This window comes from Schistocerca cancellata, chromosome 1 (genome assembly GCF_023864275.1).
Source record: "Schistocerca cancellata isolate TAMUIC-IGC-003103 chromosome 1, iqSchCanc2.1, whole genome shotgun sequence".
Lineage (NCBI taxonomy): Eukaryota > Metazoa > Arthropoda > Insecta > Orthoptera > Acrididae > Schistocerca > Schistocerca cancellata.
Window position 1 is genome coordinate 100,883,119 of NC_064626.1, and position 72,089 is coordinate 100,955,207.

Sequence of the window (72,089 nt, forward strand, 5' to 3'; positions counted from 1 at the left end):
CTTCGTTTCACTTTTCTGGCCATGTTAATTGCCAGACAGCTGGCCACAAGTCAACCGTAAACTCACATTGTTTATAAAATTTCTCACCACGATGAAATAATTGGAGATTAGTGGCAGTTTCTGAAAGCTGAAACTTCGACATGATGTTCACTGAAAGGTCGGAACAGACGTTTATTTTCTGATTTCCAATAACCTCCAATTTCTTTTAACGGAACATCAAAGGGAGTATCGTTTCTTCCAGAAAGATGGAACTAAGTGTCACAGATCTTCTCAATCGCTGTATCGTATTCCTGAAATCTTCACAGAAAAATACACCATAATCATGAGGTGTGTTGCCGCCTAGTTCAAAGAACTTGTCTGCTAGCGATTATTATCCATGGGGGTATTTAACAGGAAAATTGTAGGAAATAATTCTGAAAACGGTATAACATCTGGAAGAAACGTACGGTGGGATATTAAATTAACCGAAGTTCTGCGTAAAGTGTGTTGGAATGATTTTCTGTGAATGAATGTGTGCATAATGGATGTGGAGCTGCGTTTATACTGCAGTACAGAACAGTCTCACTCTAGCTAGTGTATTACTCTATAAACTTGAATGATGGCCCAAGTTACATTTGCAAGAACTGGACAACAAGACATATTTTATTTATTTTATTTACACATCTAGTTTCGGAGCAGCAAACTGAGGAGCCAACCACCATACTTACAGGACGAATCAGTTTCTCAAACTACATCGTAAAATTTAATAATAAATAAAATGCAATGTTCACAAAACCTACGTAGACAAAAAGCTGCTGAGTACACACGAGTATTAGCATAAACAACGGTGAAACACAGGAATTTGCTTAAATTTTATTGAGAAACGTCCCAACAGAATAGAAGGAGTGAGTCATGAAGAAATTCTTCAGTTTAGACTTGAAAGTCCGAGGATTACTTCTACGATGTTTTAATTCTTAAGGTAGTTAATTGAAAATGGTTGTCTTGTAATTCTATAAGTCCATCTGTACAAGAGTGGAAGAGATGCTGTCAAAATGCAGACTGTATTCCTACCTACGACTATACTGAATGAAAGCTGCCAGTTCTTTGGAATAAACTGATATTGTTAACTACAAACGACATTAAAGAATGTATATATTGAGAGGCAATGTCAGAATTCCCAGACTACAGAACAGGGATCGACGAGATGTTCGTAAACTTACACCACATATCGTTCTAACTGCCCTTTCTGACAAAGGGAGGGCACGACGTTGCGATGACGGATTTACTTCAAACATTGTATACCCTTGAAACTTCCTGGCAGATTAAAACTGTGTGCCGGACCGAGAGTCGAACTCGGGACCTTTGGCTTTCGCGGGCAAGTGCTCTACCAACTGAGCTACCCAAGCACGACTCAAAACCCGTCCTCATAGCTTCAATTCTGCCAGTACGTCGTCTCCTACCTTCCAAACTTCATTGAAGTTCTTCTGCGAACCTTGCAGAACTTGCACTCCTAGAAAAAAACGATGTTGCGCAGACATGACTTAGCCACAGCCTGAGGGATGTTTCCGGAATAAGATTTTCACTCTGCGGTGGAGTGTGCGCTGATATGAAACTCTCTGGCAGATTAAAACTTTGTGGCCAGAATGAGATTTTCACTCTGCAGCGCAGTGTGCGCTGATACGAAACTTCCTGGCAGATTAAAACTATGTGCCTGACCGAGACTCGCACTCGGGACCTTTGCCTTTCGCAGGCAAGTGCCAAAGGCAAAGGTCCAGAGTTCGAGTCTCGGCCCGACACACAGTTTTAATTTGCCAGCAAGTTTCGTATCAGCACACACTCCGCTGCAGAGTGAAATTCTCATTTTGTATTGTATACCCTTAGTAGGCCTTAAGAACAACGTAATGTGCACTACTCTGTCAAGTCCGAGAAAATCGCAACAGAAGTTTTACACTGTTATGTCCCTGATTTATGTGTGCGTAGGTGCCGATCGAATGGTTAGCGATCGAGCTTGTTAAGACGAAAGTATATAAGGCGACGGTTCGACTCCCACTGAGATATTAATTTTCGTAGTACAACTGTAAATTCTGTAATATTTAAATTATTTGCGCCTTCTTGCTATATTAGTGTCGTCTACCCGCTACGCAGGTTAACTGCCAACTGGAGCCTGCCTCTGTGTCTACAGCTGGAAGTGTCGTGGTTCAAAGTAGTTCCGAGTGCCTCACCAGATTGCATGTGTAAAGAATTTGGCAGATCACGACATGCATATATTTTCAGGACACTTCTATGCGTTTCTTCAGTTACTTGAAAATACGTTTGTTCTAATAATTAAATTCAATTAGAAATAGTAAGGAGTCAAATAACATGATATTCATTAAAACTTCATGCAAATGCACGTGGTTTTTTGAAATTGTATTGAAAGGGTACAGTACCGCCCGACATTGAAAATAGGTAAAAGATTCTTCGTTATTCTTGTCAGTACAACATATTTCTTCTAATAATAACTGAGTTTCAATTAATACAGCGAAGCCGGATACCAGTGTGGGAAAGAATGACAACTTATTTATTTATTGATCACATGTGCACTCCCACAAAATGAATCCCTGCATCCAGTTTGGTGAGATCTGTGAAATGAACGAATGTATGGTCGTCTGCTAAACGCAGATAGTGAATGTGAGTATATGATCATGTTTCAGACGATCCCTTGGTCACCTTTGGTGGAACCAAAGAGATGAAATTTACCGGAGCTTTGAGCGCCTGAAATGTGGCTGACCAATGGGTAGCATGGTCTTCCCCCACCTCGGCAGAGGTGCGAGATGACCTGAAGAACGGCCGTGTTTCAGCACTCTGCCGCTGGATCTAGTGTTGATAAGACCTGTCTTAGGTGTGCTCCGTAAAGACAAAAGAGTGGAGACATGGTATGCATGTGAAATACTTAAGAGTAGTTTGGAATAATAATTTCTCTATTTCAGGAACTTTTGTGGGGAGAATTAAATGTCAGGCAGGTAATATTAAGGGGATCGTAGTAATCTTCGGAAGTGACCAACGGTCACAATGAAACCACGTGTAGAAATAAGTTGAAATTCTTCCGAGTGCTTAACTTAAGCTGAATTACTAGCGTGTGTACTATAAGTTGGAAATATTTAAGAAATGGCGTGTGCAGGACTTGAAATTAAGAGACGAATACTTCCACGTGGTCAGTACTGTTTGTGTCTCAATCTGTGTATGAGACAAGGGATAAGGAGCAGTACTCGTCCATGGTATCAATTAAGGACTCCCGTCATGAATATGTTCTTAATATTACTTGCGTGTTATGTTTCCGTGTGCCGCTTGATTCAAACTATAATACTCTGAGAGAGAAGCAGGGTGAGTCAGCCGTCTATCCAGCGACGCCACTTGGCTTGCATTGCACAGGAAGACGTGCATATATCCTCCAGAGTTCATAGTAGTAAAGAAAAGTTACGAAGTGGGGTAGTGTCGTGTGAAACTGGGATAAATACTAATTGAAGTGGGAAAGCTGAAAGTGATGTGATTATAACGTTGTGACTATTCTTTGTACTGTATGTTGCCAGTGTGATGTATTTCACGAAATTTAAGTATGTGTGGTTGGCATGGGAGAGTAACAAGATAGTTTCAGAGGCAGTGGGTGACGCATGTTCCTTTTTGTACCGCTCGGTCTGGAGCAAATTTTCGGGATGATGGGTGTGAGAGTCGAAGTGTGAGATATAGCAAAAGATCCACCATCCTATCCAGAAACTGCACTGTAGCGTTAAATAATTACGAGACCATAAGATAATCACCAATGTAAAGCCATGCCCACTGGGCGGAATTTCTCATGTGTTATTGTTGTAGGTGACAGAATTTGTGTGTTTGGGTTATAGAAGTTATCGGAATAAATAAGATAGTGAAAAGAAAAAGATTGGTGGCCTTTTCCTTCGAATAGTATGTTGTCGTGATACCCAGAATGTATAATGTGTGCGCCATTCATATTCAGTGCGATGGCCACGTGTTGATCAAAGCCGTTAAATGAGAAAGAAAATGTGGTATTGCCAGTGCGTAGTGAACAGTCAGAGTTGTGTAAATTACTAACAGTCAGATGTGCGTTATCCGTTGCGTAATATTCAAATAGGAGAATAATTTGTAACTTAATTGTGAGTACTAGAGCTCATGTTACTTGATAAATAAGAATGAATCCACTCGCTTGGCAGACCAGTCATCTTGCAGGCCTAACTGCGTGATGCCACAGTATGAGATATGCATGTGGGTGCCTCTCAGTATTACCTCTCAGATGTCATATAAATAAGATGACCAGAGATGAAAAAGATGTCGATTACAAATTAAATGTGAACAGGAGACGAACCGTCGTCTCATTCAAATTCGTTTTAAGATACTCGATCGCTAACCACTTTCTTTGCCACTTTTTTGCGCTCTGCCACTTTTTTAACCACTTTTTTTTACCAATTGCGCCACTTTTTGTTTTTTTATTTATCCTAGACACTTTTTTCTTTGTTTTATTTTAATTTTTTGTATTTTTTTTTACACATAAAGACCAGTAGATGCGGCAACAGGCAGAGAGAGGCAAAGTGGGCAGGGGTCACGCCATCTGAGGTCTGGTCACAGTGTCTCCCTACCTCTTCTTCGTAATGAAGAACTTCTGCGGCTAGACTCCGCCGCCAGTAACATAAAAACAGAAATGATTCCCTAGACGTACTGTTGCATCCATTTGCAGTGTAAATGAAATCAGGCCATTATCATATGTATGTATGAGAGCCGTTAAAACCTTGCACTTTTAGGCACATGATTGCTGCTCGCTCCACAAAATCGGAGTAAGTAAGTAATGAAACAAAATAAAATAAACGACTTCTATCGATGTTTCTCTCCATCGTATCTTCTGTTGCCATCAAGAAACTAGGAACCGCAGTCCTGTGCCAATGAGACTTTAAATGCGCTACAACAAACGTTCTTATAATTTCTGAACTCGATGAGTTACTTACGTGACGCACTCGGAGATTAGTCTTCCCCGCACTATCTTCTTAGGCCTTCACTTGCTGCGTCCGAAAGAAGGGTGGAATCCACCATGTCGGAAAGAAATGGCTTTAATCACTCCATTGTGACTCGTCAGTCCAGGTGGATCAAGTAACCACTCATTTTTCGTGACGATTCCGTCCTATATTGGCTGTGAAACGATCGTGTGACTTAAAAAGTTTGCAAAATGATCTTTATACCACTTGACCACAACGAACTCTTAACGTCCGGCACCTGCGCACAGATACATCAGTTACATAATAGATGCGTAAAACAACTCTTCTGATTTTTCTCGCAATTGCCAGACTGTAGTGCACCTTTCTACTTGCACATTGTGTTGTTTTAATGGCCTGCTAAGAGTGTATAAAGTTTGAAGCAAAACAGTGATCCCAAAGTCGTGGCCTTCCCTGGTGAGTTAAAAATAGCTTTTCTGTGTGGGACGAGCTGTCCTAGAACACAGCTTTTATCTTCATTAAACTCCACATCTTAGAACACAGCTTTGTTCTTCATTAAGGGGCTCCGGAAAGGCTCAAAATCATGAAAAGTTCAATTTTTACTTTTTTGCGTTTTCTGAATCTGCAGACAATTACCTTTTAATAGATATATAATTTATTCAATTTCGAAGACTACAACTATTTTTAAATTTTTTTTGAAATGTGTTCTACATGGGCGTGACCCACTGTGGCGCTGTTAAACTGCTGTCAAATGGTGTTATTATTAACGTCCGTGTTCATCAGGTACATTTTAGTGATGTGAGATAAAGTATGTGTTGTGGCTAAACCTATTTTCAGAGACTTAGCAGCACCTGAACTGTTGAAAAAGTGTATTCACGGAAAAACTCAAAACCCCAATGAAAGTGTAAATAGTGTTATATGGTCGAGAATCCCCAAGACTGTATCTGTTGGAATAGAAACACTTCACTTTGGTGTGTATGATGCTGATGCGACTTTCAATGATGGCAACATTGTAAGGTGCAAGGTATTTAGAAATATGGGAATGAAGATAGGTTCTAACATGGTACGAGCGATGCTTGCTTTAGACAAGGAACGCATTCGGGCTGCAGACAGGGCTGTAAAGAGTCTAGAAATACAAGCAAGAGTAAACAGGAGGAGGAACAAGAGGAAGCTGGAGGAGGAGTCTGCAGAGGATGAAGATAATCCATCCTATGGACCTGGAATGCACTAAAAAGTTAATCCAATCTTTGTCGCCCGATTCCCAAAACTTTTATTTTCTCATACTAATTACATGTTTTCTAAGGATCTTCCAAACATATTTGTTTCAAACTTTCAGTAAATGTTACACAGTACCTTCTGCATAATTTAACACAGCCTTTTTCCAAAAAACTGTATATTTATGAATATATAAATAAAAAATTGCAAAATAATGTTGTGAATTTTCATTACAATTGAAAAAAATCATCTTTAATAACTGAACTAAAATTTTGTGAAATCCCTGTGTTAAGTTGTAGCCCATATTCCAATAAATAATCTGTAAAAAGTTCAACTTCCTACCTAAAATACTTTGTGAGGAAAGATGTAATTTATAAGCGTTATTTTAACATTGCAAGTATAGGGCGTTCCGGAGCCCCTTAAACTCCATACTGCTTACACGATTTTAAAGTTCTTGCTTCTAAGAGGAGACACATTGTGCGACACCATTTTTGATTTTCGTGCGTTAATTTTATGTTTCCGAATTACACCTGCATTAAATTTTGCTAAGCACTCTGCTACGCTTTATTTAACTGAACGATTACATCCCGAAATTAAATCATTAATATTTTACGGTATTTAATTTTCAGGAAGGTTTATGGGGAGAAACGTTGTTTCAATTTATGCTGCGCAGACAATAGGGGCTGTGTTTGCGCCGTGCCCTGGATGGCCAGGTCAGCTACAAGTGTACAAAGCAAAGCAGCGTGCCGCGGTGCTCGCCTGCAAATTGTAATTAGACTCTGCTGCGTCCGTTGCTGGCTCTTCGCTCCCACGTAGGTACTTTGTGATGGCTCCCGTATCTTGTTCCATTAATTCTACTTGCAACACACTGTGCCGCTTCAAAAAGCAAAATGTCGAATGAAACTGCGCTGGTGAAATACGTAAAATGAATGCCTTCAATGTAGTTAGCAACATGTACGTAGGACACTCGTAAAAGTTTAAATATCACTACAGAAAATTACGGTTGCGTAATTATTCTCTTTGTTTATTTGCAGGTAGATGTCTGCGGTGGGGATACATCGCAAATGAAAGGGCTCAGTCCGTTAATAAAATGGGGTATCATGTGTTAATTCTGTAATGTTGAAGATCACTTGCAAGTGATATATCGAGAGCGCGACTGTCATGGGGGCATATGACGATTAGTTGTTGTTTTTGTTTTCACCATTAATAATAGAACATATTGAAATAGTGAATCTTGATTAAAAAAAACGACCGCCGTTCATTACCCAGTTTAATTATATTGCGCAAAAGAACTACGATCAGGGAGAGCACGTGGTTCAATAGATATACATTGGCGATAAAGCAGAGTATTATTTCAGTCTCTTGCTGGATTAAAGAATATACGTTAGAAGTCATGGCTTCAGGAACTGGATTACCTACAAAGACTGTTTGCGATTAGTACGATTACTAAGGTTTTATCGTGAGATGTGTTATGCGACTGCGATGAACTTTACATATTTCAGTACCTGCATTTTCAAAGTCTGCAGTTCAGTGGTAACAAGATTCCGTGCGAGACTGTCGCAGTTTCTCGAAGAGATATAGCTATAGTGTATCACGGCTAGGACAAAAAAGAGAAAAACATTGTCAATGTCAAAAAAATTCATCAACAGCAGTGGAACTTATGATATTATTTTATTTTATTGTGAAGGCTACCAGTTCCAGTCTTTCTTTATACCATCTTCAGGCTCCATACGTATCTGTCCAAATAAATGAACATGTCGTATAGAGCCATAAACTCTAGATATCGTGAATTCAATCGTTACACTATTGCTTCATTCGAAGACGTGATGTCTGTTTATTTGGATAAATGCGTATAAGGGCCTGAAGATGATATAATGAAATGCTGAAACTGGTAACCTTCAGATTAAAATAAAATAATACCTTAAGTTACACGGTTGTTGGTGAATTTTATTGACATTGACAATTAATTAACCAGCCGATTTCCCCTGCCTATGATGGACCAACAGAGATTAAAAAAGGATTGCTCGCGGCTGCATACACAACACGGCGAATTGTTGTAGATGAAGATCTGGGCGACACGTAAGCTAAGTTAAATAACTGTCACCTTTTGCTGTTTTTGTTGTCAACGGTGTAAATAAAATCGATATCTGCCACCAAGGCAGTAGTGAGTTCGATTTATATATATATCTTGCAACTGATCAATGAAATTACAGGTAATGCGATTTCTTCCTTTAAAGGGGAACAACGATGCAATAATCTGGTATGGTGAAGCATATTTACCATGATGGCAACTGCATCGAACAAGGGAGAGATAGATACTGCGCTCCAGTAGTGTTTTAATACTTTAATTACTTTTATTTTCCAGAGATATGAACAAAATAAATGTGGCACAATAATTTAGAACACATATTTCAGTTAATTTAATACAGCCCAAACACTCTGAACTAACTACCTATGAAATTAATTTAAGAAGTTATACTAATGATATCGACCATTAAGGTTAGAGCTTGAACTAGGCAATTACGGTTATAAAAGCAGTTTTAAAATCCATAAGAGAATAAAGTAACGAATTTCAATTACATCTTTAAATACTCGGTTAATAGCAAGACTGATTCAGTTCATCTGTAGCAAGGATACCCATTCAACAAACAAACAGGTCTGGGTTTCGTACAAGTGGTGTGTGTATCTTTCAAGTTATGGATAGCACTAGCGGCAATTATCCAGTTGACTACAACATACACAACGTTACACACATGCAATACACCTGAATATAAAAGAAATATAAACACTCAATGGACATTAAAATAAGAAATGCGTGTTAATAATAATTACTGGTTAAGCTGTGCTTGGCAGTACACTGTATTTCGTAACCAGAAGTCAATAATATCTTCAGTTTATGTAACATCAATGGCAAGTTCCACCGTTGTTTACATTAATTGACTTCTGGGAAGTAAACAGAGTACAAACTGGTTTCACAACAAGAAAACCATTTAAAACGATTCTCTACAGAAATGCTTCGAATACCGCGAAAGTGTGGTCAGAGACAGTACATTCAAAGCACGACTCCCACACAACAAAAGTAAATGGACATTAACAAACGAACTGTTGCCAGATAAACCCTTAACGTTCCAGGTGCGGCCTTACAGACCGCTGGCTTGTTATTCTGTTTCTAATGCATGGGGCTGGGATGGGAGATTACGTCGTTGTCTAGTTGTCCTTTCCCGAAGCTGCGGTGAGGTGGTTTCGTCAGTAGTCATATGAGTGTGACGTGGATCGATTATATTACTGCTTCTTTCGTGCTAGCGGTCTCCAGACCGCACCTGTGACTTTACGTAATGGATTCAGCATCCAGCTGTACATCTACTTTCCAGTTACATACCCTGACTTTAAAGATACTGTTTTTAAATGGTTTGAGGACATGTAAGAAGTAGTATTTGGCCAGATGGTGACAACGAAATTGAAAGCGGACATAATTCAGAATCTTAACGGTGTGAAAATGAAGACGATTTTTTTTTTTTTTTTTTTTTTGCCACTAGTGAAATATTTGGTCGAAACAAATATCATCGGTCGTCAAAGCCTCTTCTGGTGTTCGGTAGCATAATATCATTCGTGTACCAACAGTGCGACCACCTGCCCAAGTCGGTAATAATCCAGGTCGTCATACTGTTTGCAATCTGGTTATGGATGACGATATTTTATCATACTGAAACGGATTAATGTGAAAGTTAAAAAAAAGGAAAGTCTGAGAATGATCCAAATGTTTGGTATGAAGTTGTATGTGACCTAAAAGCATTTCTCGCGGAGTCATTTGCTGTGTATTGAGCGTAGCAGAACCAGTAAGAGAATTCGTTGTAGAAAGATCGGAGAAACGCAACACATACTCTACCTGTTTCCCAGAAAAGAAGAGGAAGACGCCTTATCTTTGGCACTGTTGCAAGAAGCCAATATTCCTTGAATACTCTACAAAACTTGACAGCGAGTGCAAAGAAAACGTTTGAGAATTGAAATAAAAACCACATAAATAACAGAGTAATTTTCATTTTTTAAAATATTTTAGGAAAGTTTCTTACGATTTTAGTATTACATGTGTAATAAACAAAAATGTAGCAGAAAGTGAAATTTAGAGTACAGGATTATCATGTAATGTTGTGATAATTTTGTGCAGGTTTCTGTTTAAATTCATATTTTTGGTAAAAATAATCTGTAAACTATATTTGAATATATGTTTGTGTAGTATTAATGTTATCTTTTACATAAAAAACTGAATTGTTCTACTGAAATTGATGCATGCAAGTTTTATGGTTATTTAAATACAGCGGCCTGTCAGAGCGCGCCTAGGACAGTGTGAGAGAAGGAGTGATCTGGGAAGCTAAGGATGAAACACAATCGTCCTGTTCAGATCAGATGGCCATAAATCACCATCGAGTATGCCTCAGCAACCAGCTGCCAAGTTTAAACCCTGCCAGGCAGAGATGATAATACAGCCAACGCCACACGCTGTTGGACGGCACTGCTACTGATAGAAGTGGCACAGTGGTTAGCACACTGGACTCGTATTCGGGAGGTCGACGGTTCAAAACCCGCGTCCAGCCATCATGATTTAGGTTTCCAATGATCTCCCTAAATCGCTTCAGGTAAATGCCGGGATGGTTCTTTTGAAAGGTCACGGCCGACTTCCTATGGGACCGATGACCTCGCTGTTTGGTCCCGTACCCCGAATCAATCAACCAACGGCGCTGCTCGATACACCGAATTCATAGGCATCTTATTCCGATAAACAGCGGGTCCAACTCCTCCACTGCGATGCGTGGCGCCACTGTACTCTTCCACACCACGCGACGTACCAGACAAGAGACCTAGCACAAGATACGGAGAGCAAGTCTGTCTTCGCAGTTGAGTCCTCGTTTCTCCCTTTCGCGAACTTCCTACTGCGCCATGGTGAAGGTCGTGCAGCAACACTGTCTGACCACTCTCAAAAGAAACCATCAAACGACGCAATATATGCTGAGTTCGTGGGAGTGTACTGTAACAACGTATCATCCACTCCAGCTCAGAATAAACATAACAATCTGAACGACTAGAGAAAGGACGTTCATATTCACAGGATATGTACGAGGGCAGTTCAATAAGTAATGCAACACATTTTTTTCTCGGCCAATTTTGGTTGAAAAAACCGGAAATTTCTTGTGGAATATTTTCAAACATTCCCGCTTCGTCTCGTATAGTTTCATTGACTTCCGACAGGTGGCAGCGCTGTACGGAGCTGTTAAAATGGCGTCTGTAACGGATGTGCGTTGCAAACAACGGGCAGTGATCGAGTTTCTTTTGGCGGAAAACCAGGGCATCTCAGATATTCATAGGCGCTTGCAGAATGTCTACGGTGATCTGGCAGTGGACAAAAGCACGGTGAGCCGTTGGGCAAATCGTGTGTCATCATCGCCGCAAGGTCAAGCAAGACTGTCTGATCTCCCGCGTGCGGGCCGGCCGTGCACAGCTGTGACTCCTGCAATGGCGCAGCGTGCGAACACACTCGTTCGAGATGATCGACGGATCACCATCAAACAACTCAGTGCTCAACTTGACATCTCTGTTGGTAGTGCTGTCACAATTGTTCACCAGTTGGGATATTCAAAGGTTTGTTCCCGAACTTCTCCTTCTTCATGACAACGCAAGACCTCACACAAGTCTTCGCACCCGAGAGGAGCTCACAAAACTTCAGGAGTGGCAGTCCGTCGCCGTTTATTACGGCATGGGTTACGTACGCATCGTCCCCTTCTCAGCCTACCTTTGATGAAGGTACGGAAACACGCTAGAAGGCAATGGCGTATAGACATTACCGGGAACAGGAACGGTATCAGGTAGTGTTTCCGGACGAGTCTAGGTTCTGTTTTTGTGAAAACGATGGCAGCATTTTGGATCGCCGCAGACGGGGGGAGTGACATCACAAAATGGCTCAAATGGCTCTGAGCACTACGGGACTTAACATCTGAGGTCATAAGTCCCCTAGAACTTAAACTACTTAAACCTAACTAACCTAAGGACATCACACACATCCATGCCCGAGGCAGGATTCGAGCCTGCGACCGTAGCGGTCGCGTGGATCCAGACTGTAGCGTCTAGAACCGCTCGGCCACTCCGGCCGCCAGCGACATCGCAGTGACTGCATTTGCACAAGACATGCAGCGCATTCTCGAGGCCTTATAGTACCAGCACAAATCACAGTTGGTGCGTGTCGAGGGCACTTTGATCAACGTAATGACATCCTGACGCCTGTAACCATATACTTTCTGCACGACTCTCCAGATGCAGATGCCGTTTTTCAGTAAGACAATGCACGACCACATGCTGCTGCTTGAACATGTGCCTTTTTGCGTCATAGGATGCCACCCATTGGCCAGCCATAGCTTGTCACTAGCCGAAAATGTGTGGTATTGATGGAATGATGGATGCAGCACTGTTACCCAATATCAACCACCGCAGGTACTTTGGAACCAGGTGAATGCAGTATGAATGTCTATACCACAGGACGCCATCCACACTTTATACACATCAATAGCCCCATGAATGGAAGAAGCTATCAGTACCAATGATTCGATCCTGTGGCTACTAGACAATAGGTGCTCATGCTGATCTGAGGTGACTGAAGTGCTAATCACTGCTGCAGCAGGTGCTAATGTACATGTCCTGTGAATATTAACGTCCTATCTCTAGTCGTTCTAGGTGTTCCGTTTTTTTCTGACCATGAGTGTGTAAAGGAGTCATGGTGCATACACTTCCAGTATGGTCAAATAAGTCTCCATGATGAGGGAAGTGAGGTGGAAGATCGCGAATCGAGCGAGAAGTAGAGGCTGTGATGAGCGAAAATCAACCGATCGTAATCGAGTTGATGGTATAAAAACTAAAATCATCCTTGAAAAAGGTTTCAGCATCTTTAATATTTTGAAGATGAGAAATGCCGGCCTCAGCGATCCCATGTGAAAGGCCTACCGAAATGAGGAAGCAGCGAAGGTGTAGTAGTTAGCTCATTCCAAATGAATTCTTCGGCCACCCTGTCAGCGCGGAATAATGATGGGTGCATCACTATCTTTCCAGGACAAATGAGCAAAGCAAGCAGTGCGAAGAACAAATCACCACTGACAGAAAAGGCGATGATCATTCAGCCATAATCTGAAATGTCGGTCACGGTTTTTTTTGGTACTGACATGATATGGCACTGCAAGTTATGCTCATGAGAGGCAACGATCACAGGTGCGTACTACCGAAGTCTCCTGATGAGTTCATTTTGGAGGCTATCAAGATGAAGCGAAGCAGGAGGATGTTGAAGAGGGTGATTTCTTCCTCGATAGCACCCAAACCCGGTGTGGACAGTGACACAAGCTGGTCCGTTCGACTATCATATCTTCCCTCACAACAGTATTCTCCAGTGGCTTGTTCCTCTCATTGTTTCGTAATCATTTCCAAACTGCCGACAAGGTGATTTTCGAGGTAGGTGGAATATTTCCTGAACAACCGAAATTCGGAATATAAAATCTAGTCAACAACCACTGGCAAAAGTGTGACACAATAAAGGCTCAGAATGTATAGGTGGTCTGATACCGTTATCAAGCTTCGCGGCATAGGTTGACTTTTCGGAGGTGATATTTAAAAGTGTATAGCTACTCCGTCGTAGAAGTAACAGAGTTCTTTACTATCCCAGATCCTCCATTGTAGTTAAAGTTTTGGTGGTGTGGAATTAGAAAAATACAGGTACTACTTGCTCTGCTGCCAGATATTCTGAACACTGACAATGTCTTACATTAAAATATTAACTGCCCAATATAAGAAGGCGTGATGAGAAGTAGTGTTTCCGAAATTTTTATTCTGTTCTCAACATCATTTGAGGTATTACATGTCACGCATCTTAATCGATTTTCCCGCTTCACTGACGAAGGTTACAGCCTCTGTTACCAGAGGGCTCCGATGTGCAGCATGTAACATGGCGCTGTCTAACGTAACTGTACTGTTGAACGCAGGATGAGGTCTCACACCAAATTTGGTACTTCAAAATAGCACCACAAGTCAAGAGAATCACTGCCAGATTCATCAATGAATCGGAGACGTCGGCGTGCGCATTCCCCCATGTAATCGTCCCACCGCCGCAGCCGTAAAGTTATTTACACTCCTTGAAACTGAAATAAGAACACCGTGAATTCATTGTCCCAGGAAGGGGAAACTTTATTGACACATTCCTGGGGTCAGATACATCACATGATCACACTGACAGAACCATAGGCACATAGACACAGGCAACAGAGCATGCACAATGTCGGCACTAGTACAGTGTATATCCACCTTTCGCAGCAATGCAGGCTGCTATTCTCCCATGGAGACGATCGTAGAGATGCTGAATGTAGTCCTGTGGAACGGCTTGCCATGCCATTTCCACCTGGCGCCTCAGTTGGACCAGCGTTCGTGCTGGACGTGGAGACCGCGTGAGACGACGCTTCATCCAGTCCCAAACATGCTCAATGGGGGACAGATCCGGAGATCTTGCTGGCCAGGATAGTTGACTTACACCATCTAGAGCACGTTGGGTGGCACGGGATACATGCGGACGTGCATTGTCCTGTTGGAACAGCAAGTTCCCTTGCCGGTCTAGGAATGGTAGAACGATGGGTTCGATGACGGTTTGGATGTACCGTGCACTATTCAGTGTCCCCTCGACGATCACCAGTGGTGTACGGCCAGTGTAGGAGATCGCTCCCCACACCATGATGCCGGGTGTTGGCCCTGTGTGCCTCGGTCGTATGCAGTCCTGATTGTGGCGCTCACCTGCACGGCGCCAAACACGCATACGACCATCATTGGCACCAAGGCAGAAGCGACTCTCATCGCTGAAGACGACACGTCTCCATTCGTCCCTCCATTCACGCCTGTCGCGACACCACTGGAGGCGGGCTGCACGATGTTGGAGCGTGAGCGGAAGACGGCCTAACGGTGTGCGGGACCGTAGCCCAGCTTCATAGAGACGGTTGCGAATGGTCCTCGCCGATACCCCAGGAGCAACAGTGTCCCTAATTTGCTGGGAAGTGGCGGTGCGGTCCCCTACGGCACTGCGTAGGATCCTACGGTCTTGGCGTGCATCCGTGCGTCGCTGCGGTCCGGTCCCAGGTCGACGGGCACGTGCACCTTCCGCCGACCACTGGCGACAACATCGATGTACTGTGGAGACCTCACGCCCCACGTGTTGAGCAATTCGGCGGTACGTCCACCCGGCCTCCCGCATGCCCACTATACGCCCTCGCTCAAAGTCCGTCAACTGCACATACGGTTCACGTCCACGCTGTCGCGGCATGCTACCAGTGTTAAAGACTGCGATGGAGCTCCGTATGCCACGGCAAACTGGCTGACACTGACGGCGGCGGTGCACAAATGCTGCGCAGCTAGCGCCAGTCGACGGCCAACACCGCGGTTCCTGGTGTGTCCGCTGTGCCGTGCGTGTGATCATTGCTTGTACAGCCCTCTCGCAGTGTCCGGAGCAAGTATGGTGGGTCTGACACACCGGTGTCAATGTGTTCTTTTTTCCATTTCCAGGAGTGTATGTCCGAGAGTAGCCCAGTCTCTATGTAATCATAGCTTACGACGACCGTACCGTCTTATACATCTACATGGATACTCCACAAATCCCACATAAGTATCTGGCAGAAGGTTCATCGAACCACCTTAGTAATGATTCTCTATTATACCACTCTCAAGCACTGCGCCTATATTTTTCCGTGCAAGCTGTGATTCCCTATTTTATTATGATGATAGTTAATCCCTATATACGTCGGCCCAAAAATGTTCGATGGAGAAAGTCCGTGATTGAAATATGGTGAGGAGATTCTGGCGCAGCGAACAACGCCTTTCTTTTAGTGATGTAAACCCCAAATTCCGTATTATGTCAGTGACACTCTCTCCCATATTTCGGGATAATGCAAAACGTGCTGTTCTTCTTTGAACTTTCTCGATTTACTCCGTTAGTCCTATCTGGTAAGGATCCCACAGCGCGTGGCAGTACTCCAAAAGAAGACGGACAAGCATAGTGTACCCAGCCTCTTCAGAGGATACGTTAAATTTTCTACGTTTCCCGCGAATATAACGCAGACTTTGGTTATCCTTCCTACAATTTTTTCTATGTGCTGTTTCCAATTTAAGTTGTTCATAGTTGTAGTTCCTAGATATTTAGTTGAATTCCCAGTCTGTTGGTTTAACTAATCTATCGTACAACTGAAATTTAACGTATTCCTTTCAGCAGTCATGTGAATGACTTCACATTTATTAATTAGCGTCAACTACCAATTCTCGCACTATGCAGAAATCTTTCCTAAACCGTTTTAGAATTTTTTTTATCTTCTTTTGACTTTACGAGACGATAAACGACAGCATGATCTGCAAACTACCTAAGACGTCTGTGTCTCCTACATCGTTTATATAGATAAGGACCAGCAGAGAGCCTATAAAAAACTTTGTGGAACGTCAGAAGTCACTTCTGTTTTCCTCGAGAACCTTCCGACAATTACTACGCACTGTGACCTCACCAACATGAACTCACGAACCTAATCTCATAACTGGGATGATATTGCATAAGCATGTAATTTCACTACAAACCGCTTTTGTGGTACAGTGTCAAAGACCCTTTGGAATTCTTGGAATAGGAATTGATTTGAAATTCCCTGTCCAGTAGCGCTCAACATTTCGTGTGTGTAAAGAGCTAATTGTGTGTCACAAGAAAGATGTTTTCTAAATCTGTGTTTACTGTGTGTCAATAGACCGTCCTCTTCGAGGTAGTTCATAATTTTTGAACACAATATATGTTCCAAAATCCTGTCGCTTATCGACGTTAATAATATGCACCTGTAATTTACTGCATTACTCCAAGTACCATTCTTGAATATTGGTGTGACCTGTGCAACATACCAGTCTTTGGGTACGGATCTTTCGTCGAGCGAGTGGTTGTATGTGATTGTTAAGTACGAAGGTATTGCATGAGAATATTCTGAAAGTAACAAGTGCTATCCAGTCTGGATCGAAAGACTTGCTATTATTAAGTGATTTAAGTTGCTTCACTACTCTGAGAATATCTACTTCTGAGTTACTAATGTTGGTAGATGTTCTTGATTCGAATTCTGGAAATTTACTTCGTCTTCTTTGGTGAAGGAATTTCAGAAGGCTGTGTTTAGTAACTCTGCTTTGACAGAATTGTCGTCGATGGTATCTCCATTGCTATATTCATAAGCACAAATGTGGCTGATTGCTAACAGAACTGTTATTCAGAACTCCATATCAGGTTATAGAAACCGATACAAACATTTCTGACGGAGTGAGGTGACGCTGTGGTTATCACACTGGACTCGCATCGGGAAGGACAATCGTTCAATCCCGCGTCCGGGCATCCTGATTTAGGTTTTCCGTGATTTAACCAAATCGCACCAGGGAAATGGTTCCATTGAAAGGGCACAGGCGACTTCCTTCCCCATCCTTCCATAATCCGATGAGACCAATGACCTCGCAGTTTGGTCTCCTCCACCCAAATCAACCCAACAAACATTTCTGAAGGTCCTTACTCCAAAATTTGACGAAATGAGCTAAGGACGGTACGAGATTTTTTACACATCTTTCTGCATAAAAAGTGCTTGAGTCCACACATTGTGTGTTTTTGCGACTTCGTTACAGTGATGACATTTTTGAAAGGCTTTACTCGTGTAATAACGCCATTTGAATTTAGGTCATCTTTTCGTACCGCCTGTCGAATACCTAATGCACTATGCGTAACGTTTCCCCATATCGTAGGTTTCTCCTATAGGCGGAAATTCGCGAAAAAGTTTGTGACAAGAAATTTTGCATAGTGAAACGAGTAACCAGAAGAACTAATAGAGCATATACGGTAAAAGAATACTATGAAATGATTGTCATTGCTTTCAGAAATCTTAATTTCACCGTGAAGCTAATGGAAATTGAAGATACCTGCCACTTCTGTAAGTGGTGGGTAAAATACTACAGGAAAGGGAGTTGTTGAAAGAATCGCAAGTAGCCACGTTCCAAAAAGCCAGAAATTCAGGTTTCAGCCATGTCTCCTTACGTATTTTGGACATCGTAAGTTGCATAGTAAGTGAAAATCAGGTGTCGTGGCTTCTGAATACGCGAGAGTATTACAAAAGCATCCATTCGATCTTTCACTTCCGGAAGTGTCTGTTGTTTTTAATTCTGGACAAGTGGTTACTGACAGGAACAAAATCCAAGAGATTCGACGTTTACTTGATTATATTCCGCATGAATATAGGCATTTCTTTGAGGATTTGATGACAAGGGCATGTAGGTAACAATGCTGCTGTTGCTTCTGCTGCTTCTGATGATGATGTTCAATGAAACAATTTGTATACACCTAGATCAGAGTTAAAATACTGTTAAAATGTATGAGGAGAAAAAGAAACAACTTAAGAACACTAGCAGAAACGTAACTTGCCCCCTTAGAATCACTTTCTCAGTAAATGAATCTTATTTTCTAAGATTTTAGACTTACTCTTTCAGAAATAGATTGGTAAACGTAGCAAAATATCGATATTATTATGTTCTTTAAACATTGTTCAAATGGTTCAAATGGCTCTGAGCACTATGCGACTTAACTTCTGAGGTCATCAGTCGCCTAGAACTTAGAACTAATTAAACCTAACTAACCTAAGGACATCACACACATCCATGCCCGAGGCAGGACTCGAATCTGCGACCGTAGCGGTCGCTCGGCTCCAGACTGTAGCGCCTAGAACCGCACGGCCACTCCGGCCGACCTTTAAACATTGTTACATTTCAATACTCACCAGCAGAATATTTTCCTTTGCTCTCGAAAACTTAAGATTTTGGAGTAAGGTCCTTTCAAAAATGATTGTGTCATTTGTACTCTGAAGCGAAACTATGATTCTGCAATAATTATTGTAAGGGTCAGCGACAGCATAAAATACATGTCATCTGTGAGGGCAAGAATTGTTTCCAAAGTGTTGCCACGCTAAAATTTTAGTATATTACCATTTATTTGTGTGTGTGTGTTGTAGCATCTGCATTTTTTCTGTATTATGATTGCTAGGACCTGCCATATATTACTTTATGCAGGCCGTAGTGCTACACACAGACATCTTAGCCAGTATGCATAGCCACCACCGAGCACAATATTGTGCTACGCAGTTGAGGCCACGGACACTGCTGCCCATGCATCTCCACGTGGAGGTAGGGCTGAATGGAATTCTTTTGTCTGCACTTTAGTGTTATCTATTATTTACTTACAACAATTACACTTATTTTTTAAGAAAAATACAAGAATTTGAAAGTAGGAAATTTATAGATTTATGGTATAATTTAAGAAGAGAATTAAAGAAGACAGCCAAGAGTAGCTATAGATTTCCCTTCACCAACACCACCTGGGAAAGGGGACTTGATACTGAACTTCAAGTCCAGCGTTCACATGTGGTCTTGCCCATTTAAGTACTTTTCCACATGAACGTCCCCTTTCGGGAAAACTTGATTTGTTCATCCCTGCTGATCTAATCCATGTCGGTGTTGTTTGTTGGTGCACTGTGTGAGTTGATGTTTGTTGGGTTAGTAACAACAACTACTACTAGGTTAGGTAGTAAACAAGTTCTGCATGGCTTTGGAACAATATCCTGCCTCAATGTAATCTAATTAAGCTAAATACTATTCCTATACTTGCTCGACCTCCTCCTACAGTAACGTTACATTACTGTAGTACACCAATATGGCGACGATGACGGTACTACAGTGTTTTCTCGGCCGGAAAACAATGGCGACGATGAAGGGTAAGCTTTTCTTCAGTACATACACTTCCCACGGTTGCCTAATGGATCTTCGCTTATGGCTAGTTACGGCGGCACTTATATTTGCACTTTTGTTAGAAGTAAACAAAATGAGGTCTGAGCCCCCACAAGAAAAGTCTCAAAGCAAAGCTGCTCAATTTCAATCGCAGCAGTTTGAACGACTGCTGGTCACTGCGCAACAAATGATCACTTTGCGGTCGGATCAAGCAGCTCTACAACCGGTTGCTTCTCCCACGTTACACCGGTTTAATGAAAAGTTACATGAACGCGTCATGTCTGTTCTTTCGGCCATGTCCTAAAGAACAGACAGCATGCGGAGTCCGCAGCTGCGGTACACTATATGTAAGTTGAAGGTGGAGGGGTTGTGGAGAAAGGAAAGGACAGGGAAGGAATTACTGATGTCAACTACATCAGGACCGTACGCGGAATCGGTGGCCACGAAAAAAAATTTGTACCGGATAGGGACTCGGACCCAGGATCTCCTGATTCCTATACAGGGGCGTTAACCACTTCGCCCACCGGCATGCAGTGTACTATGCCACCTGCGCAGACTATCTCGGCACGCGTCATGGCCCCGCGCAGACGCGCTCCTGCCGTCGCAGCGGAAGGAGCTCTCAGCCGGTGATGGCCGGTGCAACGGTAGCTATTGGGGTTTAGGCCTCGCTGACCGCTCTGCTCTACAGAGAGTTCCCTTTCGAAGCGCCAGTAGCCAGTAGCTCGCGGAGAAGCTCAATTGTCGTAAGAGTCACTGACTGACAGTAACCCGTAACTTCGGTTACAAACTTAGCGAGACTATCTCGTTCTGTGTTAGGGTTGAACAGTGCCAGGGGCCCGTTCACATCGGACCACCCCGCGTACTGTAGGCCACTTCTCTTCCTCCGCACCTCCTTTAAGTGCCGCGCCACTGCACCAACAGCGCACGCTAGGCCGTAGGGCATTCCCCCTCTTCTGTAGGACCTACTTGTGTTAGCCTCTTCTCTTCACAAAAAGCATAATTTTCGCGCCTACCCACACCAAATAAAGCTCCTGTAAACACTGAGATGGCAGATTCCGCCGGTGTTTCCCCCGCCCTAACCCGCAGCAAGGCTGCAGCTAAAGAGGCGCGAGAGTCGGCTGTTCCCGTCGACGTCAGCGTCCCGCTTGCCGCCGTTGAGGAGGTGCTGGCCGACAGGGACCGGCAAATCGCTGCGCAAGCGCAGGAACTGCTGAGCCAGCGTCGATTGATAACCGACCTCTGCGGCCCAAGTGAGTCCCCCACGCGGACAAGTACACTCCACATAACGCTACATTCACCTGCAACTGGTGACTCATACACCACTGTCCCACTGTGGCAGCTGACTCCAACGGCGGAACCACCAGCTGCAGATGCGGACACAGAACAACACTACACTGGGCCCTGGCGGGTGGAAGGCCGACGACGCAAACAGAGAAACACTACGCAAACAAGCGAGCAACCACACTCGCAAGGTAGCCGAAAGATGCTGCTACCTACACCAAAACCCGCACTTCCGGTTAGGAACACCAACACAACAACAAACATGACCCGACCTGCGGTCAGCAACACCACACAAGTACCAACCGCAGCTACAACAGAAGACTGGTTTTCCCCCCGTCGTTATACAGAACTACAGGGACCTCAGCGTCCTCAACACAACATTCGCGGAAAGGCACTCACCTTGCACGCTACACACGAATTACTCTGGGGATAGGGCCTCACTGTACGTATCAACTAACAATGAATATAAAGATCTCCTTATCTTCGTCAAAGAAAAGGGGATCGAACATTATACGTACAGGACCGCCGAAGAACGGACACAGCAGTACGTGGTAAAGGGAGTGGACCCCAGTACCCCAAACAGCACAGTACCAGCGGCGCTCAACTTCCTTGGATTCGACTGCAAAAGTGCTTCCAGGATGACAGGCTTCCGCTCCCACCACCGACTACCACACTACCTGGTCGAGATGGCCGACACGGCCGCCTCCCGCGGCCTTCTGCAAATGAAAAGCCTTCTGCGGATGGACGTAAGGGTAGAGATATACGAACCGCCACAGGTCCCACAACTGCCAACGGTTCGGTCATTCGGCCCTCCGCTGCGGCCTGGCACCCCGTTGCCGCGGATGCGCTGGCAAACACGCATCCAACGCATGTACACTAATACATGAAAACATACGCCGTTGCGCCAACTGTGGCCAAGGCCATGCGGCCAACTACAGGGGCTGCGACGTATACAGAGAGGGGCAGAGGCGCAAAAAACAAAAGTCGAAGCCACCCAACGTCATAACACGTCCAAGGCCCGCACCAAACCCTGTGAGGAACGGAGTGTCATTCGCCATGGCTACACGCCCTGGAGGAGCGGAGCAGGCCGCGGAACCTCTGCGCCCAGCACTCGCACCTAACTCAACCGCTGCGACAACAACACAGTCGTCTCAGCCAACACACGACACTGCAACCACACCGGTACCAACACCAGCCCCCAAAAACAACACAACCCCAACCCCTGGAACCACTGCCTGCGAACCTACACACGACGCACAGGAAAACACACTCACACAAGGAACACCAGAACCAAAAACCAAGAGAAGGCGTAGGCGAACACGCGGAAACAGGAGCGGAAACTCACGTGCACCACAACAAAACACGACAGCAAAACAATGACACACAGACACACAGTCAGCAAGCCAGCGACACCAACACACACACTACTCCACCCCCCCACCACGTCTGACACACAGGCACCTCAAAATGTTTCACATAACAACAACACAAGCGCCAGCCCACACATAACGCCAACACCCGCACCAGCGGCCGCCAACACCACAACCGAGCCACAGGCCGACACACACAACACCAACACAACATTTGAGGGCATATTGGAAACAATATTCCCCCATCACACGACTGTTCAGATCTTTAACAAGATCATGGCGGTCGTCGCCGCACTCCTCACACGGCTCTCGACCGCTCAACCTGGGCAGTACGTTCACCACACTGTTTACACCTATACATGGATAACACGCCACACCCCGCCCCCATCGCAAACAACCAGACACTGTCACGGATCCTGTTCTGGAATGCAGACGGGATCAACAACAAAAGGGCGGAATTTGCCGCGCTCATGGAGCGTAAGGGCATCCTTATCGCCCTATTGAGCGAAACTAAGCTCAAACCACGCAACCAACTAAACTTCACCGGCTACTGCGTCTATCGTACCGACCGACCGGACGGCTCCGGTCACGGCGTAACAGCCATCATCATACACAAAGACATAGAACACACAAACATAGTGTTCCCTGAACTTGAAAAACTAGAGGCAACCGCCGTCAGGGTCAAGTTCAACGGAGCCTACACTACACTGGTGTCAGTATACAACAGCCCTAAAAACATTAAAACACGCGACATCAGCACAATACTCAACATATCACCGAGCGTAATAGCCGCTGGAGATCTTAACGCAAAACACCCGGACTGGAACTCACGAATACGAAACTCCAACGGCAAGAAACTATACGAACACGCACTAGGACGGAACTGCATCACACAAGCGCCGACCGAACCGACGCACATTCCCTACCGGAGGGGACACAGGCCAGACGTATTAGACATAGCCCTCATCAAGGGCATAACAACGACACTCAACGTTGCCGTTGAAAACGATCTGCCCTCAAATCACCAACCCGTTATACTGTACATTGAAGAAACACTGCAGCACACGGAACAACGCAGGATGTTAGACTACAGGCGCGCGAATTGGACTCAGTTCGAGGAAACGCTTGACAGTCGCATCCCACCCACCCACGCGATTAACGAGACAGCCCAAATTGACGAGGCAGTTGAAACCCTCACCGGCGCCGTCCAGGACGCAATAGCCGGCACCATACCAATCCGCACGCCACAACAACACAGTGCTGCCCTGCCCCAGGAAATCCTCGCCCTAATCTCAATGAGGAACCGCCTCAGGAGACATTGGCAGCGTACCAGGCGCCAGAACTTCAAACAGCACATTAACAGGCTACAGGGTATAATCCGGGAAAAAATACAAACATTCAAGACACAACAGTGGGGCCAGAAACTCGAAGGGCTGGACACCACGCGACCTGGCGTGTGGCAGCTAGCCCGACACTTCACCAGGGAGAAACTGGACACCCCCACGTTACAAGGGCCCGACGGACCATCATATTCTGTGGAATAAAAAGCGGAAATGATGGCCCTCACACTCGCAGCATCATTCACACCGAACCTGGATCCCTCAGACCCAGCGTTCACACTTGCTACGGACCAGGAGGTCACACGCATCTTGGCCCAACCGGCGCGCAACAACATCCGACAAGCTAGTACAGCAGAAGTCAAATGGGCCATCATGCATACCACCGCTAGGAAGGCCCCTGGTCACGATGGCATTCAAAACCGTGTCCTCCAGGAGTTCACGGACAAAGCTGTAGACTACCTAACACACATCACGAATGCCACACTCAAGCACCAACACTTCCCTGCCTTTTGGAAGACGACCAAGGTCCTGATGTTCAGGAAGCCGGGGAAAGACCACTCACTCCCACAAAATTACCGACCCATCAGTCTGCTGAGCGCGCTCAGCAAGATCGTTGAGAAGGTAATATTAAAACGACTCACCAGGCACTGCATCACAAACGACACCCTGAGACCGGAGCAATTCGGTTTCAGGAATCACCACTCAACAACACAACAACTCCTCCGCGTCGTTGAATACATAACACACGGATACGCCACAAACAAGGCAACTGGGGCGGTGTTCCTGGACATCGAAAAGGCTTTCGATCGTCTATGGCACAACGGCCTAATACGCAAACTTAGCGACTCAGGGTTCGCCGACGGGCTCGTACGTCTCATACACTCATATCTCACGGACAGGAGTTTCGACACCGACGTGCAGGGCAAACAATCGACACGACATGGTATACAGGCAGGAGTACCCCAAGGAAGTATCCTAGGGCCCTTACTGTTTAACCTCTACATTAACGACCTCCCAGCTACACATAACACGACGGTAGCAATCTACGCGGATGACACCGCCATCCTTGCGCAAGATTGGAAGCCTTCTAACATTAACTCACGACTACAGACTGCACTCAGAACGGCGGAGCCTTGGCTGGTGAAATGGCGTGTTAGAGTAAACGTCGACAAGTGCGAGGCCGTTCTGTTCACTAGACGACCGAAGCAACTGCGCAAACATCAGCACTGCAACCCAATAACACTTCACACACGCCCAATACGTTTCCGCGAGAAGGTCAAATCCTCGGTGTCTGGCTGGACAGGAAACTACTCTGGGGGGACCACATTCAACACGTGATCAACAAAGCAAACGCGAGGCTCAAACAACTCTACCCTATGTTTAACAGGCGTAGCACACTGAAGAGGAGGGTGTCTAGGTCCATGTACATGACACTTATTAGACCCCTGATGACGTACGCAGCCCCTGTCTGGGGCTACGCTGCGCCAACTCGTCTGCGCCGTCTGCAGCTCATACAGAACAAAGTACTCAAAATCATAAGCAACGCCCCGCGCTACACGCGTATCGCGGACCTTCACCGGGAATACCGGCTAGATACTATCTTGCAGGTATTCCAAAAACTCTCCACACGACTATACAATAACACGAGACACTCGCGCAACCCGTTTATCCTTTCTCTGGGTAACTACGACCACAACCATAGATGGAAGCATAACAGACCAAAGACATTACTGGCTAGGAACTAAACATCTATGGTCCATAGAACACTAACACGACAGTACTGGCGAGCCCCTGCAATACAGTTATTACTGGAAACCCAGATGTGCGACCAGCAGAAAAACAGGCAACCGCAGGGAAACCGTACTGTACACAGCACGCAAACCAGCCACACACACCCCCTACACAGCCTGTGAGCCGATCTATGGCCAATCGCCCACTAATCTACAACGACCTGACCTGCTGCAGGGACGCAGCAACTGCAGAAAGCGCCGCAACAAGCTCCAACAACGAGAAAGGTAACGATGCACGATACCTCCAACTAACACAACCACACCTTGCATGCATTGTCGCAGATAGCAAGCCGCTACTGCCCTTACTACCCGCCCTACTGTCGCAGAGGTTTCTTTCCCTTGGCTCTTGCCTTGGCACTTTTTTTCTTCTGCCCTTACAACCGCTACCCTTCAATCGTTTTCGTCCACTTCTATCTCCTGATGGACCATGTTAATGAGTAATCTTACCCAGACGCATGGACAACATCACAGCCCGCATCCTGTGACGCCTGATTCAAAAACTAACATGTTTACGGAGGTGACAGTAGAACTTTTGGTTTGGTCACCACGTTGGTGTGGGCGTGGAGGGGCCCCATCCTTTATGCGTCATGGCCCATCTACATTCCCACCGAGTGCCACCTGTCCGCAGTCCATTTCCTCCATGCTCGTTACTATTGAGAATCCCACAGAATGTCGGACGTACTTGTGCATCGACACTGAAGAAGGTGGATCCATCGCCCATCTAGGCGAATCAATTATGTGAATACTTAGTGCCTGTTCTTTGGGACAAGTTCGTCTTGTTAACCCTGCTCACCACACCATAAAACTCCTACGTCTGCACCTCACCATAGGCCGCAGGCGCATACACGATATATAATAATGAAAAATACTTAAATAATTTCAATTTCATGATAGGATTTAGGATATAATACATCAAATAACCTTGAATAACATAAAATAAATATATATATATATCCTCAAAAAACAACAAAGCGAAAAAGCAACCAAACTTTCAAAAACTAGACAATAGTAGTCTAAACTTTATTCAACTAAAAATAATCCATCATATTAGAAAATGACGTACAACTAATAATGTTTTTTAGAACTAAATCCCGTATCTAGGCCTAAATGTTTACCTGAACGGGCCGAAAGGGACGGAAGTGTTGTGCACTGTGCACTAGCTCAGAGACAACTAACTAGAGGAGGCTTACATGAGAGCCACGCGCCCTCCAGCTGTGCTGGAGCAGGATTAGACAGGTCTGAGTGAGCATCTGGGCCTCAGAGGTTCATGGTGTGGCCGGCGGGGTTAAATAAAGTCTTTATTAACATCATCTCACCATGTCCGCCCCAGGTAGCTCAGTGGTTTGCCGGCACGGCAGCTCAGCGTGTTCGGTCAGAGAGCTGGTTGGCCTCTGTAAGAAAAAACTGAGAGGAAGGATCAACAAATGAAATTGGCCGGGTGCCCGCATCTCGTGGTCGTGCGGTAGCGTTCTCGTTTCCCACGCCCGGGTTTCCGGGTTCGATTCCCGGCGGGGTCAGGGATTTTCTCTGCCTCGTGATGGCTGGGTGTTGTGTGCTGTCCTTAGGTTAGTTAGGTTTAAGTAGTTCTAAGTTCTAGGGGACTTATGACCACAGCAGTTGAGTCCCATAGTGCTCAGAGCCAAATTGGCCGGGTGTCACGTGATGTCCGCAACTAGCCAAAGACAACGATCAACAACGAACAAAATGCAAAAAAAAAAAAAATAAATAAATAAAAAGAAGTGGTCAGCGTGGCAGAATGTCAGTCCTAAGGACCCGGGTTCGATTCGCGGATGGGTCGGAGATTTTTCTCCGCTCTGGGTCTGGATGTTGTGTTGTCCTAGTCATCCTCATTTCATTCCCATCGACGCGCAAGTCGCCGAAGCTACGTCAAAACGAAAGACCTGCACCCGACGACCGGTCTACCCGACGGGAGGCTCTAGTCATACGACATTTTCATTTTATCTCACCATATACAGTCTCAAAGTTAACTAAAGCTCACGATCTTTCGAGCTTGCACTTAGAGCAAACGTGGTTTGAATCCTCATAATGGTACTGGCTCTAACGTCAGATGTCTAAACACGCTTACCAAGTTCCGTTTATGTCGCCTAATGGTGACGCGACATTATTTACATCAGCATAGTTGGTGTCACCTTACAGTATGAACCATTGCGGAAATTTTCTGAAATGAATTAGGGACCCCAAAGAAAATTTAAGTTAGGATGTGCCGACGGCGATTAGAGCCTAGATTCTCCCGAATATAAGACCAATCTGTTTAAAACAGTGCAAAATCATCTGATTTATACGAAGTGTATAATATTGTCGTGATTATACATTCTTGTAAATAAGTTACATAATAAGGCAAAAATAGTGACTGCTGACTGATTTCTCTACACATCGGCGCACGCTACCTACCAATAAAGAATGTAATACGAAGACTTTTGACATACGAGATTATGGATGTATATAAAAAAATAATTTCATAATATACTCTAGTTATACTATATTCCTTCATTTCTCATACCCAACCGCTACACACACACACTCCCTCCGATGAACCATCGACCTTGGTGGGGAGGCCTGCGTGCCTCAGCGATACAGATAGCCGTACCATAGATGCAACCACAAAGCGGGGGGGGGGGGGGGTATCTATTGAGAGATTTACTGAAGAAGGGCAGTACCCATTTCAATAGTTGCAGGGGCAACAGTCTGGATGATAACTGATCTAGCCTTGTAACACTAACCAAAACGGCCTTGCAGTGCTGGTACCGTGAATGGCTGAAAGCAAGGGGAAACTACAGCCGTAATTATTCCCAAGGGCATGCAGCTTTACTGTATGATTAAATGATGATGGCGTCCTCTTCGGTAAAATATTCCAAAGGTAAAATAGTCCCCTGTTCGCACCTCTGGGGGGGAACTACTTAGGAGGACGTCGTTATCAGGAGAAACCAAACTGGCGTTCTACGGATCGGAGCGTGGAATGCCAGATCCCATAATCGGGCAGGTAGATAAGAAAATTTAAAAATGGAAATGGTTAGTAAAAGGTTAGATATAGTGGAAATTAGTGAATTTCGGTGGCAGCAGGAACAAGACTTCTGGCCAGGTGAATAGAGGGTTATAAATACAAAATCAAACAGGGGTAATGCGGGATTAGGTTTAATAAACAATAAAAAATAGGATTGCGGAAAAGCTACTACGAATAGCATAATGAAGCCATTATTGTAGCCAGGATAGCCACGAAGCCCAAGCCTGTCATAGTAATAAAAGTTTATATGCCAACTACCTCCGCAGACGACGGAGAGATTGTAGAAATGTATGATGAATTAAAAGAAATTATTCGGATAGTGAAAGTAGACGAAAATTTAATAGTCATTGGGGACTGGAATTCGTCAGTAGGAAAAGGAAGAAAAGCAAAAATAGTAGGTGAATATGTAATGGTGGTAAGGAATGAAAGAAGAAACCGCCTGGTAGAATTTTGCACAGAACATAAGTTAATCATAGCTAACATTTGGTTTAAGAATCATCAAAGAAGGCTGCATACGTGGAAGAGGTCTGAAGACACTGAAAGATTTCAGATAGATTATACAATGGTAAGATAGAGATTTAGGAATCAGGTTTTAAGTTGTAAGACATTTCCAGGAGCAGATGTTGACTCTGACCACAATCTATTGGTTATAAACTGTAGATTAAAACTGAAGAAACTGCAAAAAGTTGGGAATTTAAGTAGATGGTACCTGCATAAACTGAAAGAACCAGACGTTGTAGAGAATTTCAGACGGAGCATTAGGGAACGATTGATAAGAACAGGGGAAATAAATACAGTAGAAAAAGACTGGGTAGATCTAAGAGATGAAATAGTGGAGGCAGCGGAGGGTCATGTAGGGACAAAGACGAGGGCTAGTAGAAATCCTTGGGGAACCGAAGAGATATTGAATTGATGAAAGGAGAAAATATAAAAATGCAGTAAATGAAGCAGTCAAAAAGGAATACAAACGTCTCAAATATGAGAAAGACGGGAGGTGCAAAATGGCTAAGCAGGCATGGCTAGAGGACAAATGTAAGGATGTAGAGGCTTATCTCACTAGGGGTAAGACAGATACTGCCTACAGGAAAATTAAAGAGACCTTTGGAGAAAAGAGAACCACTTGTTTGAATACCAAGGTCTCAGATAGAAAACCAATTCTAAGCAAGGAGGGGAAAGCAAACAGGTGGAAGGAGTATATAGAGGGTCTATACAAGGGGTTGTACTTCAGGGCAATGTTATGGAAATGGAATAGGACGTAGGTGAAGAATCTGACAGAGCACTGAAAGGTATAACTCGAATCAAGGCCCTGGGAGTAGACAATATCTATTAGAACTACTGACAGACTTGGGAGAGCCAGCCCTGACAAAACTTTACCTTCTGGTGAGAAAGATGTATGAGACAGGCGAAACACTCACAGACTTCAAAAGGAATATAATAATTCCAATCCCATAGAAAGCAGGTGATATTAGGTGTGAAAATTACCGAACTATTAGTTTAATAAGTCAGGACTGCAAAATATTAACAAGGATTCTATACGATGAGTGGAAAAACTGGTAGAAGCCGACCTTAGGGAAGCTCAATTTACATTCTGTAGAAATGTAGAAACACGTGAGGCAATACTGACCCTACGACTCATCTTAGAAGATAGATTAAGGAAAGGCAAATTTACGTTTCTAGCATTTGTAGACTTAGAGAAAGCTTTTGACAATGTTGACTGGAATACTTTCTTTCAACTTCTGAAGGTGGCAGGGGTCAAATACAGGGAGCGAAGGGCTATTCACAATTTGTACAGAAACCAGATGGCAGTTATAAGAGTCGAGGGGCAAGAGAGAGAAGCAGTGGTTGAAAAGGGAGTGAGACAGGGTGGTAGCTTATCTCCGATGTGATTCAGTCTCTATACTGAGCAAACAGTAAAGGAAACAAAAGAAAAATTTGGAGTAGGAATTAAAATCCATGGAGAAGAAATAAAAACTTTGAGGTTTGCCGACAACATTTTAATTCTGTCAGAGACACCCAAGGAGTTAGAAGAGTAGTTGAATGGAATGGACAGTGTCTGGAATGGAGGATATAATAAGAACATCAACAAAAGCAAAACGAGTGTAACGGAATGTAGTCGAATTAAATCAGGTGATGCTGAAGGAATTACCTTAGGAAATGAAACACTTAAAGTAGTAGATGAGATTTGCTATTTGGGGAGCAAAATAACTGATGATGTTCGAAGTAGAAAGGATATAAAATGTCGATCGTCAATGGCAAGGAAAGCTTTTATGCAGAAGAGAAATTTATTAACATCGAGTATAGATTTAAGTGTCAGGAAGTCTTTTCTCAAAGTATTTGTATGGACTGTAGCCATGTATACATGTGAAACGTAAACGATAAATAGAGAGAAGTGAATAGAAGCTATCGAAATGTGGTGCTACAGAAGAATGTTGATGATTAGGTGGGTAGATCATGTAACTGATGAGGAGGTACTGAATAGAATTGTTGAGAAGAGAAATTTGTGGCACAACTTGACTAGAAGAAGGGATCGGTTGGTAGGACATGTTCTAAGACATCAAGGGATCACCAATTTAGTACTGGAGGGCAGTGTGGAGGGTAAAAATCGAAGAAGTAGACTAAGAGATGAATACACTAAGCTGATTCAGAATGATGTAGGGTGCAGAAGTTACTTGGAAATGAAGAATCTTGCACAGGAGAGAGTAGCATGGAGTGTTGCATCAAACCAGTCTCTGGACTGAAAACAACAACAACAAAACACACACTGTGAGATGATATCAGAAAAATTACGTTGATTGTCCGTTGCACAGATGTAGTGCAAGGTTTTGCAGAAACGAGAAAAGAACATCATTTAATGGAAGTGTGTCATGAAATGAGAGACGTGAGCTGTTATTACTTTCTTGTATTATATTTTGTAACGCTTCCATACTCCGCATTTTCTAAGTAATCCTTCACTGCACAGAATAATTTCCTAACAGGCACTTTTTAAAAGCTCTTTTAAAAATAAGTTTTGCTTCTGTAACTTATTTAATCTCCTTAAGAAATCTAATGTAAAGTTTTATTCATTGGTCGAAAATGCTGTTTCGACTTTCATTTATTGGTGACTCGGTACTTCAGTTCATAATAGTGTGCATTGTCGCCTCGCAGTGCAAGCTTGGAAAGCGACGCGGGAAAACATCTTGCCAGACGAGGTGTGTGACTTGTTAGCGTAATTAAATTTATTTACCGCGTGAAGGAGAAAGAAACAATATTGCTAACGATGATAGAGAGGGAACGTCGAAGAAAATGGTTAAAGCTGAGTATGACCGCAACGTGCGTGCTATAAAAATGCTCTGTAATATTTTAATTAACTTCTAGTGACGAGCATGGCACTGAAAATGTATTTACCCAAATCTTAAGCGTATATGGATCTTATTAAATCAGACCGAAAGACGTCAGACAATACGAATACAATTGAGTACATGTATAACATTTTGACAAGTCATTAAAATGCCTTAAAGTGTTATTTTTCCATAACTCAATTTAGATAGTTGATATGTCACAAGATGACACCTACAGGGTGCAATTATTGAACTGTATGAAATTAAATTGACATAATTTCTGAACGGTTTGCGTCAGGAGCTCAAACTGCACGGTTGGCTGAGGGGTGTGATAGGAATTGGTATGAGCATGCGAACACGCCTTATTGTTGTCGGTAATTTATACTTGAAAATGTCACATACAGCGTGGCTGAGCGTATAGAGCTTGTGAAGGCCTACTATGAGAACAACAACAGCTCAACTGCAGCTCGAAGGAAGTTTGCGACCGAATTCAAGCTGAAGAAAACCGGTCCAAGTGTGCTAACAACTAAGAATTTGAGTCACAAGTTTGAGAGAACGGGTAGTGTTCCTGATGACAGAGTTGGATATATCCATCGTCCAGTAAGGCTGGAAACGCCTGAAAACATCGGGAAGACGCGTGCTGTGTTTCGAACCAGCCCCAAGAAATCAATCAGACTAGCTGCACAACAGGTGGGACACTGTGACAAACAGTTGTCTTCCCACACAAAATTCAAACCCGTCAGCCAGTAAGCCCCAAGGCTATGGAACAGCGATTGTGTTTTGCCAACACTATTGTCCACAGAATTGACTAACAGGGCGTTGATGTGAATATGGTTTTGTTTAGCGACTAAGCCTATTTTCGTTTGGATGGATTTGTCAATAAGCAAAATTGGCGCATTTCACTGTCGTGAAGTCTCTTAACCCACAACGGGTGACTGTGGTGTGCAGTGTCCAGTCACGGAATAATCGGTGCCATACTCCTTGACAGCACGGTGACTACCGAACGGTACGTGAAGCTTTTAGAAGATGATTTCATCCCTGTTATCCAAAAGGACACTGATTTCAACAACATGTGGTTCATGCAAGACGGAGCTCAATCCCATCGAAGCAAGAGAGTATGAAAGGTGGCTACACTGAGCCACAGCGCCAGAGATTGCGCCAAAGAGTATTATTCAGCCGCCTCCACTGGCAGTGCTTGTAGAGAAGTCATAGTGGAGGGTAGTTGTTCAGATGCGGTGGTAGACAGTGCTTATCGAGATGTGGTAGTAGTGAGTCGGTGTTGAGATGTAGTAGGGAGTGCTTGTTCCATGTTTTATGCAGTTTTGATGGGCTAGACAGCAGATGTTGTTCGAATGGAGATATTGTAATGATCAGAGTGCTTTTCGTCAATATATATGAAGGTAAAAAAATTCCCTTTTCTTTTTATTATTTCAATGTCTTAAATAATGCGTCATCACAGGTTCAGTCAACAAAGCATCTGGCTTGTGTTCTTGTATTAGAGTGTAATTCTGGTTTTCTTGCGCAATTATAGTATTTCTATTTTTTTTAATTACTTCAATATAAATGGTACTTAAAATTTCTTGTCTTATTGAAGAAGAACCGTGCCAGATGTGTACGTTGAATCACACTTCCACACACAGAACAGTTACACTTGTGCTTTGGTTTCGTACGTTTTATAGTTGCTGGGGACTTAATTAATTAATTGTGTTAACGAAAATTTTCTTACATTCTTTGTTGTTAGTCTAAGCAGTCAGATTGCGTACTAAAACTAGTCAGGGCCAACCGTTTACGACACTTCGTAGCCGGACAGTCAGGAACGAAAAAATTAAAAAATATTTAATTAAGCCCCCATGCAAGTATTTGATGTCCTGGAGGAGCACTCTGGGGACCGCATTCTGGCTCTGGGGTACCCAGAGGCCTCTGGCATGGGCCTCGATTGGCCGCCATATTCTCCAGATCTGAACACATGCGACTCCTTTTTGTGAAGCTATATTAAAGACAAGATGTACAGCAATAGCCCCAAAATCATTGCTGAGCCGAAAACAGCCATTCACGAGGTCATCGACAGCATCGATGTTCCAACACTGCAGCGTGTCATGCAGAATTTGACTATTCGTCTGCGGCACATCATCGCCAGTGACGGCAGAGATATGGCACATGTCATAACATAAATGAAAATATCTGTAGCGACGTTTATATGTTGAATGAAGTGTGTGCACGCAGTAGTTTCTGACTAATTTATATTTTTTCATGTAGTTCTACAACTGTCACTCTACAAGTGCATAGCACGTTGTACAAACTTTTAACTTGTAGGTAACTACTCTTCTACACTTTATGGATGAGGATTGAAATCTGTTTCATGTTCGCCAGCCTGACTTTCCATCTTTTTTTTCCTCGTGTTTTTCTTTTACGTTTGGACATTTGGTTCATAAAAATGAGCCCGTCCCCAGAATCTTGTGCTGTCCATTGATTGTACATCTTCATGCCACGTGTTATTGGTTCATAAAAATGAGCCCGTCCCCAGAATCTTATGCTCTCCATTGATTGTACATCTTCATGCCACGTGTAAAGGTGAAATATTACTAACGGGTCCACAGCCATTCATACAAAAGCTAAAACAGTAAAAAAAAACTGCAGCTACAACAGTCACATATGTGTATTTCTGTGCACACAACAGTGGATCTGGGTAACTTACGTTTCACTAAACCTATTCTCGTAAGTTTCTGGCATTTCTGTGTGAGTATTACTATCATTTTCACACATATTATATGAGGACAGTAGAGCTGGACACAGAGGTGAATTCAAATACACATTATTTTTGTGTCTGTTCCACTGTTCTCCTACAGCTCCCACAATAATCAGATCTATAGGGTGTGGGTAGCATGGAAGTGCTTTACAGATTAAGCTGGATAGGAAACACAAGTATGATGGTCATAGCGTCGTGCTTGTCCCTTCGACTTATGTGTCTTCCCTTCCCTCAAGAAGTCGAATGACTGGGCTGAAGTTGTTTTCCTCCGTCCAAGGTGGAATACTTCCTGTGTCACTTATATTATCAAAAATCAATTTTACCGCCATGCAGCACGTTCTACATACTTAATCAAGATGATAAACATACAGGAACCAGGAGCGCTCGAGCTTGACAATGTGATATCATGTGAGAGATCGAAGTGCACATCCATAATCTCGTATGTCAAAAGTCTTCATATTACATTCTTTATTGGAATGCGTATCTTTGCTTCAAGGTTATAAGCAATGGAAGCTTTAAATCAATAAAACGGAAAAAAACAGCCAAAGTTGCATATTTCACTTTTATTTACTTGATGATTAGTTTCGAGTCGGGACACATTTTCAGATCGTCCGACAGAACAGAAAACCAAAATTACAATAATGCGCAATACAGCTGTTACCAAATTATTAAGCGCAAGTCAAAAATAAACAACTGAAGGGAACAGATCATAGACCATTAATAGATCTCCATAACTTACAAACCTATACAAGCTTGAAAACTTTACCGTAAAATACCTTACAGAATTATATTAAGGTAAATCAATATTTTACATTAACCAGGTAAAAATAGATAACAGAAAAGTTATCTTTTACAAAGCACCAAAAATTAGGGCCTCTAACGCCACTAAAATCACACGTTTCCGTCTAGTGAAAAAGCAAGAAAGCGGTAGCAGATATGAGAAATATATGAAAGGTTATTATAGACAAATTGTACTGGCCATCCTGGAGGAAGGCATTGCGTAATCACATTCGCTTGCATATGGGGGTGGGGGTGGGATTGGAAGAGGTAAAGGAAACGGGGAGGGGGAGGGGGGAGGGGATGGAGGGCCAGGAAGGGTGTAGGGGGAAGAATGATGATGAAGGTACCAAAAGAGAGGGTCAAGTGGGAAAACATGGCAAGAATGTAAATCATTTGTAATCAATAGTAGTAAAACAAATTTAGTGGGCCAAAAACGACCATTTACCGTTATTATAATGAAATAAATAAGAACTTTATCAAAACTAGACATAGTTGTCTCGCTGGGAATTCCGCGATCGTTCATTAAGTAAAATATGGCGTTTCAGTCTTCGATCGCTATTCTTTATTTTCAATTACCGGTTTCGGGCTAGCTGCCCATCTTCAGATCATATGTTGCAGTTACAGAGTAACCTGTCCGTACAGAACACACAGTTCACTGTCATAAGTAAAGTAAATTTACTTTACTTATGACAGTGAACTGTGTGTTCTGTACGGACAGGTTACTCTGTAACTACAACATATGATCTGAAGATGGGCAGCTAGCCCGAAACCGCTAATTGAAAATAAAGAATAGCGATCGAAGACTGAAACGCCATATTTTATTTAAATAAGAACTACCTTAGATTAACAGATTCAACTGAGCACCCAAACATATATATTACTCATGAGTAATCCTACAGATACACATGCTAACAAAAAAAGAACCCGAACAATTTTGAAATAATTTAATAATGCATACTGCATGTTCAAATGTTCAAATGTGTATGAATCCATAACGGACCGAACTGCTGAGGTAATTGGTCTATAGACTTACACACTACTTACACTAACTTACGCTAAGGATAACACATACACCCATACCCGAGGGAGTACTCAAACCTCCTGCGGGAGGGGCCGCGCAATCCGTGACATAACACCTCAAACCACGCGGCTACTGCGCGTGGCAAGACCATATGATCAGCTGGTGAAACGAGCTTCGTAATCTGGTATACAAGTCTCACAACATACGAGACGTAAAGGCACAACAACACAGAATCATCCAACCAGAAGCTACCATCAGCCACCACAGACAATGGAGGTTGAAATTAAAAGTTGTACTCCTCAGGATGCAATGGAACAGAATCATGAGAGGGAGCAGATTACAAACCAATGTTAACCGCAAGAACCGAACTTCACACGGTAAAATAAGCAATATAGTGCTACAAAAGGAGGGAAGGGAAATTGGAAGGGGGAGGGGGAGAGTTAAGGTCGGAAGGGAGGTGAGAAGTACGAGTTGCAGAGCGGTATGTAGATAGATGAAAGAGACGAAAACTGGATTCAGTCCAGCCCTCCATCCTCCCCACCCTGCCTCTCTCCACCGCCCTCTATCTCCTCCAACACCGCCCCTACTCCTGTAAGTCAGCGAGTGTGGCTACGCTATGCCTTCCCCGGGATGCCCAGAAACATATGGCTGTGACCTTTAGCTGGTACCACTTTCTTATTTTCCGGTTAAACGGATACGTGTGAATTTAGTGGCGGTAGGGACTTTAATTTTTAGTCCTTTGTAAAAGATAACTTTACGATTTAACGTCTGTTTTTACTCGGTAAGTGTCTAAGACTATTTTACCCTCTTATGATCCTGTAAGGTTTGTTATGATAAAGCTTTTACGCTTGTGATGGATTCCAAGGGGTGAAAATTTTTTGACACTCCGTCTTCAGGCCACAAGTGGCCCACCAGGACCATCCGACCGCCACGTCATCCTCAGATGAGCATGTGAATTGGATGGGCGTGTGGTCAGCACACCGCTCTCCCGGTCGTTAGGATGGTTTTCTTTGACCGGAGCCTCTACTACTCCGTCGAGTAGCTCCTCATTACGAGGCTGAGTGCACCCCGAAAAATGGCAACAGCTTATGAAGACTTGGATGGTGACCCATCCAAGTGTCGGCCACGCCCGACAGCGATTCACTTCGGTGATCTGAGGGGAACCGGTGTATTCACTGTGGCAAGGCCGTTGGCGGGTGAAGATTTTTTAATGTCCTGTTGTTTGTTTCCTTTAATAGTAACGTTGTGGTTCACATTTAATGATTTTTACGCACCATGTGGCATAAAAGTCTGACATATGCACCTTATGTGGCGCTACTATGCTCCACTGTTCGAATAGTATTTTACTGATTTTGATAAGGGTTTTTAAAGGCATTAATTTTAATTGTGTAGGCTTCCGCGGTCAGAGTTAGTCGACATAAAGGTTGTAGACCCAGAATATGGCGGTTGTAACCGTGGCCAAAACGTTGGTTTTCTCCAGCAGTAGTTTTGTACAATATGACGCGGTACCATAACCAGAAAACCTTTATGTCGACAGCATTAATTCTGTTGTTCACTTGCCCTGGTATTGTATTAATTGTTGTATTCTTGATGACTGGAGAATACTGTAATAGATAAAACAGACATTCCCTATATCCTAAGAGGGCGCCCCCTTCCCTATCTTTCCTTATGGCAGCGGGAGGAGTAGACGGCAAGTCATCTGCATACACTGTACCTGTTCATCTGCATTTTATCGTAGGCATATGTTTATTATCTTGACGTAGTTCTTATATGTTGGAAAATACCATTTTGGGGGTCTGGTACGTATATATTGACACGATGCGTTCTTTGTGATTGACGTGCCCTTAATAATTTTGTTACAGTTGTATTGTACGTGATTGTAATTTTGGTTTTCTGTCCTACAAGATGATTTAAAAGTGGGTCCCTACTCGAAATTATACCACTTTGGGTGTTTTTCCTTGGTATTGATAAAACAAGTTGATGCCCTGCAATTACTCCAGCGTACTGAAAGTTCGAAGAAACTTTAAAGTTATTTCTGTCCTCGTGGAAAATAATGTATGGAGATAATAGCTCAGAGCTGCGACGAGGTACCCGAATTATTAGTTTTCCGGGAAATCACCGTGCTTATTTGAAACGAAGTTCCGTGTGTTCGGTGAAACCAGAACAATCTGTTCTTGAAATACTTAATGACGTGCGGGACATACATCTGCAGCATAGGTTAGATTTACTCAGAAGGGGAGAATGTCACTACAGATTTTGCGGAAAGCAATTGAACTCAAAATGAATTGGAAGCCATTCGCTGCCTTTTATATGTCCCCTGCACGGACGTTGAAGGGCATGCTCCATCAGCACATGTCGTTAGAAATATATATCAGCACATTCAAGGGAAAATGCTGCTATTGGAGCACAAGAAATGCGAATATGTTCCTGTTTATTTAAAAGACTCTGACTAAAAAGCGGGATACCAGCTGCTTCATTCTGCCTTTCTCAGCATCTTTAAAAATGTTCCCAAAAATTTTCGGTTGCGAAAATATTCAAGCTTTTCTTTGACCTGCAACTAACCTCACATTCCCACAAGCCCCTTAACTGTAACTCACTCACATCCACGAGATCATTTCCGTAAGTCGCTCGTACCCATCTGCTCTCACTTGACTTTTCTCACTCACTCATTCAGCCCAACTCGTTGTCATTGCCTCTTTGTGTCGCTCTGTCATGGTCTCCTAAGGACACACGCCCCTTCGTTTTGTCCGCTACAATCTCCTATCACTGTGTCCTTCTTGCTCTGTCTAACGGATAATATCTGATTCCTTCCTTCCTACGGCTGCTATCTCTTCTAATTGTCACTATCTCTCTCCTACTCGCTGTCATTGTCTTATATTCTGTCTCTCATTAACATTGGCTCTCACCCACTTGCACCTTCTCCTTCTCTTTATTCCCTACCCCACCCCTTCCCCATGTACTGTCCCCTTCTGTCTCTTCCTAAAACTGTGCTGTCACTGTCAACTATGTTCCACTGCTATTGTGTCCCTCTCTTCGTCTCACACTGCCGTGATCTCCTTCGTTCTTCCTATAACACAATCACTATATGCAGTCTTCCCGTTTTTATTACTTTTCCGTCTCTTTGCCAATGTATTCTCAATGCAAAATTTTAAAGGAGATGAGAAAGGTAGAATGAGGCAACTGGTACCCCACTTTTTACTCAGAGTCTTTTAAATGAACAGAAATATATTACAAATTTTTGTGCTCCGATAGGACCTTGTGCCCGCTGGTTCCGTTCTTTTCCTGCTGCGACAGGGCATGTAACACATACGAAAAGAAATGTATTGGTGAGTACAATTTAGACAGTTTACTTGTGAGAAGTTGAAAGAACACAAAACTTATTTTGCACGTCAGACCGAATTTTAGGTACAAACAAATTTTACATGTGCTTCAGTATTACAACAAAGGATTCCCAGAACCCTTATGATATTAACGGAGACACTGTACAGCAAATTTAACCTTATTACGTCACTTTATTAAGTACGTTTCCGCCTCACACCGGATTTTACTTGTGTATTATACGTGTACAAGTAAAGTAAATTTGAACCTCTGTATCTCGGAAACGGAGAAAGATATGAAGAAAATTTTCAAATTTTTTCAAGATCATGATCTTAAAAATATATCATAAAAATTACAGCGACTTACTGTGCATAGCCGTCTCGGAATCCGCTGCTGGATTTAGGTCTTTGGGGTATTTCTCGATAACGGATAGATTTGTGGGAATGGGGAGATGGATCTTGTAGATGAATAGGCAGAGAATATACCGTTAAGATTTGAGCAATTTACTGCGGTTATTTATTGTTTATATTTCGCAAGATCCTGGATTTTACGTCTAGAATTAGGATAACGTTGAACAGCTGTGCCTTGGAAACGGGTAAAGATATCAAGAAAATTTTCAAGTTTGTTCGAGAGCACGATCTTAGGAATATACAGGGTGATTCAAAAAGAATACCACAACTTTAAAAAAGTGTATTTAATGAAAGAAACATAATATAACCTTCTGTTATACATCATTACAAAGAATATTTAAAAAGGTTTTTTTTCACTCAAAAACAAGTTCAGAGATGTTCAATATGGCCCCCTCCTGACACTCGAGCAATATCAACCCGATACTCCAACTCGTTCCACACTCTCTGTAGCATATCAGGCGTAACAGTTTGGATAGCTGCTGTTATTTCTCGTTTCAAATCATCAATGGTGGCTGGGAGAGGTGTCCGAAACACCATATCCTTAACATACCCCCATAAGAAAAAATCGCAGGGGGTAAGATCAGGGCTTCTTGGAGGCCAGTGATGAAGTGCTCTGTCACGGGCTGCCTGGCGGCCGATCTGTAGCCTCGGGTAGTTGACGTTCAGGTAGTTACGGACAGATAAGTGCCAATGTGGTGGCGCTCCATCCTGCTGAAATATGAATTGTTGTGCTTCTTGTTCGAGCTGAGGGAACAGCCAATTCTCTAACATCTCCAGATACTGTAGTCCAGTTACAGTAGCACCTTCGAAGAAAAAGGGACCAAAAACTTTATTGTCTGAAATGGCACAGAAAACGTTCACCTTAGGCAAGTCACATTCATACTGAGTTGTTTTCCGCGGATTCTCAGTGCCCCATATACAGACATTGTGACGGTTGACTTTCCCGTTAGTGTGGAAAGTTGCTTCATCACTAAACACAATCTTTGAAACGAAAGATTCATCTGTTTCCATTTGAGCAAGGATAAAATCACAGAAATCGATTCTTTTAATCTTATCAGCTGCAGACAGTGCTTGAACCAATTTCAGACGATAAGGTTTCATAACTAACCTTTTTCGCAGGACTCTCCATACAGTTGAGCGGTCGCCATCTTAGCATCAACTGACGCTGACGCCTAGTCAACAGCGCCTCAAGCAAACAAATGTACAACTAAATGAAACTTTATAGCTCCCTTAATTCGCCGACAGATAGTGCTTAGCTCTGCCTTTTGTCGTTGCAGAGTTTTAGATTCCTAAAGTTGTGGTATTATTTTTGAATCACCCTGTATAATAAACGTTGCAGTCATATGCTGTACGTAGCCATCCTGCAAACCTCGGTTGAGTTTTGGTATGCTGGTGGAGGCGAAAGTAAAGTAAAGGAACCCTTTTCTTGAGGTTTCCCGAGAAACTGTCCTCGAATTAATGGTGTCCAATCAAGTTCACCGTAGGCAATATTCAATGCGTCAAGAACCAACCCATTTGTTCTATTTTTCTAAGCAGAAGGAAGGGTGTAATATTCATATTTGGGCCCTGTACTGCAGGGCAGTGACTCTAACACGATACTCTTGTCAAGTATACAAATGGTTTCTAGCCCAAGGCTATCCAAAACACCTGACTCTACCTTCTTATCACCAACAGTACCCGAGGCGTGAGCACCGGAAAAGGCCGTTTTTACGCGCGCCATTGTCGATCATATTAGATGTACATGTTTGGCATGCAAACCTATTAAGACGCACTTTCAATAACTGAAGCGATGAAATCAGGAACGCCTCATGTTCACGTTTTTTTTTTTTTTTTTTTGCAAAATGAGATAATGGCGGATTATAATTGTGATACAAATACCTCATGTCCACTGTTATCAGAGAGTAGATCTTACTGTTTTCTTCAGAAATACGTCATGTCCAGTAACATGAGGTGTTCCTATACTTAATTAGTTACAATACCATTGTCTTCGATTTCTCATTGGTTTTCTTGGCAGTTTACTTTGTAGCCTAAGGTGGTTGTACGTTACTGCTAAACAGTTTACAGTCAATAATATACATAAATGTTATATAAATGTAGTGCAACTAATATTATAGTTCCGCATTTTTATATTGTTTAACTATAGTTTGTTTAACTATTATTTCTGCACTGTTAAGGCATTTAATATATGTTTGGCGAAGAACGACCAAGGAAGAGATGAAAAAGAGTTAGTAGAAAGCGTAAATGTGGTATTAGAAATGAAGGGAGACTGTAAAAGAGGTAATATACAGGGCTATTACAAATGATTGAAGCGATTTCATAAATTCACTCTAGCTCCACTCATTGACATGGTCACGACACACTACAGATACGTTGAAAAACTCATAAAGTTTTGTTCGGCTGAAGCCGCACTTCAGGTTTCTGCCGCCAGAGCGCTCGAGAGCGCAGTGAGACAAAATGGCGACAGGAGCCGAGAAAGTGTATGTCGTGCTTGAAATGCACTCACATCAGTCAGTCATAACAGTGCAACGACACTTCAGGACAAAGTTCAACAAAGATCCATCAACTGCTAACTCCATTTGGCGATGGTATGTGCAGTTTAAAGCTTCTGGATGCCTCTGTAAGGGGAAATCAACGGGTCGGCCTGCAGTGAGGGAAGAAACCGTTGAACGCGTGCGGGCAAGTTTCACGCATAGCCCGCGGAAGTCGACGAATAAAGCAAGCAGGGAGCTAAACGTACCACAGCCGACGGTTTGGAAAATCTTACGGAAAAGGCTAAAACAGAATCCTTACCGTTTACAATTGCTACAAGCCCTGACACCCGATGACAAAGTAAAACGCTTTGAATTTTCGGTGCGGTTGCAACAGCTCATGGAAGAAGATGCGTTCAGTGCGAAACTTGTTTTCAGTGATGAAGCAACATTTTTTCTTAATGGTGAAGTGAACAGACACAATGTGCGAATCTGGGCGGTAGAGAATCCTCACGCATTCGTAGAGCAAATTTGCAATTCACCAAAAGTTAACGTGTTTTGTGCAATCTCACGGTTTAAAGTTTACGGCCCCTTTTTCTTCTGCGAAAAAAACGTTACAGGACACGTGTATCTGGACATGCTGGAAAATTGGCTCATGCCACAACTGGAAACCGACAGCGCCGACTTCATCTTTCAACAGGATGGTGCTCCACCGCACTTCCATCATGAAGTTCGGCATTTCTTAAACAGGGGATTGGAAAACCGATGGATCGGTCGTGGTGGAGATCATGATCAGCAATTCATGTCATGGTCTCCACGCTCTCCCGACTTAACCCCATCGGATTTCTTTCTGTGGGGTTATGTGAAAGATTCAGTGTTTAAACCTCCTCTACCAAGAAACGTGCCAGAACTGCGAGCTCGCATCAACGATGCTTTCGAATTCATTGATGGGGACATGCTGCGCCGAGTGTGGGAGGAACTTGATTATCGGCTTGATGTCTGCCGAATCACTAAAGGGGCACATATCGAACATTTGTGAATACCTAAAAAACTTTTTGAGTTTTTGTATGTGTGTGCAAAGCATTGTGAAAATATCTCAAATAATAAAGTTATTGTAGAGCTGTGAAATCGCTTCAATCATTTGTAATAACCCTGTACATAGATTACTACAAGAGAGAGGAAGTTTTATCGGCCGGCCGGAGTGGCCGAGCAGTTCTAGGCGCTACAGTCAGGAACCGCGCGACCGCTGTGGTCGCAGGTTCGAATCCTGCCTCGGGCATGGACGTGTGTGAAGTCCTTAGGTTAGTTAGGTTTGAGTAGTTCTAAGTTCTAGGGGACTGATGACCTTACAAGTTAAGTCCCATAGTGCTCAGAGCCATTTGAACCATTTGAATTTGAAGATTTGTCCAAAGCTCATGGTTTGGAACGCAGGACGTAATGGACACTATTTAGTTATTAATGCAATAATAAATCACACCTAAGTGCCTATTCTAGCAATTCATTTGATGTAGAAATCCTCACATACACACTTTTTAGCAGAACCATGTCCAATAGTTACACATTATAGCATTTCAGTTCCTGTAACGTGTATGAGCAACCTTTTTGAGTCTGGAATAACATGCCGTGTAGTAGAAAATGTGGAATTTTTTCTCAGCGACTCTCTATTACTGGTCCTTCTAATAATCACATTTTCGCTTATCCTGAAAAAGTGGTGGTACCGGACAGAAGGGGTTTCCGATTTTGTCTACTCAACTGTGCCGTCTCTCGCTGCAATCTGGAAGATTCCACTTCGCTCGCAAGTGTCACTCTCGCGAGAGACCACTTCCCTTTTCGAAGGCGTGCGGAATTAGGAGCGGAGAGGCGCCTGGGCCGCAAATATTTGCTTACAACTTTTCCAATTTGCGGCATTGCGTGCGCGCGCGACGTGCAGGCATTAATTTGGCTGGGTAAACCGTGGGCGCGCGTGCTGCGCGGCGCTGCGCCATGCATATGAGATGGCGACGCGGCCACGGCTCGGCCGGCGTGCCGTGTAGCCCGTGTACAGCGGGTGGCGCGCTGGCTCCGGGGACACCTTATTACTCTCCTACGAGTAATGTATACTCAGGCAGGTGGCTCGCTGCTCGTCGGGCGGCGCGTATGTGCACTGTGGCTCTTCGCGATATAGAATACGGCAAGCTGTAGCTGAGGTGATAAATGTCACGGGATATCTGCCAGTATCGTGTCGGAGCCCTTTTGCTCGGCTTACAAGGGAACCTCCCCGTCGCACCCCCCTCAGATTTAGTTATAAGTTGGCACAGTGGATAGGCCTTGAAAAACTGAACACAGATCAATCGAGAAAACAGGAAGAAGTTGTGTGGAACTATCAAAAAAAAAGCAAAATATACAAACTGAGTAGTTCATGTGCAACATAAGCAACAACAAGTATAACTTTAGCGCAGGAGCGCCGTGGTCCCGTGGTTAGCGTGAGCGCCTGCGGAACGAGAGGTCTTTGGTTCGAGTCTTCTCTCAAGTGAAAATTTTAATTCTTTATTTTCGTAAACTTATGATCTGTCCGTTCGTTCATTGACGTCTCTGTTCACTGTAATGAGTTTAGTGTCTGTGTTTTCGCGACCGCACCGCAAAACCGTGCGATTAGTAGACGAAAGGACGTGCCTCTCCAATGGGAGATCGCAAGGTCATAGGTCAACCGATTCCTTCACAGGAAAACACGTCTGATATATTCAATACGACACTGGTGACGGCATGTGCTTCACATGACAGGAATATGTTGTCGACACACGTAACTTGTACACTTGGCGAATGGGTAAAAAGATTCTTCTACCTTGCCCGATTTAGGTTTTCTTGTGGATTTGATAATCACTCCCAAAAAGTGATGAAAACATAAGAGTTTGTCACATAAACTGCAACAAATGAATGCAACAGTTCCACAGTCGCAGTTTTCCCTGTGCTCTGTCAAAACATATGTTTTTAACGTTTTCAAATTTTTACGTGTGTAGATCGTCAAATCCTGCATATGTGCAAGCAAATCTGAACATGTCCTGGAATTTTGGAGAGCAAAGTTGATTATGTGTGAGTGCTTGAACTTTGATAATTACCTGAAAACAAAAAATTAAACTTTTCACTCGAGGGTAGACTTGAACCAAGTACCTCTCGTTCCGCAAGTGCTCACGCTAACCACGGGACCACGGCGCTCCTCAGCTCACATTCTCCTTGATGTTGCCTATCTTGCGCATGGACTACTCAGTTTGTATATTTTGCTTTTTTTTCATAGTTCCACACAACTTCTTCCTGTTTTCTCGATTGATCTGTGTTCAGTTTTTCGAGGCCTATCCACTGTGCCAACTTATAACTAAATCTGAGGAGGGTGCGATGGGGAGGTTCCCTTGTTAGTGCAAGAATTGAACGTGCCATGGATTCAACAAATAGTTGGAAATCCCCTGCAGAGATTTTGAGCCATGTTGTTGCTGGTGCAGGATTTTTTGCACGAACTGATCTCTCGAATATGTGCTATACAGGGTGAGTTACTAATTATTGCCACCAAGAATAAACTGCGAAAGTATGATGTGAGCTAAAAAGTTTGTGGGACAGAAGTTGCATGGGACAACAGGGGTTTTTTGTTGCCGGGTGGGGTCGCTAAGAGATAAGAAGGTCCACTTTGTTTTTTTAAATGCGATGCTACAGTCTGGTACTTATTTTCTAACAGCGGCTATCGAGAAAAATCCTATGATGTGTAACAGTAAGGTCTTTGTAGGTCAACGAAGGTCACAAAGGTGGCATGAACGCCCATTTACATAACGTGTTCAAAGTGATGACCATTGGTATCAGTGCAGTACTGCAATCTTCCTATCATGGATTCAGTGGTGAATTGGTGACATCTTCCATTTTTTCACGAGCTGTACCGACCAGTCCAGGCAGGTGAATTATGATGTTGTGGCTTCTGACTATGGATCTAGCTGGCGGACGAGTAGACCACTTGATTCGAGCCGGCCGGTGTGGCCGAGCGGTTCTAGGCGCTACAGTCTGGAACCGCGTGATGACTACGGTCGCAGGTTCGAATCCTGCCTCGGGCATGGATATGTGTTATGTCCTTAGGTTAGTTAGGTTTAAGTATTTCTAAGTTCTGGGGGACTGATGACCTCAGACGTTAAGTCTCATAGTGCTCAGAGTCATGTTTTGAACTTGATTCGATTGTTACCTCGAAAATATGCACTACTTGACAGCCGGCTATCTCTCTCTACTGAATCATCAGAAGAAATTTCTTGTTGTGTATTTTCACCGTCACTTATGTAATCGTCACTTATGTTCTCTTCATCACAAAGTTGAAAATCACTTAAAGATTCTGTGTCTGAATAATTTTCGTCTAATAATAGTTCAAAGATTTCTTTGCCAGTGAGACCCCGCTGCATGGTGGCAATAAAGTGTCTGAAACACCACAAAATAAGTCAGTATACTTCACGGTAAATGATAACAGCCAAAGAGTTCCAAGATAAAGATTTATTAAAATCCTTGACCACGGTTTCTGAATATCTAAATATACCTTCATCACAAGTAAAATATACTAAAATCACATCCTGCAGTGGAGATACATAAAATAATCGCGCCAAAAGCGTCGTCAGGAATTAAAACATCATCTCCATTTATACAACATAATTATGAACAGAGGGTCAATGCGATCACGAGCCATGCTGTCTCTGTAGCCGTCCATAATTGCGGAAGTGTTGCTGGTGCAGGATTTTGTGCACGAACTGATCTCTCGAATATGTGCTATACTGGGTGAGTTACTAACTATTGCCACCAAGAATAACTGTGAAAGTATGATAGGAGCTAAAACGTTTGTGGGACAAAAGTTGCATGGGAAACAGGGGCCATAATATGACGTTGGTTTCTTGTTGCCAGGTGGGGTCGCTCCAGAGATATGAAGGTCGATGACTCAAATGGCTCTGAGCACTATGGAACTTAACATCTGAGGGCATCAGTCCCCTAGAACTTAGAACTACTTAAACCTTACTAACCTAAGGACATCACAAACATCCATGCCCGAGGCAGGATTCGAACCTGCGACCGTAGCGGTGGCGCGGTTCCAGACTGAAGCGCCTAGAATCGCTCGGCCTCACTGGCCGGCTATGAAGGTCGACTTTGTTTTTTTTTTATTGGGATGCTATAGTCTAGTACTTATTTTCCGATAGCGGCTATCGAGATGAATCCAATGATGTGTAACAGTGAGGTCTTTGAAGGGCAACGAAGGTCACAAAGGTGGCTTTAACGTCCATTTACAGAAGGTCTTCGAAGTGATGATCACTGGTATCAACGAAGTGCTGTAATCTTCTTATCATTTTCGTGTACAACTTGTCGCAGCGAACATGGATTTTCAGTTGCCCAATAATGCATAATATGCAAATTGATATTTCCATGGTTCCTGAATGTAGCCTCGTCAGTAAATACATTCAAAATAATAAATGTGTCATCCATCTGAATCTGAAATTAAGGCCATCTGCACAATTCAGTGCAATGCATACAATCCGTAGCAGTTAATTCTGAGTGAAAAGTGTTATGGTAAGGATGATATTTATGGCGATGCAGAACCCAAACTAGACAATAGCTCATGCCAGATTCCCTTGCGATTTGACGCGAACTGACGCATGCATCTCGAAACACAGTGGCAAGAGTACCAATTTCCGTTTCCTCGTTAGTAACTTTCTTTTGCTGGATGTGTTCCCGATGCGTTAAAGATCCAGTTGCTCTCAATTTATCGCACACATATATAAATGTACGACGTGTAGACTGAATATGTTGAGGATATCATTCAGTGTATAAGTCTCTAGCTCTCACTGAATTTCGTTGGCATTCTCTGTAAATGAGAAGTATAAGGATTTGTTCTTCAAAGGAAGACATCATACACATTCGCTTGATTCGACGATACTAGTCTTACCGTTCCGATTTGTGTTGTATTGCACTACGTCAATGGCACGTTAGATGGATATGTGGTAAGCGGCGAGTACTTATTATTTGCATGAAATACGAGAGAGTACTGTCAGAGCATGTGCTTCGATAAGTCCCGAATTGAGAAGGAATAGCACTCAGTCCAAGATAAGAAGATTCCAGCGCTGCATGGATACCATTGGTCATCAGTTCGAACACCTTCTGTAAATGGGCGTTCATACCACCTTTGTGACCTTCGCTGCTCTTCAAAGACTTTACGGTTACACATCACTGGATTCCTCTCGATAGCCGCTATCAGAAAATAAGAACGAAACTACCAAACTATAGCATCCCATTTAAAAAGCAAAGTTGACCAGCATATCGCTGGAACTGGTACACCTGCCAAATACCGTGTAGGGCCCCCGCGAGCACGGAGAAGTGCCGCAACGCGACGTGCCATGGATTCGACTAATGGTGAAAGTAGTTCTGGAGAAAACTGACACCATGATTCCTGTAGCGCTGTCCATAAATCCGCAAAGACGTGGAGATCTTTTCTGAACAGCACATTGCGAGGCATCCCAGATATCAGCGCACACTCCGCTGCAGAGTGAAAATCTCATTCTGGAATGCTAGATACTGTTCATATCTGGGGAGTTAGGGGGCCAGCGGAAGTGTTTAAACTCGGAAGAGTGTTCCCGGAGCCATACCGCAGCAGTTCTGGACGTTAGAGTTATCGCATTGTCCTGCTGGAATTGCCCAAGTCCGTCGGAATGCACAATGGACGTCAATGGATGCAGGTGATCAGACAGGATGCTTACGTACGTGTCACCTGTCAGAATCGTATCTAGACGTTACAGCCCAACTGCACACGCCCCACCAGCTTGCAGAGTCCCCTGCTGACATGCAGTGTCTATGGATTCACGAGGTTTTCTGCATACCCGTACACGTCCATCTGCTAGATCCAATTTGAAACGAAAGTCATCAGATCAGGCTACATGTTTCCAATCATCGACAGTCCGGGGTCAGTGTTGACGGGCCCAGGCGAGGCGTAAAACTTTGGGTCGTGCACTCATCAAGGGTACACGGGTGGGCCTTCTGCTCGGAAAGCCCATACCGATAGTGTTTTGTTGGATGGTTCGCACGCTGACACTTGTTGAAGGCCCAGCACTGAAATCTGCAGCAGTTTGCGAAAGGGTTGCACTTCCGTCACGTTGAACGATTCTCTTCAGTCGTCTTTGGTCCCGATCGTGCAGGATCTTTTTCCGGCCGCCACGACATCGGAGATTTGATGTTTTACCGAATTCGTGATATTCACGATACACTCGTGAGATGGTGGATAGGCATACACGTGTTCGTTCATCAGGTTTCTGAACTTCATTTGTGTTATGTTCTTGGTTTTTTCGAGGTGACTGCGCAGACAAATCGTCTGTCGCTGACGAGCCGTACTTTCCCGTGGGCTCGTGCCTTCTTCAGTTATTGGAAGTTCTGTTCTCTCAGTGATTGCTGATGTAGTAAAATCTTGTGCTATGAAGACATCAGATGGAGCGGGAATACTCCCGTTCACTCGAAGGGTTTCTCAGCTGTTTGGATTGCAGCTACTCTAGATTATGCAGATCGAAACAAAGCACTCACATCTGTCTGCCTAACGGATCTTCCTGGATTTTATTCAGGAGGACGACACTCCAAACCCGCGTCCGGCCGTCCTCATTTAGGTTTTCCCTCATTTCCCTAGATCGCTTCAGGCAAATGCCGGGATGGTTCCTTTGACAGGGGACTGCTGAATTCCTTCCCCAACCTACCCTAATCCGATGGTACAGATGGCCTCGCTGCTTGGTCCCCTCCCCGCATCAATCAACCAACCAATCTTCCTGTACTAATAACCTCTAGAATCAGAGGAAGGAGATGGTAGTGTGGGGGAGGGCGGTGAGAGGGAGGTAAGAGTAAGCGCGTAGTCTTTCCCGCTATCTTACAGCGTGCTCTTAACCAGTGCGCCACGCAGTTGAAAAAAATATCACAAATGGCAGTCTGCTCGGTCTCGCTGTTTGTCGTGTCGTGATTTGTTCCTCACTGAACGGCGAATCTTTTGGCAGGTAATTTTATTTTCCAGCACGTACGTAGATAGTGCTCACTGCCACAACATGCAACTTAAACATTACATAATTTGAAACAAAAACTTATAATTACTTTCCATAGCCAATAAATCTGGCGGAGCCCTTCAAGAATACATGTGACGGCGTCAATATATACTTAAGCTCCAAAGAAACAGGTATAGGCGTGGGTATTCAAATACAGAGATATGTTAACAGACAGAATACGGTGTTCCGGTCGGCAACTCCTAAATAAGACACCAAGTGTCTGGCGCAATAATTACATCAGTTACTGCTGCTACGATGGCAAGTTATCAAGATTTAAGTGAGTTTGAACGTGGTGTTATAGTCGGCGCACGTGCAATGGGACACAGCATTTCCGAGTACCGATGAAGTGCGTATTTTACTGTACGACCATTTCACGAGTGTTCCGTGAAAGTCAGGGAGCCGGTAAAACATCAAATCGCTGATATCACAGTGGCCAGAAAAAGATCTTGCAAGAACGGGATCAACAAAGACTGAAGAGAATCGTTCAACGTGACAGATGTGCAAGCCTTTCGCAAACTGCTGCAGATTTCAGTGTTGGGCCATCAAGTGTCAGCGTGCGAACCATTCAACAAAACATCATCGACATAGGCTTTCGGAGTCGAAGGTCCACTCGTGTACCCTTAATGGGTGCACGACACAAAGCTTAACGCCTCGCCTGGGCCCGTTAACATGTTGGAAACATGTTGTCTGGTCGGAAGAGTCTAATTTAAAATTGTATCGACCACGAATTCTTTACAGACGAATGGAAAAACTAGTAGAAGCCGACCTCGGGGAAGATCAGTTTGGATTCCGTAGAAATACTGGAACACGTGAGGCAATACTGACCTTACGACTTATCTCAGAAGAAAGATTAAGGAAAGACAAACCTACGTTTCTAGCATTTGTAGACTTAGTGAACGCTTTTGACAATGTTGACTGGAATACTCTCTTTCAAATTCTGAAGGTGGCAGGGGTAAAATACAGGGAGCGAAAAGCTATTTTCAATTTGTACAGAAACCAGATGGCAGTTATAAGAGTCGAGGGATATGAAAGGGAAGCAGCGGTTGGGAAGGGAGTAAGACAGGGTTGTAGCCTGTCCCTGATGTTATTCAATCTGTATACTGAGCAAGCAGTAAAGGAAACAAAAGAAAAATTCGGAGTAGGTATTAAAATCCATGGAGAAGAAATAAAAACTTTGAGGTTCGCCGATGACATTGTAATTCTGTCAGAGGCAGCAAAGGACTTGGAAGAGCAGTTGAACGGAATGGATGGTGTCTTGAAAGGAAGATATAAGATGAACATCAACAAAAGCAAAACGAGGGTAATGGAATGTAGTCGAATTAAGTCGGGTGATGCTGAGGGTATTAGATTAGGAAATGAGACACTTAAAGTAGTAAAGGAGTTTTGCTATTTGGGGAGCAAAATAACTGGTGATTGTCGAAGTAGGATATAAAATGTAGACTGGCAATGGCAAGGAAAGCATTTCTGAAGAAGAGAAATTTGTTAACATCGAATATAGGTTTAACTGTCAGGAAGTCGTTTCTGAAAGTATTTGTATGGAATGTAGCCATGTATGGAAGTGAAACATGGACGATAAATAGTTTGGACAAGAAGAGAATAGAAGCTTTCGAAATGTGGTGCTACAGAAGAATGCTGAAGATTAGATGGGTAGATCACATAACTAATGAGGAAGTATTGAATAGGATTGGGGAGAAGAGAAGTTTGTGGCACAACTTGACCAGAAGAAGGGATCGGTTGGTAGGACATGTTCTGATGCATCAACGGATCACCAATTTAGTATTGGAGGGCAGCGTGGAGGGTAAAAATCATAGGGGGAGACCAAGAGATGAATACACTAAGCAGACTCAGAAGGATGTAGGTTGCAGTAGGTACTGGGAGATGAAGAAGCTTGCACAGGACAGAGTAGCATGGAGAGCTGCATCAAACCAGTCCCAGGACTGAAGACCACAACAACAAAATCGAGCAGATGGACGTGGACGGGTATGGAGACAACCTCACGAATCCACGAGCTGTTCGAGCTGGTAGAGGCTCTGTAATGGTGTTGGGCGTAGCAGTTGCAGTGATATGGGACCCCCGATGCGTCTAGATACGACTCTGACTGGTGGCACGTACGTAATCACGCTGTCTGATCACCTGCATCCATTCAGGTCCATTGTGCATTCCGACGGACCTGGAAATTCCAGCAGGGGAGTGCGACACGTCACACGTCCAGAATTGCTACAGAGTGGCTCCGGGAACACTCTTCTGAGTTTAAACGGTTCCGCTGGCCACCTATCTCGCCAGATATGAACATCATCGAGCATATCTGGGATACCTCGCTACGCGCTGTTCAGAAGAGATCTCCAACCCCTCGTACTCTTTTTGGATTTATGGACAGCCCTGCAAGATTTACGGTTTCAGTTGCCTCCTGCACTACTTCCTACATTAGTCGAGTCCATGGCTCGTCGTGTTGTGGCACTTCTACGTCCTCGCGGAGGGCCCTACACAATATTAAGCAGGTGTCCCAGTTTGTCTGACTCTTCAGTGTAGAACCAACATCTTGATGTAGTATTTCATTGTCGATCAGTGTTGCCAGTGTACAGAAAATGCCACTACGAACTCTTACCAGACGCATAGTCTTACTCCACCATACCCAATATCTGTATGCAGTCTACAAAAATTGAAGTAAATAAGTAATAAATGAAGACTAATGACAAAAAATGGTTCAAATGGCTCTGAGCACTATAGGACTCAACATCTTAGGGCATAAGTCCCCTAGAACTTAGAACTACTTAAACCTAACTAACCTAAGGACATCACACACACCCATGCCCGAGGCAGGATTCGAACCTGCGACCGTAGCAGTCCCGCGGTTCCGGACTGAAGCGCCTGAACCGCTAGACCACCGCGGCCGGCTACTAATGACAAATTTGTATTGCATTGCAGCTTTGAGCGTCAAAATAATTCAACACCTGAACTTGAAAATTTGTGCCGGACCAGGATTGGAACCCGGATGCTCCGCTTCTATAGATTATTTGCTTAACAGCCTTTTCTTAATTCTGATTTTGTTCTCTTTCGTTCGTTGCATCTACTCGGGACGGACGTTGTAAGATACACTTTTAAGTTCGTCGTTGATCCATTAACTCAGTGTTTTTTGTATTACAGAGTGCAGCAAACCCTCCGACCGAACACGCTGAGCTACTGTGCCGGCACCGCCTCGGCCATCCGGACAAGCTTCCCGTCCAGCTACTGAAATTCCCAGCCCTTGTTCACAACAGATGTGACCCCGTACTTTTCCCTATTGGTCGTAGTCTCAATGTATTCCCGCTGCGCGACGTACGATGTTATGCATCAGCATTTACAGACTCGTATGCCTGTCACGGCAGACCTATAGTGTTATGTGTATGGCGTCTGTTTTTTCGAACGTGACCGAATGAGCAGACGCCACACATACGATGGTATAAAGTAAAACGTCATGCCCGATGGTATAAATCAAAATGTCATGCCCGATGCTGACGTTTCGTTGCGCGATTTGCGAAAATGTAGCTAGCGCTACATTTGTTGTTTTACGGGGGTGTCAGCGAGAGAAAGCTTAGAACTACGTTGAAATTGTGAGTAAAATTCCTTACAAATCACTTAAGTCTCCTTATTCTCATATACTTGATGGATTTTGTCCGGTAATTTGTGTCGTGTGGCTCAAATGGCTCTGAGCACTATGGGACTTAACATTTGAGCTCATCAGTCCCCTAGAACTTAGAACTACTTAAACCTAACTAACCTAAGGACATCACACACATCCATGCACGAAGCAGGATTCGAACCTGCGACCGTAGCTGTCGCGCGATTCCAGACTGTAGCGCCTAAAACCGCTCGGCCACTCGGGCCGGCTGTGTCGTGTGTTATGATGCCTCAAGACATATATACCTAGTGAAAGCGCTAGAAGTGTTTATTGGGAAGGGAGCGACGAGGCCTTTACAATTCCACTTCTATGACAGCCGAGCTGATTGCCATTTTGCAAGCCCTATTATTCGCACAGACGTCCACAGCGGATATAATAGTCATCATCTCTGATAGTGTGTCAACCTTACAACTGATCAGAAACCATCACAACTATTGTACTATTCAAATAGCTGCAGCAATTGTCGACGTGTTTCGGATGCATACGAACTGTCACAGCATCATGATGGTATGTACGAAAGGCCACTGTGGGATGCCAGGAAATAAACATGTAGATACCCTGGTAAATAAGGCGGCTCTGCACGGAGCTATTAAATATGATAAACTCCCTCTCATAGATATGATACCCATGCTTAGAAACCGATTGTCCTTGGATTGGCGAGAGGAATGGTAGCAGACATCTAAAACCAGAGGCAGTCACTACCCACGAGTTCATCCCACGATTGCAAGAGTACCATTGTATAACAAGGCACAAACATAAAGGAGCTTCAAAACAGTTATAACACGACTGAAATTTAATCATCGGGTGTTCAACGGGCAACTCTATCCGCTCAACCTAAGCGCCTGCCTTTACCAGCCTTTAATGTGTTTGCGGGGAGGAAGAATATCCAAATATATTTCTACAGCGTCACCGCAACACACACCACACAAATGTGATCTTCGGTCTCTTAGTCATCCGTTCCCAAGCATCCTCCAAACCTTGTTAACATCCAACGATGTAGCAACGTGTAAGTACGAGTTGGTCACAGTGGCAATATCAAAATATATATCCCTACGCTGCTAATCTAATGCTCCTGGTACTTTGAACTCTAACCCCATGTGGTACAATGCAGATTATGGAACTCTCGGCATCTGAATCTATGTGATCGTGTCCCTCCAGTGTGTACGCATCTGAATTCTGATATTTCTGTACATATGGCTGTAATACAAAACTCAGGTTCTTGCAAACTGTTCTCCTGCTCTCCCTAAACAGTACTCAAAGACCTGCAAAAATATTTAATTCTCTCTCACAATCTTTTGAAATAATTCTTACAGGATACACGACGAACATTTTTTTTTTTGTAATTTAGGTGTATAATAATTAATGTGGACTGAAATGGGATCGTCACAGATTTGTAGAAATGATGTTCAATAAGACGAGTGTTAACAGTTCCTTTTTTTGTGGTACCTATATAAACCATGCCACAACTGCAACGAATTTCCTATATAACTGGTGTAGCCAAAGGATGTCGTGTATCTTTGCCGATGTTATTATTTTATCTTCTTCGTGGGTCTGAAGGTATTTTTCACACAATATTTGCTCAACATTTCCCCACTACGATCCGTAATAGTACTGATGAACGGAAGAAGAACTTCCGAATTTGGGCGGTCATCGTTCCTCGTCGAACCTGATTCTCTCAGGGCTAAGTGCTCGATCTAGCTCCTCTTTCGCATAATCACTCTTCTTGAATGATGACCATACGTATTCTAGCTCATATTTTAGAAAAGTCGGTTTACAAATTTTGTCTCCCTGTCCACCAAGGTTTTAATGACATCTCTCTAACGTTTCGGGTGGTGGCTAGAATGTTTGTGCGGGTAACAGTATTCCTAGCTTTTCTATATACCCTACGGGCCAATGCCACGTACCCTCGCTTGATAACAGACACATCCAAGAAAATCAGTTGGTCACTATTTTTGGTCCCCATAGTAAATTGTAGTTTTGGATTCATACTGTTGACATGTACGAGGAAGGCACACTCTGTTCCTCTTCACCCTGTGTCCATACTACGAAAGTATCATCGACATACTGGTACCACCAGACTGGTATTTTTCTGACACGTCTCAACAGTATCAATCCCGTCCAAAGGGGAAGTTTTCCTTCAATTCATCAGTATGATTACAGATCGCAATGGGAAAGTATTGAGCAAGTAAGGTGTGGAAACTACCTTCAGATCTACCAGGTGGACAAAAGAATGCTTAAGATCAGCAAAAGATATACTACAACCTCTGGCTATACCGGGTGTTCATAAAATTCCTTGTAGTCGTGGGCCGGTTTATACAGGTATTACAAAAAGAAGTATCACCATTTGTTGCCGTCTGGGGCAGACGGATAAATCAGCCGCAGCGGAAAATTGTTACCAAGAGGGTGACCATCAAGTAAAACTCACTGAGACGGGTGTCATACCGAAAATATCGCATTATCATGCCCGTATGTATACACAGGCTATTAAGATTTATAAACACCGCAACAATTATAACAGAAAAGAGGAAAACGTTAAATTAGATAAAATTTGGATGTCCACATTGCAACATAAGAATGACAGTCGATTACATTCAGTCGAGAATGTTGGCACTGCCGAAAATAATCTAGTATCCGACATCACGTGATAAACTGCCGTGTCCTCTGGATCGCCAATGTATGCGGCGCTCCCTCAAATTCCTGTTGCAGTTCGTCACTTGACCTCTGCAAATGTCTCCCGCAGTCGGACAGGAAACGTTAGGTCTATAATAGCCCACGGCCCATTAGCCCGGAAGTCGCCAGAAACGCGGCTTCCACATCCACGGTACGGGACTACGAGTCCCACCGCCACACCTTCACCCGCCCATGTTAGGCAAAATTTTCTGCTTGACTCTTGTAGTACTATCACCGTCTGAGGGTGGTACGGGACTACAAGTCCCACCGCCACACCTCCAAAGTGAATTGCAGTGACGCAGTCACTGCCCTGAGGAAATTTACTGCCTCACCAACACAGTTAGACCGCAATAGACCGGTGATGCTGTATTGTAACATATCACCCCGGACTACAAGTCCATTAAAAAAAAAAAAAAAAAAAAAAAAAGCCCGGAAGTACCAGCCGTCAAAGGATTTTTATATTAGGTTATACCCCGCAACTGGCTACTTATATAAGAATTAAATTTTTGATTTTTTCTGCCTCTGAAAGCCGTTTGATAGGCAACCTGCAACTAAAATCGAGTAGCTGGTTTTTATTTTAGCGTAATATAACCGCGAAACACAAATATGGGATCACCTTTTTGAACTTCGTAATTATCAGCCATTCCGAAGTAGAAGTTTGAAATTTGGCTCCAAGGTGGCTTCAATGTTTATGCGCGGGGAAGCAAAAGCGTGACACACTTTGACCTCACCCTCAGATTGGGCGACGCTTCAAACACGAAGGTATCGACACAAGCAAAGTAAAGGCCAGAGTTCAGAAGTTCAGACAACGTGTAAGATGGGTTGGCACAAAATACCACCACAATTCTGTCCAAGGACACCGTGGGCGTGTCACACGCTGTTAAGATCCTCGCACTCGATCGTACCCAAATTTCACCCCTTCTTCAGCCTTTGCGATGGGAGTCAAAACCGCAGCGCTCAGCGTCGAAATCACACAATTTTCTCATTGGTGCTCAAGGAAAAGATTTCAGACACCCCACCGCTTAGAACTGACACGAAAACGTGGCACAAATGTGGTTAACGAAACCCCCCCCCCATTCCTTGGGACTTTGATTCCCACGTACTTCGCTGGTGAAAACTACAGTTCGCGATGTGAAGACGACATTCTTGGCAACCTTTGACACTTGTGACACCCCCTGAGCGACTCAACCCTTCTCTAAGGACGTCGTGGGCCATCAACCCCAATTAACTTGATCGCGCTCCTTTGGAATGCAATGCGGCCGGAGTTTTTGCTCCAGTGTACAGAGGGGGACCAATAGGGACCGTTCCAAAACATTCGACGAAATCTGAACTGCGATCCGAGACAGCATATGACGCTTATAGTTTCTCAGTTTTCCTGTTTCGCGCCTGTGTCTCAATTACAGATGGTGCGACATTGACAAATGCGTGAACAAAACGGGGAATAGTCCCTCTGAGACACCCTTTGTTTGGCAACACCCTCGGTGCCGCCAACATGCCTGGCTTTGTCTTGCACTTTAAAAATGCAGCTGTACAGAGACAAACTACGACACGAGTCCTGAGTGCCCACAGGGTGGCTATGCAGCTGCCTTTTCAACTGCAGAGGGGTGTCAAGCGGTTGCCTGTCTGCAGGCGCCTAGGATTTGGCAAACAAAACGGAATGAAAAATAACCATACAACTTTATTTTTCCAAGATGATAATGAAAATTTTATGATGACACCTCGCTTGTAGGATCTACGAGAGCGTAATCAATAAAATATCGGGGGCCGCTATTTTCTAAACATTTGGTGTAGGAAACAGACATTTGCGCTTCCTTATGGTGCTTGCTCAAATGGTTCAAATGGCTCTGAGCACTATGGAACTTAACATCTGAGGTCATCAGCCCCCTAGAACTTAGAACTACTTAAACCTAACTAACCTAAGGACATCACACACATCCATGCCCGAGGCAGGATTCGAACCTGTGACGGTGGCAGTCGTGCGGTTCCGGACTACAGCACCTAGAACCGATCGTCCGCCACGGCCGGTTATGGTGCTTGCTGCTGACAACACTAACGCCCACTTTGCTCTTCACTTCGTTCAATACTGTTTGGTTTTGTGTCTGGTTAGTATTTCTAGTAGTGTTAGTGGCGTGTTAACAGTATGGGTAGCTGTACTGCTTACGAACTGATAAATTTGCAGACACAAATGCACTGTGATGTTTTATCCCTAAACTTATTTTCAATCATTGATGCACTTTATTATAATCACCAGTCTCAGTGTTAAACCTCTTCAGATTTTTTACAACTAGCATAAAACAATGACTGCATCACAACTGGCACAGCAATTACGGAAGTTTTATTATAGGATTAAAAAGAACGTATCTTTTCAGAAAACCAAATTGCCTTTGCTTCGCATGTGGTTACCACAAAACGTTCGAAAAAGCCGGGACATGTTGTACAAATTTCCTAACGGAAAGTCTTTAACCTGAAAGAACTATAAATTTAATGTCGTGTGAAGAGGGATCCTGGAACACTATTTAATGATCAAAGTGATTTCACTCTTAACCACATAATTTTTTTATAGTCTTGTTCCGGTAGGGATGGGTTGCCTGGTTGTTGCGGTCTACGTGGAAATGAGCAGCATGGCTTGGAAGATGTTTCTAGTGTTTCCTTTATTTTGAATGAGAACAAGTTAGGATGCATACTTGTCACCCTTTTAAACTCCTTTTACTACTATATTTACGGTTGTGAAACCTAAATGAACAGACACGTTCATTTTAATGCTATCTCATGGGTATTTAAACAATTGCATGAAAGCATATTATTCAGCATATCAGACATTATGAAGCACGCTATGTGCGTCGTCTATGAGTGTATGAGGTAGTAAATACTGTGCTGGCGTAAGCTGTCGGCAGCACAGCAGGTGGCAAAGAGCTTGCAAGAATATCGATAAAAGGCACAGGCAATACGCCTATCAGGAGAGAGGACAAATACAGACTCGGAAGTACTGTGCGGCCAACGCTCTCTCGACCGCTAGTAGTTAGATAGCCGCCGCGCACAGGAGGGTCCAGTCAGTCAAGTCAGCCAGTGACTCATCGAGTCGAGTCATCAGTCGCAGACCAGTGGGAGTCGCAGTCGCACTTAGCCTCTAGCTTAGTCAGTACCTAGCGAACGAAGCAGTGTGCGTAAAAAAAAATGGTTCAAATGGCTCTGAGCACTATGGGACTTAACATCTGTGGCCATCAGTCCCCTAGAACTTAGAACTACTTAAACCTGACTAAACTAAAGACATCACACACATCCATGTCCGAGGCAGGATTCGAACTTGCGACCGTAGCGGCTACGCGGTTCCAGACTGAAGCGCCTAGAACCGCTCGGCCACGCCGGCCGGCCAGTGTGCGTAGCTTAAGTGTACTTCACTAGCAGTGAGGCCAACGTGGACTACTATGGAAGAGCTTGTACCACAAGCACTAGCTTCAGTTAAGCAGCTTTCTTATTCTCATGACTAAAAATCCAATTAATATATGTGTTCAGTTGTGTTATAGAAAGAGAATCTGGCCACCAAACAACATCCTTTCCTTGCTTCCCATGGTACAAGCCTACAGTGACAACGAGACGACACAAAAAATACCATCCATCTGCAGCTCTTTTAAATTGTGTTGTGTGCAAGCTAAACAGAAATATCTATGCAAGGATATCTTTTGCATAGAACATTGGGAAAAAGTGTTGTGTTTTCACATTGTACCTACATTATTCGTAGAGGCTAGACAAATGTCAATTTCAGTTTGTTAGATTGTTGCGATGTAGTTGTTGATTGCAGTTTTTCTGTCTGCTGCAATATGATGTCCCTCCCAAGTCGTCAGCTGCATTTTCTCTGGTGTTTCGGCGGATATTTGCAATTTCGCTGATGCAAATCTAGCTGGAGTCAGCCCAAACAAACACTGCTCATGTGTCGACGGAAAGCGTCGGTTTCCTTCCCGTTACAAAGAGAATGACTTGTAAAGCTTAATTTTACTTTCTCATTCGATAGAGCCGTCCCAGATTAGTCTAGTACGGTATTAGTTTTGTCGGTATATATTAACAGGGACAACAAAAACACGAAGAACAACCTGTACCACAACAGCGACGGCACTGTCATGATTCGAGCTGACTGCTACCACAAAGCGGAATAGCGTTATCCACTCACAGCTGGAGTACTGATTATTCCTCGTGTTTTGCTGCCCCTGATGGTACATATCGATGAAACGATTAGCGCACCACACTAATTTGGGATCGCTCAATCCAAAGGATACATACAATTCCGCTTGAAAAATCTTTTGTTTGTAACGGATAACAAACTGTCGCTCTTCGTCGATCCTGGGCTTTACATGATATGGTCTCTGGGGTCTCTGTGTAGGCCCCAAATACTCATTGCGATAAAGAAATAGCAAAAATCTACAGAAATACCAGATAAGGTACGGCTGACGAGTCTTAAGACGGACACTTGCTTATTCACTTATTATTATTATTATTATTATTATTATTATTATTATGACCGCCGCGCGGGAATAGCTGAGCGGTCTACAGCAATGCCGTCATGGACAGTGCGGCTGGTCCCGGCGGAGGTTCGAGTCCTCCCTCGGGCATGGGTGTGTGTGTTTGTCCTTAGGATAATTTACGTTAAGTAGTGTGTAAGCTTAGGGACTGATGACCACAGCAGTTAAGTCCCATAAGATTTCACACACAAAAACAACATTATGACCACGTACCTCATAACCTGTATGTCCTCCATTGGCACGGATAATAGCGGCTACACGTCGTGGTATGGAAGCAATGGGGCCTTGGTAGATCGCTAGGGCGATCTGGTACAACATCTGCACACACGAGTCACCTAATTGCTGTAAATTCCGGGGATGGAGGCGATGCGCTCTGACGCTACATCAGTCACATCCCAGACGTGTTCGATCAAGTACCGATCTGGGAAACTGGGAGGGGGGAGGGGAGGGGGGGGGGGCTAGCACGTCAATTGGAACCCTCCAATGGCACCACCATCACTCTCTTTGCCTCGTGACATGTCAGATTATCTTGTTGCAGAACGCCACTGCTGTAGGGTGAAATTGTCGTCATGAAGGGGTGTACGTGGTCTTTTTTTTTTTTTTTTTTTTTGGTTTAGGGCGCAAAACTGCTAAGGTCATTAGCGCCCGGTTTGTGACTTAGGAAACAGTAAAAAAAACGAAAACGGAAACTAGCAGCAATGGGAACGAAAGTCATAAAATTGGAGAAACTAAAAGCAGAAGGAAGGCTTAAAAATTCACTACAGAAGGGGGTTTGTTGTCCCAAAAAAAACTTCAAATGACTATCGACATTTCACTGGCACGAATGAACTTTAGAACGCGATCGGCCGATCGCGTGTCATCTGCAAAATGGACGATATATCAGGCGACAGCTGTAGACGGGCGCGTAACGGAGTAAAATAAAGGCACTCAAGTAAAAGGTGTCTCACAGTCCACAGCTGAGAGCAGTGGGGACAGAGTGGGGGAGGATCGCCGCTTAAAATATGTCGATGGCTAAAAAGACAGTGCCCTATCCGGAGTCTAGTTAAAATTACCTCCTCCCGACGACGCGTTCGGGAGGAAGAGGTCCAAGCCAGGGAAGAGCTTTCACGTCCCGCAATTTATTATGGGGAAGTGTCGGCCAATGTGCGTGCCATAAAAGAACAACACGACGACATAAAACATGCCGTAGATCGGCGAAGGGAATCGTGCAAATAGCTGGCCGAAGAAGAGAGACGGCTGCCTTGGCCGCTATATCGGCCGCCTCATTTCCACAAATACCAACGTGTCCTGGGATCCAGAGGAACGCCACCGAGACGCCCCCCCCCCCAAGTGGAGCAAGCGTAGGCAGTCATGAATCCGGTGGACCAGATGGTGAACAGGGTAGAGAGCTTGGAGACTGAGGAGAGAGCTGAGAGAATCTGAACAGATAACATACTGTATCCGCTGATGGCGGCGGATGTATTGGACAGCCTGGAGAACAGCGTAAAGCTCCGCAGTATAAACCGAACACTGGTCGGGAAGCCGAAATCGATTTGGGGTGTTGCCAACAATATAGGCACTGCCTACACCAAACGATGTTTTTGAGCCATCAGTGTAAATAAATGTGGCTTCCTTCATTTGTACACATAGAGCAGAAAATGCCCGACGATAAACAAGTGAAGGGGTACCATCTTTGGGAAATTGACAAAGGTCACGGAACAGGCAGATCCGGGGACGGAGCCAAGGCGGTGCCGTACCCCAAGTTGTCAAGAAAGTTTTAGCAAAGCGGAAGGAAACAGAATGGAGCAGTTGACGGAAGCGGACTCCCGGTGGTAGTAGGGAGGAAGGGCGGCCTGCATACCCTAAATCCAAGGAGGCGCCGAAAAAAATGTCATGGGCCGGATTGGCAGGCATGGAAGACAAATGTCTAGTATAACGACTTAGAAGGACAGCTCGCCGATTGGACAGCGGAGGTTCAGCAGTCTCAGCATAAAGGCTTTCCACAGGGCTGGTGTAAAAAGCTCCAGACACTAAACGTAATCCACGGTGGTGGATAGAGTCGAGACGCCGAAGAATAGACGGCCGAGCAGAGGAGTAAACTGTGCTTCCATGGTCCAATTTCGAGCGCATTAAGGCGCGATAGAGGCGGAGAAGGACCATTCGGTACGCTCCCCAGGAGGTACCATTCAGGACACGGAGGGTGTTGAGGGATCGCAGACAGCGAGCTGAAAGATAGGAAACGTGGGACGACCAGCAAAGTTTTCTGTCAAACATAAGATCCAAGAATTTAGCGACGTCCGAAAACGGAAGGTTAACAGGATCTAGATGTAAGGAAGGTGGAAGAAACTCCGTACGACGCCAAAAATTAACACAAACGGTCTTACTGGGAGAAAAGCGGAAGCCTGTTTCGATGCTCCAAGAGTGGAGGCGATCGAGACAGCCTTGAAGACGTCGTTCAAGAAGGCTGGTCCGTTGAGAGCTGTAGTAGATCGCAAAATCGTCCACAAAGAGGGAGCCCGAGACATCAGGAAGGAGACAATCCACAACTGGATTTATGGCAATGGCAAACAGTACAACACTCAGCACGGAGCCCTGGGGTACCCCGTTTTCTTGGGAGAAAGTACGGGAGAGAGTAGTGTTCTCCCGCACTTTAAATGTGCGCTCTGCTATAAATTCGCGAAGAAAAAGGGCAAACAGACCGCGAAAGCCCCAAGAGAACAGTGTGCGGAGGATGCCTGTCCTCCAACAGGTATCTTATGCTTTCTCCAGATCAAAAAATATTACTACTGTTTGGCGTTTCCGGAGTAAATTGTTCATGATATAAGTGGAGAGAGCAACAAGATGGTCAACTGAAGAACGATGCTTCCGGAAACCGCTTTGGCCAGGTGTTAAAAGACTGCGGGACTCCAGCCACCAAGCTAAACGATAATTCACCATACGCTCCAAAACCTTACATACACTACTCGTGAGAGAAATGGGGCGATAGCTAGAGGGGAGATGTTTGTCCTTTCCAGGTTTCGGAACAGGAACGACGATAGCTACCCGCCATCGTCTGGGAAAAGTACTGTCGGTCCAAATTCGATTATAAAAGCGAAGGAGGTAACGCAGACTATGGTATGATAAATGCAGCAACATTTGGATGTGGATACCATCCGGTCCTGGGGCGGAGGAGCGAGAAGAAGAGAGTGCATGTTAGAGTACCCGCATGGAGAAAACAGTATTGTAGCTTTCGCGATTTTGAGAGGAGAAAGCAAGAGGTCGCACTTCCGCTGCACGTTTCTTCGGGAGAAAGGCTGGCGGGTAATTTGAAGAGCTCGAAATCTCAGCAAAGTGTTGACCCAATGAGTTAGAAATTGCGACGGGGTCCACTAATGTATCATGCGCGACAGAGAGCCCAGAGACCGGGGAGAAACTAGGCGCGCCTGATAACCGTCGAATCCGACTCCAAACTTCCGAGGAGGGAGTGAAGGTGTTAAATGAGCTAATAAAGAAGTCCCAGCTTGCGTTCTTGCTACCGCGGATCACGCGACGCCACCGCGCACGGAACTGCTTATAGCGGATACAGTTGGCCAAAGTAGGATGGTGGCGGAAAACGCGAAGAGCACGTCGCCGCTCGCGTATTGCGTCACGGCATGTCTCGTTCCACCAAGGAACTGGGGGGCGCCGGGGCAATTCGGAGGTGCGTGGTATTGAACGTTCCGCAGCTGTAAGAATGTCTGTAATATGAGTGACCTCATCGTCGACGCTAGGAAAGTGACCGTCATCGAATGTCGCTAGAGACAAAAAAAGTGTCCAATCGGCTTGGGCAAACTTCCAGCGTCTGGGGCTCATATATGGCAGTTGTGGCTGCAATCGAAGGACACATGTTAAGTGGTCACTGGAGTGTGTATCAGCAAGAGCGAACCGTTCGAAGCGCCGAGCTAGCGGCACAGTACCGACCGAAAGGTCCAAATGAGAGAAATTTGTCGTGGAGGCAGACAAAAATGTAGGGTCCCCAGTGTTGAGGCATACAAGATCCGCTTGGTGGAAGACGTCTAGCAATAGTGAGTGGCAAGGATGTGGAGATCCCCAAAGCGGGTGGTGGGCATTGAAGTCCCCAATCAGCAAATAGGGGGGTGGAAGCTGACCAAGAAGATGAAGGAGATCAGCTCGTGCCATTGGTGTGGACGATGGAATGTATACAGTACAAAGAGAGAAGGTGTATCCAGAAGGGGAAAGACGGACAGCGACTGCTTGGAAGGAAGTGTTTAAGGGGATTGGGTGATAATGGAGAGTATCATGGAGAAGAATCATGAGTCCTCCATGTGCTGGCGTGCCTTCAACAGAGGGGAGATCAAATCGGACTGACTGAAAATGGGGGAAAGCAAAGCGGTCGTGGGGACGCAGCTTTGTTTCCTGAAGACAGAAGATTACCGGCGAGTAGGATCGTAAGAGGATCGTCAATTCATCCCGATTGGCTCGAATCCCGCGGATATTCCAATGGATAATAACATAGGGTGGACAGAAAATGGAAGAATGTGACCAAGGTTGCCGCCAACTCAACGACTGCTCGGAGCTTGCGACCGACAGCGTGGAACGGCACTCAGCCGAAGGCAGAAGATCCTGATCCATAGGTTGTTCAGGAGCAGCTCCTGCCACCAGCGATCGGCCGGTTGATCGGCCGCCAGCAGTGCGCCTCGGCGACACAGAAGACGGCCGAGGGCGGTTACCGCCAGGTGGTGCTGTTGTATGTAGGCTGTTTAGGTTCTTATATTGGTAACGCCACGTAGCACTCTGTATGAAAATCACTGGCTGTGCTGTGTGCAGTCTGTGGCTAGTTTGCATTGTTGTCTGCCATTGTAGTGTTGGGCAGCTGGCTGTTAACAGCGCGTAGCGTTGCGTAGTTGGAGGCGAGCCGCCAGCAGTGGTGGATGTGGGGAAGTGAGATGGCCGATTTTTGAGAATGGATAATCTGGAGGTGTGTTCTGGAGGTGTGTTCATCAGAAACAGTACATTTGTAAGAATGGATGTCATGAACTGCTATATATATTATGACTATTAAGGTAAATACATCGTTTGTTCTCTATTAAAATCTTTCATTTGCTAACTATGCTTATCAGTAGTTAGTGCCTTCCGTAGTTTGAATCTTTTATTTAGCTGGCGGTAGTGGCGCTCGCTGTATTGCAGTAGTTCAAGTAACAAAGATTTTTGTGAGGTAAGTGATTTGTGAAAGGTATAGGTTAATGTTAGTCAGGGCCATTCTCTTGTAGGGATTTTTGAAAGTCAGATTGCGTTGCGCTAAAAATATTGTGTGTCAGTTTAAGCACAGTCTTGTATAATTTGTTCTAAGGGGACGTTTCACTGTAGATGATACACGCCCTGGCGGGAAGGAGACGAACTGGGTTTCTTATCACCCTTCTTGGAAACATGATGTTTAGATGAAGTAGGAACCGATGGTTGAGAAGTTGGGTTACGTAAAAAATCTTCACGAGTATGCTCTTTTTTGGAAGTCCGAGTGTCTGACTTTTGGGATCGAGATTTAGCAGAACCCGATGAAGGGTGAGCCATAGAGTGAGCAGGCGAAAGTGGGGAGGTTGAACGGGCGTACTTTGCGCTGGCAGATCTGACGACCGTGTCACTAAAGGTGAGATCACAAGTCTGCGTGGCCGCCTCCTTTGTTGGCCGAGGATTGTCAAGGACAATGCTATATTTTCGTGTCTGAGGCACAGTGGGCTTTCGACTGGCGAATAATTTTCGAGCAGCAAAGGTCGACACCTTTTCCTTCACTCTGATTTCCTGAATGAGCTTTTCGTCTTTAAAAATGGGGCAATCTCGAGAGGAAACAGCGTGGTCACCCATACAGTTGATGTAACGAGGGGATTGAGGTGGACAAGCACCCTCATGGGCATCATTGCCACACGTAGCACATTTGGCCGGATTGGAACAGGACTGGCAGGTATGATTGAACCGCTGACACCGATAGCAACGCGTAGGGTTTGGGACGTTGGGGCGAACGGAAATTATCTCATAGCCCGCTTTTATGTTCGATGGGAGTTGAACTCTGTCAAATGTCAAGAAGACAGTACGGGTTGCAACGATGATTGCACCGCAGAAAGAAGTTTTACAAATACAAGATGCAGTACCCTTTAAACTGGACGCCATGTCGTCCGAAACTTCAGAAAATTTGGAAAAGCACGAGTCTCTGGCGTCTGACATATCTGCTAAACACGACACCTTGTTTGCAGAACTTTCTGCGAAGCAGGAGATGATGTCGAAGGAAATAGCTGCTAAAATCGTAGAAATGAGGTCAGAACGGGCAGGTTAACGAGGGGCCGTGCAGAATTTACAGATGAAATTGATGAAGTTAAATAAGACGAGTTTAAGCTTCCTGTAACCGTTCAGCAGCTCTCCGATGGGTTAAAAAATGTTGCTGCCAAGCAGGAGAAGTCGGTCTATGAACAATTCGATTTACAGTAGAAGGAATCTGCTGCTGAATTAGCTACATAGATGTTCGAAAATGATACGTAAATTGCCGAAATAACAGACACGACGTTCGAAGAATAGAGTTGTAAAATTACATGTGAGATTACGGTGGAACAGGATTGTTCCACTAGTCGGGGAGAAATTGAGTTGCGAAATGCAACTAAAAATGTTAGATCTAGATTTTTCACTGTGGGATAACGTTGTCAGTGAACAAATAAATGTGAAAGCACAGGCAATCGGTTGCACACGGTTGAGAAGTGAATCACAATTCAGGACAACCGTTATGCAGGTCGCAGGAACTGCATTCATGTTCAGAAGAAATAGAACACCTTGAACGACAAGAGATATGACGTTCATATTAACAGAACAGAGGTACCCGTGGTCTAGGAGTAGCGTCTTTGGTTCATAATCAAAAACGTCCCGGGTTCGACCCCCGCCACTGCCTAAATTTTGATAAATAATCTGCATTGGCGGCCGAAGACTTCCGGCATAAGAAGTCAGCCTCATTCTGTCAACGGCCTTGTCAAAGAGGGCGGAGGAGCGGATAGAGGTTCAGGGCACTTTCTTGTCCTAGGGGTGGGAAATTGCCCCTAAAGGCGGAAGAATCAGCAATGATCAACGACATGAGGATGCAGAAGGCAATGGAAGCCACTGCATTAAAGACACGTAACGTGTATCCACAGCACATGTGGCCGGTATTTGAAGAAGTGTCATGATGATCTCTCCATTGGCAAAAGATTCCGGAATAGTCCCCCATTCGGATCTCTGGGACGGGACTGCCAAGAGGGAAGTTACAATGAGAAAAAGATTGAATAATCAACGAAAGGATAACATTCTTCGAGTCGGGGTGTGGAATGTCAGAAGCTTGAACGTGGTAGGGAAACTAGAAAATCTGAACAGAGAAATGCAAAGGCTCAATCTAGATATAGTAGGGGTCAGTGAAGTGAAGTGGAAGGAAGACAAGGATTTCTGGTCAGATGAGTATCGGGTAATATCAACAGCAGCAGAAAATGGTATAACAGGTGTAGGATTCGTTATGAATAGGAAGGTAGGGCAGAGGGTGTGTTACTGTGAACAGTTCAGTGACCGGGTTGTTCTAATCAGAATCGACAGCAGACCAACACCGACAACGATAGTTCAGGTATACATGCCGACGTCGCAAGCTGAGGATGAACAGATAGGGAAAGTGTATGAGGATATTGAAAGGATAATGCCGTATATAAAGGGGGACGAAAATCTAATAGTCATGGAATTCAGTTGTAGGGGAAGGAGTAGAAGAAAAGGTTGCAGGAGAATATGGGCTTGGGACAAGGAATGAAAGAGGACAAAGACTAATTGAGTTCTGTAACAAGTTTCAGCTAGTAATAGCGAATACCCTGTTCAAGAATCACAAGAGGAGGAGGTATACTTGGAAAAGGCCGGGAGATACGGGAAGATTTCAATTAGATTACATCATGGTCAGACAGAGATTCCGAAATCAGATACTGGATTGTAAGGCGTACCCAGGAGCAGATATAGACTCAGATCACAATATAGTAGTGATGAAGAGTAGGCTGAAGTTCAAGACATTAGTCAGGAAGAATCAATACGCAAAGACGTGGGATACGGAAGTACTAAGGAATGACGAGATACGTTTGAAGTTCTCTAACGCTATAGATACAGCAATAAGGAATAGCGCAGTAGGCAGTACAGTTGAAGAGGAATGGACATCTCTAAAAAGGTCCATCACAGAAGTTTGGAAGGAAAACATAGGTACAAAGAAGGTAGTTGCGAAGAAACCATGGGTAACAGAAGAAATACTTCAGTTGATTGATGAAAGGAGGAAGTACAAACATGTTCCGGGAAAATCAGGAATACAGAAATACAAGTCGCTGAGGAATGAAATAAATAGGAAGTGCAGGGAAGCTAAGACGAAATGGCTGCAGGAAAAATGTGAAGACATCGAAAAAGATATGATTGTCGGAAGGACTGACTCAGCATACAGGAAAGTCAAAACAACCTTCGGTGACATTAAAAGCAACGGTGGTAACATTAAGAGTGCAACGGGAATTCCACTATTAAATGCAGAGGAGAGAGCAGACAGGTAGAAAGAATATATTGAAAGCCTCTATGAGAGTGAAGATTTGTCTGATGTGATAGAAGGAGAAACAGGAGTCGATTTAGAAGAGATAGGGGATCCAGTATTAGAATCGGAATTTAAAAGAGCTTTGGAGGACTTATGGTCAAATAAGGCACAAGGGATAGATAACATTCCATCAGAATTTCTAAAATCATTGGGGGAAGTGGCAACAAAACGACTATTCACGTTGGTGTGTAGAATATATGAGTCTGGCGATATACCATATGACTTTCGAAAAAGCATCATCCGCACAATTCCGAATACGGGAAGAGCTGACAAGCGCGAGAATTATCGCACAATCAGCTTAACAGCTCATGAATCGAAGCTGCTTACAAGAATAATATACAGAAGAATGGAAAAGAAAATTGAGAATGCGTTAGGTGACGATCAGTTTGGCTTTAGGAAAAGCAAAGGGACGAGAGAGGCAATTCTGACGTTACGGCTAATAATGGAAGCAAGGCTAAAGAAAAATCAAGACACTTTCATAGGATTTGTCGACCTGGAAAAAGCGTTCGACAATATAAAATGATGCAAGCTGTTCGAGATTCTGAAAAAAGTAGGGGTAAGCTATAGGGAGAGACGGGTCATATACAATATGTACAACAACCAAGAGGGAATAATAAGAGTGAACGATCAAGAACGAAGTGCTCGTATTAAGAAGGGCGTAAGGCAAGGCTGTAGCCTTTCGCCCCTACTCTTCAATCTGTACATCGAGGAAGCAATGATAGAAATAAAAGAAAGGTTCAGGAGTGGAATTAAAATACAAGGTGAAAGGATATCATTGATACGATTCGCTGATGACATTGCTATCCTGAGTGAAAGTGAAGAAGAATTAAGTGATCTGCTGAACGGAATGAACAGTCTAATGAGTACACAGTATGGTTTGAGAGTAAATCGCAGAAAGACGAAGGTAATGAGAAGTAGTAGAAATGAGAACAGCGAGAAACTTAACATCAGGATTGATGGTCACGAAGTCAGTGAAGTTGAGGAATTCTGCTACCTAGGCAGTAAAATAACCAATGACGGACGGAGCAAGGAGGACATCAAAAGCAGACTCGCTATGGCAGAAAAGGCATTTCTGGCCAAGAGAAGTCTACTAATATCAAATACCGGCCTTAATTTGAGGAAGAAATTTCTGAGGATGTACGTCTGGAGTACAGCATTGTATGGTAGTGAAACATGGACTGTGGGAAAACCGGAACAGAAGAGAATCAAAGCATTTGAGATGTGGTGCTATAGACGAATGTTGAAAATTAGGTGGACTGATAAGGTAAGGAATGAGGAGGTTCTACGCACAATAGGAGAGGAAAAGAATATGTGGAAAACACTGATGAGGAGAAGGGACAGGATGATAGGACATCTGCTAAGACATGAGGGAATAACTTCCATGGTACTAGAGGGAGCTGTAGAGGGCAAAAACTGTAGAGGAAGACAGAGATTGGAATACGTGAAGCAAATAATTGAGGACGTAGGTTGCAAGTGCTACTCTGAGATGAAGAGGTTAGCACAGTGGCGGGCCGCATCAAACCAGTCAGTAGACTGATGACTAAATAAGAAAAAAAATTAACAGAACATGCATATTGGTATGCTCTCCAGAAAAGCATTTGAACCATGTTGGCCGGTGTGTTCAATGTCTACATCAATGTTACAGAGCAACGCCACCTACGAGTAAAATGTGTCTGCACCTCTTTTGGTCGCTGTAAACCGCAGGTAATGGACCAGTGCGACTTGAGCAGACGTGCAGGATACCTCGCAGACGTA